General features: G+C 43.6%; 2 protein-coding genes across 2 annotated transcripts; one reads left to right on the plus strand and one right to left on the minus strand.

Annotated features, from left to right (window-relative positions):
* Nucleotides 1-237: 237 nt before the first annotated feature.
* Nucleotides 238-29,971, plus strand: ARHGAP25 (Rho GTPase activating protein 25). The gene is made up of 11 exons (XM_060251085.1): nt 238-335; nt 11,186-11,385; nt 14,629-14,716; nt 16,216-16,335; nt 18,264-18,471; nt 19,641-19,773; nt 20,874-20,947; nt 23,544-23,665; nt 26,187-26,389; nt 27,220-27,773; nt 29,604-29,971. Exons 1-11 carry the CDS (start codon nt 275-277, stop codon nt 29,812-29,814), a joined length of 1,974 nt encoding a protein of 657 aa, XP_060107068.1. The 5' UTR covers nt 238-274; the 3' UTR covers nt 29,815-29,971.
* Nucleotides 29,972-47,997: 18,026 nt separating this feature from the next.
* On the minus strand, nt 47,998-52,104 carry BMP10 (bone morphogenetic protein 10). Its single transcript, XM_060250955.1, has 2 exons — nt 51,650-52,104; nt 47,998-49,348 (listed from the first exon to the last, which is right to left on the minus strand). Exons 1-2 carry the CDS (start codon nt 51,954-51,956, stop codon nt 48,405-48,407), a joined length of 1,251 nt encoding a protein of 416 aa, XP_060106938.1. The 5' UTR covers nt 51,957-52,104; the 3' UTR covers nt 47,998-48,404.
* Nucleotides 52,105-71,728: the final 19,624 nt, after the last annotated feature.

Genomic DNA, 71,728 nt, shown 5'->3' on the forward strand with positions numbered 1-71,728 from the left:
AGAAGAGTTCCTGGGACCTGAGAGGCTTTCCGAAGTTCTTGAGGGGGTTTGGGGACTACAAATAGAGGCTAGCATTGCATCAAAAATAGTAAAAATAAAAACAGATGGAAGGGAAGTACTTCTGTGGGTTTTCTCACAGAATCAAACTGTGAGGAGCAGGAGGAAGTTGTTGGCAAACCAACTTCAGTTGAGGAAGATTTTTTTTTCAAAGCACAAGATCTCTAGAGGAGAGTAAGATCATCCGCTCAGCTACACAGACCTTCATGCAGCCAGAATGTCTCTCAAGCTGCCACGGAACTGGGATTTCAACCTGAAAATGAATATGTCCAAAATAGGTACTGTTATCATTTCCCTCATATTCTGCTCAAAGCATATGCAGGTCTACTTTGGTGTCAAGTAATTTCTCCTCAAAAGTGAAACTGTGTTTACCCGTAGGCAAATCTGAACTGCTGACGCAAATTTTGCACAGTTGGTTTAGGCCCAGGTTCAGCTGAGATGTACTATGTGAAAAAAAAGTTGTATTCTCATTTTCTTAAAGGCTCCTTAATTTCTTCCATGAAAATTTCAGATATTGAGGCTTTTTTTTTTAAGGATGAGGCAGAATTTTTAGGCCATCTAGGCACAAGTGGTGTCATTTCTGCACTCTGAATGGCTGCTCTGCCCACTTTATGGTCTTAATTTTGTTCTCTCACCTCCACACTTCTTAATAATCTCTTCATCTGGGTTTCTGTTGTTGGAGGGAGACATACACCCCTTGACCTCCTGTCCAACTACATTAATCCATTCACCACCTCTATTTCTGGCCAACCCATTGAATCTGAATGACTGTTGGCCGCTAAGGTCCTGCAGGTCTGCCAATGCTGGCTTCATACTGAAACACAGGAGATCATACTTGAGCAAAATAACTGTACTGGTTATAGCTCTTTACTTTCAGGTACAACCTTTAGGTTTCTGGGCACCAGCTCTTTGTTTTCTGCTCCTTGAGAATTTCTGCCTATATAACAGGCAAATCCTGACCTTCCTAGGGAGATTGGCCCTTAGCAGGAAAATTTCCATTGGGCCAGTGGCCTTGGATGCCCACTGGTTGCAGGGAGTAAACCCCAGTGATAACCAGCAGCCTTATAGAGGATGTTCAGCCCCTGGTTTCTCATGCGTAGTATGTGATTACTTTAGTTGATATGGGGCTGGAAGAGGGGAAAACAGGCTTTCTTCTGCCTCAATTAAGATGCATAAAGTAATATGACCAAAGATTTTTCACCAGCTCGAGCATAGACGTGCCATGAGGTTACACCCAAAGATCCGCTTGCGGAGAGGGCGGGATATAAATGTAAAGTAATAAATAAATAAATAATCCCATCTATTCCAAGCTCTTGCTGTCTTTTAGCACTTCCATCTGAAGAAGTGTGGGTGCACCCAAAAGTTTACACCCAAAATAAAACTTTGTTGGTCTCAAAGGTGCCACTGAACTCCGCCTTTGTTCTGTCACTTAAATGAGCCATAGAGGGAACACGAGCCAGATGATGTCCTAAGGACCTTTTAAGTCTTGCTGCTTCTGCCTATGGGGTTCACATTAGTTTCCATTGGTAAAGTTCTTAGGATTTATCAGTTGTTCTTTGGCCAATTTAGTGTTTTTTATGGAGATGCCTCTGAAAGCCCACTAGCAAGACATGCAGGCAAAATCCTTATTCTGTTCTTTTTTCCCACAGCATCTGGAATTCACTTTGGGTATTTGGCTTTTAGGAGCCATCTCTAAATTGTACTGAAGTTAGCACCAAATTGTTTTAATTTAATGTTTTAATTACAATGTTTTTATTGTTCTGTTATAAATTGCGAGCCGCCCTGAGCCTGCTTTGGTGGGGGGGGGGGGATATAAATCAAACATACAGGATTGGCATTCTATTGAACTATATCATGACCATTAGACATTACTATTCCCTTTGATATAGAATATTGCTGCTTCCACTGGAGCATTTTTAGCCACTTTTACTTAACTTGATGTGCAAACAGCTGGAAAAATATATATTGAATAAAGTGCTTGGAATTTTTAGAACCTGATGGCTGGTTCAAACTTGTATTTTGGAAATGCATGATGAGAGGTGACCAGAAAATGGCCGCCAGAATTTATTCCACACAGAGGTGGGTTTTCATTTTTTGAAAAGTCGACTCATAGGGCTCAGTCACATCTTTGTGTGTGATATGTAGTTAGCCCGTTGAGTATAAACATGAGACATGAGTGTGTGGTAGTGGTTAGAGCACCTGATCAGGATCTGAGAGACACAGATTAGAATCCCTATTCTGCTGTACTCTTAGCTCAACCTACAACACATGGTGGTTGCTGTGAAGGTAAAATGGAAGAGAACATTATAATGCAAGCTGTTTTGAAGCCACATTATTTGGAGGGGGGATGGGATATAAATATCTCACTAAATGTTTTGCATGTTGCTTGGGGGGACAGCTTCAGCTTTTGTACATATCAGATTTATATCTGAGCATATTTCAAATGTATTGATTGGCATCCATTTCTCTTACTAGTTTCCCTGTATATTTAACCAGAAAAAATAAGAGTAGCATGCTTCAAAGTAGACCTGAAGCACTGGGGGCTGTTTGCTGGGGTGTGTGCATTACTTGTACATACACACGCCCACCCCACCACCACACACACACACACTGCGACCACACAATGTGGCTCTCCGGCAGCCTCTTCAGATTCTTGAGATCCCATTTGGCCAATCCCGATAGACTGGGGCTTGAAGCAGGTCAATAGAACTTGTGTAGTGCAACTTCTTAGCAAAAGTTCACAGGATTGTTATGGTATCGTCTGTTGCCATAGATTTTGCAAGTCTGCCTTTTAAAGCAAAAGAGGAAATGGGCTGCCAAAGCAGAGAAACATGAAAGGATGTATTACATATGTTGTGTCGCATTGGAATATACACTCTGTTTTCCCCCTTTTTGGTAGGAACTAAAGGCAGCTAAATAAAGATCAAAATAACATGGATATAAATCAGTGGTTGTTTACTTTTAAGCCCTGCTCAACAAGATTCCTTTGTTATTATTAAATGCCCCAAAAGCAGTACATGCTGTCAGGTCACAACTGACTTACAGCAACCCCACAGTGGAGTGTTCTAAGCAAGAGAGGAGCAGAGATGCTTTGCCATTGCCTTCCTCTGCTTAGCAACCCCAAGACTTCTTTGGTGGTCTTCTGTCCAAGAGCTAACAATGGTCAACTTGATTTAGCTTCCAAGCTCTGACAAGTCCAAACTAAACTGGGCTATTTGGTCTGCTGTTAAATACGCAAACTACAGGTGAAAAAACAGCACTCCAGTCTCGCACGCCAGAACACGCCCCAGAAACGCCACATTTAACGGAATGCATGGAGCATAGTGACTCCTCCTCTGCATCGGTACCGGAGTTGGATGATGAACATCATTCAGAGCAATCTCCGGAGCAGAGAAGCGGAGGATCTTCCCATCTCTCCCTCAGAGGATCTAAAGTTTTATGGGGAGCTTATTAAAAGACTGGCTCAAACTCTGTCATTGCCCATGGTACAGCCTCAGCCTGTGATCGATGACACGGTGTTTGACATCATTCAAAGAGACACATCCACACCTATAGCGCTACCTGTAACCAAGGTCATACAGCAGGCTATTAATGAGCCATGGGCAAAGCCGGCTTCAACCCCCATCTCCTCCAGGAGGCTGGACCACATGTACAGGATTCAAGAGCAAGGGGCTGAGTATTTATTTTGTCACCCTTGTTCCACCCTTGTTGTCGCATCCACCCTTGTTGTCGCATCCTCATCTAAGGCCAAGAAAACCCATTCTACACCTCCCGATAAGGAGGGTAAAATCTCCAATTATTCGGCATGCATGGCCAGGTGCCATTATTCCCTGTGGGAACAGCTTGCACCGCTTCTAACCTCCCTGCCAGATGAAAAGCAAGCCTCTGCAAGGAAACTACTGAAGGAGGGATTGCTCCTTTCAAAACAGCAACGGACAGCATCCAAGCATATGGTCGACACTGCAGCCAAAACTTTGACATCAGCAGTAACCTTGAGACGTCGCTCCTTGCTTTGTTCCATGGCACTACATTTGGATACGAGGTCATAGGTTGAGGATCTCCCATTTGAGGGGGAAGAACTTTTTAGTTCTACCACAGACTCCGTTCTCCAAGAAATGGATAAGAGCATCAAGACATCCAGAAATCTTGGCGTTCCATTTACGTCTTGTCCCAACCAACCTCGCCCAAATCCTAGACAATGGTCCAAGAAACCATATCTACCCAAGTCGCCAGAGAGGTCATGGAAACCTCGTACTCGGATGAAATGGTACCCACAGTGGCTAGGAAAGGTTTCAAGATGGACCCCCCTAGAAGCTATTGTTAAGGAGGCACATGCTATAAAATGGTGGGAAAGGCTTAAAAACAAAGGCAATTATAGAGTGGGCGATATGTTTAGGGGTGGTAAACTAAAACCTTTACAAGAAATTACAGAAGATTTAGGTAATCAATACTGGTTAAACATAGCAGGCTTACATAAGATAGTTAAGAAGATCAGTGAAAAGGGAGAGCTTTGGTTAGACACTCCAATGGAAGAGATATATAAAGTAATGGCCAAACAAAGGAAGGGTCTAGTGGGGTCACTCTACAGAAAAATGATTTCAAATAAAGATAAAATAATAGTATATTTACAAAAGATTTGGAGTCATGAAGGTCAGTTGACAGAGAGGTTGGCTGGGAAAATCTTGGAAGGACTAGAAGGGATTAAAGTAATCAAATTTAAAGAACTGGAATATAAATTTTTCACAAAATGGTACAAAACACCCGCACAAATAGCCAATATATTCACAGGAATGAGTTCCAAGTGCTGGCATTGCAAACAATTTAAGGGTTGGTTTGCACATATGTGGTGGGAGTGTGAAGAGGTTAAACCCTTCTGGGGGGAAATTAATGAATTTATTAGAAAAGTCTGCAATGTACCATTAACCATTGGCTTTAATATGATGTTGTTAAGCACAATAGGAAGTCCAGCACTAAGTAGACCCACTCAAAACCTTGTCAAGGCAATGATATTAGCGGGGAAGGCGGTCATCTCTTTGGGGTGGAAAGATAAAAGTAAATGGTCAATAGAAATCTGGCACAACTATTTGTTTGATTACATACAGTCTGACATCGTGGCAACAATCAACAAGGATTCCACGTGGGAAGATAAAGTCAAGGAAATTGAGACCAGATGGAACCCTTATTTAGAATGGATCTCGGGAGAAACAAGGAAGGACATTCAGTGGAAGATCAAGACTTTGTGCCCTTGGCTGAGGGGAAAAGACTAAGAGAAGATGGGGAGGGTTGGGGGGGGAAGGGTTATTTGTAATTCTAACATTCATATGTTGTAATGGTCAATTTTATAAGAGTCAATAAAACATAAAAATATTTATTTATTTTTTTTAAAAAAGGAAACCTCGTACTCCACAACAGGACAACAAGAGCCTTTCTTTTGGGGACAAATCAAAATTTTCTTCGCCACCCTCACATTCAGTCAAATCTAAAGGTTCTCAGAACCCTAAACAGGGTCTTTGACTTTGGCCTTCGTACCATCCACCCTTCCTTCCCCTCCTCAGGCCCTACATGCCTCTACAGTTTTCTACCAGCATGGGGGCTTATTACCACTGACAAATGGGTCTTGTCAATCATAGAGGAGGGTTATGTGATAGAATTTGTTCAGCTTCCCCCATGTTCAAAATTAGTGATCACTCACCCTACACCGGTCCTTCTGGAAGAAGTTCAGAACCTCTTGACCAAGCAAGCAATAGAACCGGTTCCACCTCCCCTCGGGGGGCAAGGATTCTATTTGAAGTACTTCACAGTTCCCAAAAAGGATGGTGGGATCCACCCAATTATGGACTTGCGGAACTTGAACATCTTCATATCCTACCAGAAATTTTGGATGATCATGTTGCAGAACATTCTACCACTGATCAAGGAAGGGGATTGGATGACCATGTTGGACTTGAAGGATGCCAACTTTCATATCGGCATCCGGCCGAGCCACAGGGCCTTTCTCAGGTTTGCCATAGGACCAGACCATTACCAATACAAGGCTCTCCCATTTGGACTCTCTACAGCACCCAGAGTGTTTACAAAGACGATGGTGGTTGTAGCAGCCCACCTGCGTCTGCAGGGTGTAGTCGTCTTCCCTTATATAGATGATTGGTTGGTCATGGGCGGTTCCAAGACTCAGCTTCTTGTCCACCTCAGACTGACCCTCAGTCTCCTTGAGGACTTAGGTCTCCAGGTGAATTTCGCGAAGTCACATTTGATGCCTTCAAGAAAGGTGCAATTCATTGGCACGATTCTGGACACCACGCATCACTTAGCCATCCTTCCAGAGGGCAGAGCATCGGACATTATTGCACTCTCATCTGCAACTCCAAAAGAGGGGGACATTGCTGCAGTTCCAGCGTCTCCTGGGGTTGATGGCAGCCACCACGAATGTTCACCTCTGGGCGAGCTGAACATTGGTGGTCCATGGACCCGTTCTTTTGCGCAGCACCACATCAATTACCTGGAGCTGACTGCTATCAGATTAGCCCTCACTTCCATCAGGCCCCTGTTGGAAAAAAAGACTGTAGCTGTTCTGACGGACAATACTACTGCTATGGCCTATGTCAACAGACGGGAGGCACGGTCTCAAGAAAGCTGTGCGCTTTAGCAATGAACCTGTGGGAAGATTGCATCTGAGCAAACATCTTTGTGGTGGCCACGCATTTGCCGGGAGAGCTCAATGTGAGGGCGGACTCTCTGAGCAGAGGGGCAGCGACTCCTCACGAGTGGAAAATGAACTGGCGGGTTCTGACTCCCATATTCGAACTTTGGGGACATCCACAGATAGACGCTTTTGTGGCAGTGCAGACTCGCAAGTGCCCTTGCTACTGCTCCAGAGGGGGGAAAGGGCCAGGGTCCATGGGGGACGGCCTCCTGTTTACGTGGAGGAGCAAGTTCCTCTTTCCCCCCCATTACCTCTCCTCACCAGAGTACTCCACAAGCTGATGCAGGAGAGACCAGAGTGCATTCTGATCGCTCCCTGGTGGCCCAGGCATAATTGGTTTCCAATCCTCCTGGCTTTGCGGGGGCGGGGGGGGATTGGTATTGCATGCTTTCTCCAGAACCAGACCTCCTAGTAGCTTGGGGGGGGGTCCCTGTTTCATCACCATGTCCCTCATCTGAAGTTAACTGCTTGGAGGATCAGCTTCCAGCATTCACCGGATTAGACATGTCCTGCTGAATAGTAGAAAGCCTTCGGCTCGCTGCTCTTACAGCAGCAAGTGGGCGAGGTTTACTAAGTTTGTCCAGGAGCAGGGTGCGCTAGCTCAGAGTGCTGGACTTGAACTGGTTTTTGAGATTCTTTTATCCCTGGTGGATGCTGGCCTTAACCACTCTTCTGTTAGGGTTTATTTAGCTGCGATTTCAGCTCACCATGCCCTGGTGGAAGGGAGGCTGTTATCTCTAGGTAATAGGGTTGCTAACTCCACATTGGGACATTTCTGGAGAACGAGGTATGGAGCCTTGAGAGGGCAGGTTTGGAAGGACCACAGAAGGGGTATAATGCCATAGGATCCACTCTCCAAAGCATTCATTTTCTCCAGGTAAATGGATCTGTTGTCTGAAGATCAGTTGTAATTCTTGGAGAGCTACAGGTCCTACCTGGCAGCTGGAAACCTTAACACTATCTGCCCCCTTTAAGCCCCTGGACCTACAACTGGACACCAACCAAATAGGACAGAGGAGAAGGTGGCCAAGCAATTCCACAGCCTCCTCAAGCTTTCTCTGCCTGCTTCCAAGGCAGTCCTTAGAAACGTTCCTTGCCAGAGCCAAATGTGCAGGGGTGCGACTGGTCAGGCAGGCTGCTGGTGAAAGCAGTTTGCTGTAGCTAGTTAGTGGCAAAAGATGCAAACCGGGGACTTCCGGAATTGTAGCTCAGCCTCTCAAATCAGTTTCATTTCCACTTTAACATCCTGTTGCATCACTGTGGTGACTGCCCCCCCCCCAAAAAAAAAACTTCTAAAGAAAACAAACAGGCTGAATTAGCAGTAGAAAATGCAGAGGTGGAGCTTCACCTTGTAGGTACAGCTAGTACTAAGCCTTTGCTTTGGATCTCAGCACTTTCTGTTAAAGGATTTTGGTAGGAGGGCTGGGAAGGTACTTTTGCTATGCAGCTGAGTGCTTGTAGGTTACAATCTGGGGAAGATCTTGACTGTTTTGCTAGTGAATTAAATGGATGTTGGACATTGGTTACATGCTGATAACAGCACAAAGGCTGAAATGTACAGTGGTCTCTGAAGCAGGAGAGACCTCTATATTATTTTTAGTGTTTGTGGCATGAAAGGTTAAGGGTAACTGACTTAGTGAAAAAATCACTAATACCATGCCCTAAATATTGCTCTTCCACCCTTTGTTACTAGATACAGTATGTTGCTGTAAAAATATTTGGAATATTTTGGGCCTCTTGGGCCTGCTCTAGAATATTTTGGCAGGCTTGGATTCTGCTCCACCCCACCTCAGTAGACCAGATTATGAAATCTGGATTCTACAGTCCCTCTGAGCATGCTGCAGGCAGACTAACACGGATTTGCACAAAAAGGCCTTCAGGATGATTAGCAGCATTATCACCACCCTCTCACAACTTCAGAGGCCTCTGGTCATGTGAAGCAGAGTTCTGGTGTACAAGGGAGCATCAGGGCTGTGTGAAGCCTGAATCTGGTTTGTGCTGAGACCACAAGCTCTTTAACAAATGAGGAGAGGAAGGTAATGTCCACTTCTTTCCTTTTTGCAGAATGCTTTGCAATATGCTGTATGCAATAACTGGTTCAAGGAACCTTACACTCTAATGAACAATCTTGTTCTTTTACTAAGCATCTGAGAGGGCCCTTTGCTGTATTTCTGGTTCAGCAGTTGGAGTCTTTTCTGCCTAAACAAACCCAGTCACATGCTTATGTTGTGCTGGACTGGAGTAAGTTCTGCCCACCGTCACATCAGAATCCTCCTTTGCAGGAAAATCTGATCAGAGCAGCAAGTAAAGTGACCTAATTCAAAGTAAGGCAACTGTGTAGATGAAAGGACTCTGGCACATGTATATTCTCCACTCCGTAGCACAGGCTGCACCAGTTTAAAAAAAATATGTGAAAAGTACTGGAGAGTCCATATAACTACCCTAGGATCACATTTTAGTGAAAAGCCTTTGGTCCAAAGGAACACAAGATCCACAAGGTGAACTTGTCTATTGCTGTTTTCTGTTGCTTCAGACCAGCACGGCTGCCCACTTGGATCTATTTGCCTGTATGTGTACATGCTCACAAAATCCTATACCCAGAATTAAACTTTACTGGTCTTAAAGGTGCCATTGGACTCAAACTTTGTTCTGTCCCCCCGCCCTCATATGTGATAGCTATAATATAATATGAAAGCCATCAGCCATTCATGGCTCATGCTACTTTTTAGCACTGAACAGTCAGTGTGGTATAGTACTTAGTGTGTCAGAGTAGAGCTTGAAAGACTGGGGTTCAACACCCTACAGGGTTCAAACAGGCAAGTATTTCCATAAAAATGCAAATTGAAAGCTTATATAGCCTCACTTTGCTTCTGCACCATGCAGAGAAAGGAATCCTGGGTTTAATCCTTCAACCTACACTTAATTTTGCTATTCAAAACACATTTCCTTATGCTGCGATGAGCATTTTAAAGGAAAAAAAGATATATCCTTTAAAAGCTATGTCATTTCTCCTTTCAAAGCCTAATAGCACATCTGGTTTTGAATGGCAGAAACCAAATGTAAATTGAAGAGTTAATTCCCTCTCCCTTCCCTGCAGGGCTCCAAGGCAAACTTGAGGGTGCACAAGCCTGCAATTTGTGTTTCATAGATTCAATTTGTGTGTGAGATGCTGAGCCCTCAGCCAATGAAGTTCACTAGGTCAATTACTCTTTTAGCTAGATTCGGGTGGGGTAGCCATAGTAGGGTTGCCAATCCCCAGGTGGGGGCAGGGGATCCCCCGGTCTGGGATAGAGGCACCAAATTTTCAGTATAGCATCTAGTGCCTCTCCTCAATATACCCCCCAAGTTTCAAAAAGATTGGACCAGGGGGTCGAATTCTATGAGCCCCAAAAGAAGGTGCCCCTATCCTTCATTATTTCCTATGGAAGGAAGGAATTGAAAAGGTGTGCTGTCCCTTTAAAGGTGATGGCCAGAACTCCCTTTGGAGTTCAATTATGCTTGTCACAGCCTTGATCTTGGCTCCACCCTTAATGTCTCCTGGCTCCACCCCCAAAGTCCCCAGATATTTCTTGAATTGGACTTGGCAACCCTAAGCCATAGCCATTTTGATCTGAAGTAGCAGAACAAAGTTTTGAGTCCAGTGGCACCTTTAAGACTAAGTTTTATTCACAGTATAAGCTTTCGTTCGCACACACACAAAAGCTCATAATGTGAATAAAACTTTGTTGGTCTTAAATATAGAACTGGACTCAAACTTTTGTTCTTCTTTTAGCTTAACTTACCTTGCAAGGTTGAAGTTCAGAATAAATACGTAATAGCTGTCATTCATGGAACTACATGAAATGCAAATTGTAAAGCATTCAGTACATCTTGTTCAGCTCCCATTCTTTTCAAAACTCTAGCTGGCAGATTGATTTTGTTAATGTTAAAGAGTGGATATTAGTCCCTCACCCTAAAAGACATATCCTTTGAAACAACTTGGGTGTTTTCAGTGGGTTGCACAAATCTGTCCTGGTTTTCTACAGCAGCTGTTTGCAAGGCAAGGGCAATCCACCCCCCCCCCCCATGTTCCTCCACACACAATAGCATAGTGCCCCTTGGGAGCTATTTTTGTTTCTTTTTTTCATTTTTGTAAAGAATATCGCCTACACAGGAAAAAGGAAGTCCACTGACAAATAGCTGTGGTAGCTTCCTTTTTAAAAGCTGTTCCCCGCAAGACATGGGCCCAGCAGACAGACATCTCTTTCAGTTGTCAACTTTTTGCTCAGTTTAGAATAGGACTCCCAGTGACGATCATGGTGCATTTTCCCTCCTAAAGGACAGATGTGGTTTTTGACAAGAGGCTGTCTTGGATTTTCAGCTGCTTTGTTCCAGGAGCTTCACCTTCTGCATTTGCCCCACATTCTGCTTCCCTCCTCTCCCCAGTTCGCTCCCAGAGCATGATGGCCATCGACCCAAAGGGCTCCTGCAGCTGGCCCCATTCTCTCAGCCCTCTGGAGCGGCCTCTGAAAACTGGCTGGTTGAAGAAACAGCGCTCCATAGTCAAGAACTGGCAGCAGAAGTACTTCGTGTTGAAAGGGCAATACCTGTCTTACTACAAGGATGAAGACGATGGCAAACTCCAGGTATCTGCAGGGGGTGGGGCTTTAATAATTTGTAGAAACTTAGGACTGGGGGTCCTCCTGCACTGGTTTTTGCTTCAGCTGTTAAAACCAGCTGTGCTGTAAATGTCCAGTCAGCGTTCTTACCAGGGCCAGAGCTGTTGAGGAACCTTTAGATCATTACTTTAAATAAATGAGACTCTAAACAGAACAAATTCTACATTGAGGTATTCTTGAGATTCCAATCAGATACAAACTCAGAATTCTGAATATTGTTACACAATTTACCCTCCTTCCAATATCTAAATTTTCAAGGCTTTAAGGGATTTTTGTTGTTATTGTTGTTGTTGGCAATGAGATCTTTGGACAGGGATAAGGGAATGGAGATGACCTCTATCACAACCTGCCACATACTGAAGAGATGCATCTCCATCCTACCCTTTCCTGTGCCCCAAAAAATTAATTTAGAAGCCCCCATAAAATGCCTTTCCTCCTCCAAATAAAATATTTGCTTTCATGCCATCCAAAAAGTCCTCACTTAGAAAGGGCATTAGTAAAACAGAAAAGTACAAAGAACAGTCTGGGTAAGAGGCTTGTTCTTGCTGTCCTAGAAAATGAAAGAGAATCTTCACATTCCAGTCCTTCTGAGTACCTGATCCAGGGCATAAGAAGCAAGGGAGAACAGTTTAGCTTCCTTGAGAACTTCCTGAAGATGGTTTGTCAGCCACTGCTGGAAGCAGAATGCTGGGCTAGATGGAGCTATCTTTTCCCACAAAGCAATGCTCCCCCCCCCTTGGTCTCGATTGATTGCTAGGGTGAGGTGGAAGACCCAGCCCTCTCTCCAAATAGTCTCTCTAAATGCCAGCATGCATTTAAGATGTCCTTGAGAGCCACTATGGTGGACTAGTTAGAGTGTTAGATTAGGACCTGGGATGCGCAGGTTTGAATTCCCACTCTTCCATGGAAGCTTACTGGGTAACACTCAGCGTCACACATTCTTAGTTTAGCCTGCCTCACTGAGGGATTGATCCAGGTGGGCATCCATGTTGGTCTGAAATGGTAGAACAAAGTTGGAGTCACTAGGAGACTGTGAAGATAAAATGAAGGGTGTAAAAGTATAAATGAAGTAAACAAATAAATAGCCACATACCCTCCACATCCTCTTCAAAATGCTGCACTAAGCTTGTTGATTGATCAAGGGGGAAAATGGCCCAGCCTGCATGATATGGCAGGGGTCTGGGAGATTTACATGGTATGAAGCTCAAGCTGCTGTTTAAAGGCGCATGCATAGAATCCTGCTGACTGAAAACTTGACAGGCCTACTCTGCACCTTTCCAAATCTCATTTAAGTTCCTAGCCCTTAAGATTTATGTGCCCATCCCCTCCCACACTTCCTTTCTCCACATTTCACTTCTCACTTTCTCACAAGCACCTCTATGGCTTCTCTTTATGCCCACTTTTATCTCCTTGAGCCTTTAAGATTGTTGCTGTTTCCTGTGGCAGAAACTCTCTCTCACACAGTGTTTCTTCCTCCTGTTCTGCCACACATATATTATTATGCCCACAATTTATCATGCTTAGTGCAATGAGTCTTTGGAAAGTAAGGTGTCCCCGAACAGCCATAGAAGGCTTGCAGCTGCCCTCCCGTTACCCCTGTGGGCCAAGTCATATGAGCTTTCCTCATGACTGGCCTGAGTCATGGCATCATGTTGGGGCCAGGCTAGCTTCTGGGCATAAAGAGAGGCAGCATCAAATTTGTTCACAACATCACAAGTATCACTTTTGGCCGGGCAGCATCTGCATCTGTAATAATCTGACTCCACTACTTCATACAAGTTGTTTAAAATAGTTGTAGCTTCCTTTCAACAAAGTGTGGGAGTTGTTTGAGAAGTCTCTGGAGGCCCTTAGCTCTCCTTCCCCAAAATGCAGGGTGACTTAAACCAGTTCAGGATTGCAGTGTAGACCCACTATTTAACTGAGCAAACTACATTTTTCTACTACAGTCCCACCCTCAGCATTTCAGAATATGCATCCATCCTTTAAACGTGATGGGAATTCATGGCTGTTTTTTCCCTTCTAGCACCTTTTTTATTTGGAATATTTAGAATAGCAGCCTTGATTATCTCCTGTAGTAATCTGAAGCATTTTAGGAGAAGGAAGTTTAAAACTGATTGGTCAGCTCAGACATCATGTGGAACCATGGTTTAATTCAACCAACTATGGCTAGTGTGAGCATTAGAACACAGGCCACTTCACCAACTATGGTTAGTCAGATGTTTTCAAGACAGGATCTGAAACCATCAAGGCTTTTTTTTTTTTAGCAGGAACAGAAACACAGTTCCGGCAGGCTTTGGCATCAGGGGGTGTGGCCTAATATGCAAAGGAGTTCCTGCTGGGCTTTTTCTACAAAAACCACGTGTCACAATTGTGACATCAGGGGGTGTGGCCTATTATGCAAATGAGTTCCTGCTGGAATTTTCTAAAAAAAAAAGCTCTGGAAACCATGATCTGAAGTTGGCTGTTCAATAATTTTTTTTGTGACATAATATGGACATCCTGGCTTGTTCCATTGAGCCACCTTCATCATGATGTAAGCTTGGGTTATGACCTTGGTCTCTGCTGGCAAAGAGATGGGGCGAGGAGAAACCAACATTTCCTGAAACAAGCCAGAATTTGAATGATTACCTGCAAGCCAAATCCTGGTTTGGATTTGAATAAAATGAATAATGGCTTTGCTTTACTTCTGTCTGAACTGGAGCCACTATATGGATGGAATCAGAGATGAGACAGGTAATAAAACTAGGAAAAGGAGATCCCTACCTTGGAGCTGTTAAAATATTTATACTTGTGTCACTATAAAGACTGAAAAAGAATTTTGTCACTATGTAGACAGAAAATGGATATAACATATCACCTGCTACCTGATCCTTTTAACTGGAGATACCAGGGATTGAACTAGGGACTTACTGCACACAACCAGATGCTTTACCTTTAAACCGTGGCCGTGTTCCAAAACAAGCGGTTGCTTGTGCAACTGGGACATCCCTGAAGCAGACCCACTTTGGATTGAGTTGTTTCTGACACTTCCCCCCGCAGTGACATGGTTATGTCACTGCCCTCATTAAAACTTAAAACAGGTAGGCAAAGTTGACTCTAATGCCTGATGACGGGATAATTCTGTTTCAAAAGAGAACATCTAGCATTTCCAGTATCAATGGGCTTGTGTTTTAGTGGCCATTTCAAGTTTGCTACTGTCTTTGGTTGTAGGGTGTGATCCATCTTCACGGCAGCACAATCAAGGAGGTCGCTGCCACCTCTAATGAGGGAGGAAGGTTTATCTTTGAAGTTATCCCAGGTGAGCATCAGTTAACTAAACTAACCATCGATTGCACTTGCAAAGCCTTTGTGGGTCTGCTAACAAATAAAAGGGTTTTGTAATGTGTGAAGTTTAGACCTCCGTACCTTGGTGGTATTGCAGTGCAAGGGAAGGGGGTCAAGTCTAACTGGCGGTAACATAGGAGCAGGCAACCATTACCTATTATGACCAGAGGTTGCTTGGCTTCGTCCTAGGGCATTTTAATCAGACCTGGAAAGTCAGCTTGGTGTAGTGGTTAAGTGCATGGACTCTTATCTGGGAGAACCGGGTTTGATTCCCCACTCCTCCACTTGCACCTGCTGGAATGGCCTTGGGTCAGCCATAGCTCTGGCGAAGGTTGTCCTTGAAAGGGCAACTGCTGTGAGAGTCCTTTCAGTCCCACCCATCTCACAGGGTGTTTGTTGTGGGGGAGGAAGATAAAGGAGATTGTGAGCCACACTGAGTGGAGGATGGAACATAAACCCAGTGTTGTCCTCCTCCTCCTCAATAAAGCCAGCAAATACTCACCATTAGCAATTTTTTTTAAAAAATCTAAAACTACATGTATAGGAATAAAAGCAGTGGTTAGTTTTGTTGTGTGCTGCCAGAGGCACTACTTCCTATACCCCAATGACATTGCAAAATAAATGTCCACACATTCCTCTGCAGCTCCCAGTATGCTGTGGAAGAGGGTTCAGACAGTAGTATAGCAACTCCTGAGCTGCTATAAGCCCTTGAAAAATCAACTGGCCATAGAGAAAAAAAGTTTGTGCTGCTTATGATTAAGGAAAAGTGAAAGAGCTTTTGTTTCTGAAAAGATATCCTCAGTATAATCCTTTTAACAGCCTATCTTACAGGGAGGTTGCAAGAATCAATAGTAAAATCTTTAAAAATGAAAAAGGATAAATTCTCATCAAACAGTGACACAGAGGTGAAAATATGTTGCTCTACATAAATGTTCAGTGGAAATGGCTGGGTATGACACTGTTATACACTACTGTTGATTTGCTACTATATTTTACAAATGGAGATGATTAAATATATATATTGGCCATAAATACGTATCTTTCACACTTCACAGAGAGAAAAATCAATGCATAAACTTTCTCCCTCTCCCTGGTTGTAATTTTGCTGCTATTATCATCATTATTATTGTTATTGTTTTAGAGCCCCGTGGCGCAGAGTGGTAAAGCTGCAGTATTGCAGTCTGAACTCTCTGCTCACGACCTGAGTTCGATCCACGTGGAAGCTGGTTTCAGGTAGCCGGCTCAGGTTGACTCAGCCTTCCATCCTTCCGAGGTCGGTAAAATGAGTACCCAGCTTGCTGGGGGGGAAAGTATAGATGACTGCAGAAGGAAATAGCAAACCACCCCGTAAAAAGTCTGCCATGAAAACATTGTGAAAGCAACGTCACCCCAGAGTCGGAAACGACTGGTGCTTGCACAGGGGACTACCTTTAGCTTTTTATTGTTATTATTATTGTTATTATTATCCTTCAGAGATCTCTAGAGACCAGAATCGAACAGGACAAGACTCCTATCTCCTGATGGCCAATTCCCAATCAGAAATGGAAGACTGGGTGAAAGTGCTCCGAAGAGTGGCAGGGTCCCCATTAGGAGGTAAAGACTGACAACACCTGACTTCAAAAAAGATATTATAGCATTGGAAAGAGTGCAGAAAAGGACAGCTAAAATGATTAAGAGGATGGAAGGCCTTCCCTATGAGGAAAGGTTAAAGTGGTTACGGCTTTTTAGCTTGGCGAAACAGTGATTGAGGGATGACATGAAAAGTGAGGGGCTGGGAAGGTGTTCCTTAGGAACTGAGACTTGAGGATCTGGATAGGTAACCCAAATGAGGCTGGATTGAGCTTCCCTTCTGTCTGTTATTCATCCCTACTTTGTTGCTCTTTATTTGTGTATGTTATTTATATCCCACGGACCTTTCCAACACATTGACTCCAGAGCAGAATATAAACAAAAAAAAATCAAGATTTACAGTAGAACATGGCCTTGGCAACCATTTTAGCGGCTAACACAAGAGGGCTTTGATATGATGACACAAGCAGATGGCTGTGCATGCAGCCTTGGGCCACTTATTAAGAGTCCATTCAGAGAGGATCTTCCAGCTATCCACTGTTGTGGCTGACAAATTGGGAGGCTTCAGACTCCTGGTTTTAAAATAAGCAGAGAGTGAAGATGGGCATTGTTGTGTCCCTTTACAGAGGCTCTGGGCTCCTGGCTTGTTCTCAGCAGGTATATGAATGTTGCCAAGTGCTTTCTGCAACTGTGTGAGATAGGTTAAAATAGTCCCTTTTTCTAAAACTGTTCAGTGATTTTCACAGCAGAATGTGTGGTGTGATCCCAGGCTGAACCACACTAGTATGTGGTAACATTCTGAAAAATGATGACTTCATCTGGCATTTGTTGGGCGCCGAGAGAAGGTAGACATGACATGGAGAGAGAAGCTTTTTCTCTCTCAGATCAACTTTCATAGTATTAAAGGAAGTTGTTGAAGCAATCAGGGAAAAAGAATCCATTTACTATGTACAATGACAGGTTTATGATGATTACTTGCAAGCCAAAGAGCTCTCTGTAAATGCATCGAAAATCTTCCCCGCCACCACCACAGAAAAACAAAAAGCTCTTAACAGACCTCTGAGTGGCAGGCACTGACTGGCCCCTCTGAGGTTCCAGAAAGGAAGGGAGCACAAATATTATGCTGGCTTGGAAAGGAGAGAGACACCAAGATTTCCCCCCGGATCTCAAGAAGCTGCTTAAAAAATCCTGCATCACAGTCAGGAATCCTTCTTCAGGGTTTCTAGAGCTGGCTGGAAGTTGGATTTTCTCTGCTGTCATCTCCCCGACTGGGCACTGGATGAAGGGCCAGGTGCTAAATGCCTGCTGTCCAGCTCTGGAGATGCTCTTTTGCTGGGAGGTCAGGAAGACGAAGCCCGTTTTTCAAAGGAAAGGTACAGTCCCTGCTTAAATATCGCAAATTATAGGTGCAGCATAAGATGCACAGCAAGAGTTTCATTTGGTCTGATATTCATTTAACTGTTCCTCCCAGGCACAGCCTAACATTGGACTGCTGTCTATAGACAAATGGTGCAAGCAAATCAATCAAAAGCTCTTGCTTTACCAAGCCGCGGTACTTCAATTGCCAGGCGAAGAAAGGCAATTTTATGCTGTAGCCTAGCAGCCAAGAAACCGATCAGGGAAGCCCAAGTCAATACTTTACCTCCATCATGAACTTGGGTGGCCTTAAGCAAATTGGTATCTCTGTCTGCATCAGACCCCCATCTGTACCATAGGGACAATAATAACCTATCATTAAGGATGTTTGTAAGGACTCCTGGAAATATATGCAAAGTACTTTGAATACTCTTAAGCCCTGTATATTGAAGTATTTTATTAGAATTAGTCTTTGTTTACCAATTGAATGTAAGTTTAGCTAAGCTTATAGGTTTATTCTAGATTCTGACCATCATGGGGCACTCTGAAAAAACCCTTTTATTTCTCTTCATTGTGTTTCTTCTTTTTTCACCCAGTGGTTTTTGGCCAACAGCTGGTGGAGACCATGATGTATGAACAGAGGTTTGGGCAGCATCAGGTTCCCATTCTGGTTGAGAAATGTGCAGAGTTTATTAGGAAGCACGGTCTCAATGAAGAGGGTATCTTTCGACTTCCGGGCCAAGACAACCTGGTGAAACAACTGAGGGATGCATTTGATGCAGGAGAGAGGCCATCATTTGACCGGTAGGCATTGTATTTATTTCTCAAGAGTACCCAAGACTGCAGGTTCAATTAGCCGCTGTACTGGGACAGATGAACTATGCAGGTAGCTTGCTGTGTGTCTTCTCCTTTTGGGACGTATTTATTGAAATCCTTTAGCTCATGTACAAGAGGAAACATGAACTTTATTTGTCTTTTGTTTTATGACAGTCTATAATTAAGGGAAGCCAAAGACTTTGCCTTCAAGTTGGCCAGGCAGCTAAAGCCAGGAAGACTAAATAGACCTAATCTTGACATAACCCACTCCACCAATGGAATACCCTCCCCAGACAGATTAGCAAGGCACTGTTAATCTGTAGAAGTAGAAAAGCTGGAGTCTAGTAGCACCTTAAAAACAATAACATTTTCCAGGGTATACATTTTCTTGAGCTGAAGCTCACTTCATCATATACAGATGGAAATGAAGATCCATCAGCACTTATATCCAAGTCAGAAGGGGGGAAGGATCTTGCAAGGTTGTCAGGTTGCAGAAGTGCAATGCAAAATGTAATCAGCTTGATCAGAGCTAGGAGATATGCATAGATGTGGGAAATGCAGAAAATTAGCATCTGCAACAAGGTAAGAATCCTATATCCCTATTCAGGCCTGGGAAGGTGTCCAATATCCTGACTTTGTTAATGAATTCTAGTTAAGCAATCACATGTTGTAATCTCCCTTTGAAGTTTCTCTGTCAGAGAACTGCCACTTTTAGGTCAGCCATGGAACATCCTGCAAGTTTAAAATGTTCTCCCACTGGTTTCTGAGTGTTGTGTTTTTAAATGTTTTAATTCATGACACTTTGAAAGGATCACTGAAAGGGTTTCATACCTTTTCAAAGTGTTTGTAAAATCCTCCCCACTTCTTTCCAGCCATTTTTTGGAATAGATCAATTGAAAGGTAATTTTGGGCGGGGGAGGGAGCTACAATGTAAATGTGTGCTAATATTTATGTAATTCTATTTAGATATTTTAGCATACTTTTGGAATTTCCTTGACTCAGAATCCAAAGTTGTCTGGATGCTTCTTGACACCATTCCTCAGCTCTCAACTGAATCAATCATGGGGAAAACTATTAAATCATTCCTAGTATCATTTTTGACTCCCTTAGCTCATTTGGAAGTTGTATAATAAGCCTAACTCATTCTTCTCTTACAGAGATACAGATGTACACACGGTGGCGTCCTTGTTCAAACTCTACCTCAGGGAACTTCCTGAGCCAGTCATACCATGGACTCAGTATGAAGACTTCCTCTCGTGTGGCCAGCTTTTGACTGTTGATGAGGCAAAGGCAAATAATGTATCCTTGGTCCTAGCAGGAGGATTGCATGGGGGAGGGAGAACTTGTTCATATTCTTAAAACATTTATAAACCTTCCATTTTCTCTCTCTGTCACACACAAAAAGCCCTGAGATGAAAGGCAGCTAACAGCAATAAAACGAACACTTCATAAACCCACACACACACTCATTCATTCTGTTTCCACACAGTCAGAGACCCATCGAGTAGAATAGCATAGCATGGGATAGATAGATAAAGAGATAGATGTGTGCATCTCTCTCTCTCTCTCTCCCTCTATCCTCCATCCTCTATTTATCCATTCTCCATCCTCTCTATCTATCTATCCATCCATCCATCCTCTATCTATCCTCTATTGTCACTCGTCAATCCATCTGTCGTCACTCGTCAATCCGTCTGTCATCACTCGTCCGTCGTCACTTGTCCTTCCTCCGTTCGTCCTCTATCCACCATCTATTTATAAAAAAGATAAAAGCAAGTAACCTCTAGATTTTGCAGATTGCGGAAGGTCAGATTTGAAAATCATAGCAATGACATCCATAATCTGACTGGCTATGCTCCTGACCCTCTAGGCACCCCTAAGTGCCCCTTGTAACCTGCTAATTTTTGTTCTTGAGGACTTTTGTGATAACCCAAATCAAACCTAGGTCCCTTGGAAAGCTTTGGAGGGGGGAAACTCTCTTGCAATTTAGGGTTTCCAACCTCCAGAGGGCATCTGAAAATTTCCCACTATTACAGTTGATCTCCAGACAATAAAGATCAGTCCATCTGGAGAAAATGGCTGCTTTAGATGGTGAACTCTATGGCATTATACCCTATTGAGGTCCCCCCTCCCCTAACCCTGTCCTCCCCAGGCTCTGCCCCCAAAATCTTTCTTGGTAATTGACTTGAGTCTGACAGCTTTAGTGGGAAGTCAACACTACACCATGCCATGCTCTTTTAACCCTTCCATAATGTTTGGTTTCCTCCCCCCCCTTTATTTGTTCATTTGATAAAAGCAGCAGCAGAAGCCATGATGAAAATAATGCTGGTATTTTATACTAGCTACAAACACTTGTTATCTGCTGAAAAATCACTTTTGTATTCTTCCAGGGGTGTCAACAGCTAACGAAGCAATTGTCTCTCTTACCCCGAGACAATTACAACCTTCTCAGTTATATTTGCCGGTAGGTTCTCTTCTCTTCCTTGATGCTTTTGTAACTCAGGCCGTTTTCGCACTCACGTTTTACTGGCGCCACGACCATCCTGACGCCGGCGAATCTGCATGGCTTTCGCACCAGAAGCTCCGGCGCTCCCAGAAGCGCCGGCTACTTCCGTCGCTAAGCCAGCGCAAACGGAAATCGCAAAGATGCAGGAAAACGTTTGCGCTGGCTTAGCGACGGAAAGCGCCGGCGCTTCTGGGAGCGCCGGCGCTTCTGTTGCGAAATCCATGCAGATTCGCCGGCGTCAGGAGGGTCGTGGCGCCAGTAAAACGTGAGTGCGAAAACACCCTCAGTATTTTAAACTGGTGTAAGTGAAATAACTACATACAAAGGAATTTTTGGGCAGAGAATCACTTTCAATTCACCAATACAGTCTAAGGTTCCGTTGCAATCCTGGGCTCCTTCACTTGGGTTCTGCAGGCTAACAGTAGAAGTCCTACTCCTCTCTTTGTGCCAGGCCTCCAAAAAAGCCATAGAGTTGATAAAGCAGGTTTCCAGATTTCTTCAGAACTTCCAATGGTCTGGCATGCATGCATCAAGGGGTGCCAACTAGATTTTCTAGCCACCAGCAATCTGAGTAGGCAGAAATGAGACCTAAGTGTGCCAGTAAGAAAAAGAGCCTGTCTCTTTCATCCTTCCGCTTCTGTCCAGATGGTGCTTCACAAAGAACTGATGAGGCTCAAGCCTAACTGGGAATCATGGCCTCTGACTTGGGAGCCCTTCCTCCAGTGAGTGGCTGCTGGTTGCAGAAGAGATGGCAGCAAGTCATGCATGCAGCTACACAACCTGTTTCAGGTGCCAGGCCTGGTTTATCCAGCAATGCCTGGAGTTTTTTCACTGTTCCACATATCAGCTCAGTCAAGTCAGGTTAAAGATGAACACAGCTGCTTCTGAGCACAGTTTTGCAATTGCATGACACCACACCTCAAAAAAGATATAGCAGTGAGGAAAGTGTAGAAAAGGGCAGCTAAGATGATTATGGGGATAGAACACCTTCCCTATGAAAGGTTAAAGAGGGTAGGGCTCTTTAGTCTGGAGAAAGTATGATTGAGGGGTGACATGAAAGAGGTTTACAATCTCATCCTTTGCTAGGACAAGACTAAATAATTTGGCTATTTCTTGCATCATAGAGGTTTACAAAATTATGCATGGGATAGAGAGGGTACTTTTCTCCCTTTCTCACAATGCAAAATCTCATGGGCACTCAATTAAATAAATGAACAATAAGTTTAGAGCAGACAGAAGGAAGTACTTATTCACCCAAAGAGTAATTAACACATAGAATTCATTGCAACAAGAACTTTATGTTTTAGTGATGGCAGCTACAAGCATAGACAGCTTCAAGAAGGGATTTGATAAACATATGTAGCAGAGGTTCATCAGTGTGGCTATTAGCTACAAGGTATAGATGGAACGCTATGACCAATTTTGCACTCACCTTATTCCACCCTCACGTCCGTCTTCTCTATGCGGCGTCCTTCCAATTTCCCACTATTAGTGCTGGGACTGCAGCAAACATTGTGGTTTTCATGCAGCAAACTGAAACCACTAAAAACCAGTTTCCATTTGCAGTGCAAAAACCGCAATGTTTGCTGCAGCCCCGATGCAAATAGTGGGAAATCAGGAGGACGCCGCGTGGAGAAGACAGATGTGAGGGCAGAGTAAGGTGAGTGTGAAATCGGTCTATGTCTAGGGCAGAGATGCTCTGTATTCTTGGTGCTTGGAGGGCAACAGTGGGAGGGCTTCTGGAATTCTAGCCCTGCTGGTGGACCTTCTAATGGTACCTGGGTTTTGGTCACTGTGTGAGAGTGCTGGATTGGATGGACCATTGGCCTGAGCCAACATGGCTTCTGTTATGTTCTCATGACACACTGTAAGGAATGAAAGAAACAAATATATCGTTTCTTCTGTGCATGTAACTCGTGTAAATGCAGTTACAGAGAAAGATAGATGTACTTCTTACAGATTACAGGGTGGTCTTCAGGTACCTGCAATAAAGTGGTCTCTACTTCTGTCAATGTGACTTCCTTGGCATCTGGGGTGGATGAACAATGCCTCAGGGGATGTATCTGCACCCTCAATATTTGCATAAGACGAGTAACACCTGCTCATTTATTGCATTTGAAAACGGAACGTTTTTTAAAATCCACTGCATTAATGAGCATTGGGCTTCTGCTGAAGGGTGGGGAGGTCCAGATAGCATGATTAGTGGCTGTGGGTGGGGTTGGTGGGTATGCATGGCAGGCCCTTATGTGGCTAGAATGTCAAACTAAGATCTGGGAGACCCAGATGTGAACCTCCGTTCTACCATGCAAACTTGCTGAGTGACTTTTGGCCAGTCACACACTCTCAGCCTAACCTACTTCACAGGGTTGTCATGGGGATAAAAAAGGAGAAAACAATGCAAGCCATTTTGGGTCCCCATTTGGGGAGAAAGCTGAGATGCCCTGTCAAGCTCCCTCTCCCAGGTTCAATTTAAATGAACTCACAGCACTAGAGTAGAAAGTTTGAGCATGGCTGCCGTCCATCACTTGCCTGTCTTACCATTGGATTCTGACAGATTCCTGTATGAAATCCAGCAGAACGCCAGTACCAACAAGATGAGTGTGGAGAATCTGGCAACCGTGTTTGGCGTGAATCTCATCAGACCAAAGATGGAGGATCCTGCAACTATTATGAGAGGTGCAACAGGGTGCTGCCATTTAAACAGTTTGTGTTATGCCATTTAAAAAAACCCCAGGTGCTCCATTTATACAAAAAGCACATTTCATTTGCAGTTACCATATCTTCTTAGCCTGTCCTGCTTGTTGTGCTGATACAACGAAACAACTCAATAGAAAATTACAAAAATTTTATGTATACTATAAATAATTTTACATCATCCCTAAGCTCTTGCACATTTGTAGCTTCTCTGAGATGAGGAGGCATGTGAGGAGGAAACTGAAAGGAAAGGTAAATACAGTCAAAACCCTTTGGGAAGCTTGGAGACTATTTAAAACTGTTATCCTAGAAGCTCAGATAAAATACATACCACAAGTTAGGAAAGGCACAAATAGGCATAAGAAAAGGCCTGCATGGTTAACAAACAAAGTAATGGAAGCTGTAAAAGGTAAGAAGAACTCCTTTAAGCGGTGGAAAACCAGTCCAAGTGAGATTAATAAAAGGGAACACAGGCTGTGGCAAATCAAAAGGGAACACAGGCAGGCAAAAAGGGACTATGAGGAGCATATTGCAAAAAACATAAAGACCAACAATAAAAATTTCTTCAAATATATTAGAAGCAGGAAACCAGCCAGGGAGGCAGTGGGGCCCTTGGATGACCATGGGGTAAAAGGATTACTGAAGGAGGATAGGGAAATGGCTGAGAAGCTGAATGCATTTTTTGCCTCCGTTTTCACTGTGGAAGATGAGAACTTTTTGCCTGCCCCAGAACCACTAATTTTGGAAGGGGTGTTGAAAGACCTGAGTCAGATTGAGGTGACAAAAGAGGAGGTCCTACAACTGATAGACGAATTAAAAACTAATAAGTCACCGGGTCCGGATGGCATACATCCGAGAGTTCTGAAAGAACTCAAAGTTGAACTTGTGGATCTTCTAACAAAAATCTGTAATCTTTCATTGAAATCTGCCTCCGTTCCTGAGGACTGGAAGGTAGCAAATGTCACCCCCATCTTTAAAAAGGGTTCCAGAGGAGATCCGGGAAATTACAAGCCAGTCAGTCTGACTTCAATACCGGGAAAGTTGGTAGAAACCATTATCAAGGACAGAATGAGTAGGCACATTGATGAACATGGGTTATTGAGGAAGACTCAGCATGGGTTCTGTAAGGGAAGATCTTGCCTCACTAACCTGTTACATTTCTTTGAGGGGGTGAACAAACATGTGGACAAAGGAGACCCGATAGATGTTGTTTACCTTGACTTCCAGAAAGCTTTTGATAAAGTTCCTCATCAAAGGCTCCTTAGAAAGCTTGAGAGTCATGGAGTAAAAGGACAGGTCCTCTTGTGGATCAAAAACTGGCTGAGTAATAGGAAGCAGAGAGTGAGTATAAATGGGCAGTCTTCGCAGTGGAGGACGGTAAGCAGTGGGGTGCCGCAGGACTCGGTACTGGGTCCCATGCTCTTTAACTTGTTCATAAATGATTTAGAGTTGGGAGTGAGCAGTGAAGTGGCCAAGTTTGCAGATGACACTAAATTGTTCAGGGTGGTGAGAACCAGAGAGGATTGTGAGGAACTCCAAAGGGATCTGTTGAGGCTGGGTGAGTGGGCGTCAATGTGGCACATGCGGTTCAATGTGGCCAAGTGCAAAGTAATGCACATTGGGGCCAAGAATCCCAGCTACAAATACAAGTTGATGGGGTGTGAACTGGCAGAGACTGACCAAGAGAGAGATCTTGGGGTCGTGGTAGATAACTCACTGAAAATGTCAAGACAGTGTGTGTTTGCAATAAAAAAGGCCAACGCCATGCTGGGAATTATTAGGAAGGGAATTGAAAACAAATCAGCCAGTATCATAATGCCCCTGTATAAATCGATGGTACGGTCTCATTTGGGGTACTGTGTGCAGTTCTGGTCGCTGCACCTCAAAAAGGATATTATAGCATTGGAGAAAGTCCAGAAAAGGGCAACTAGAATAATTAAAGGGCTGGAACACTTTCCCTATGAAGAAAGGTTGAAATGCTTGGGGCTCTTTAGCTTGAAGAAACGTCGACTGCGGGGTGACATGATAGAGGTTTACAAGATAATGCATCGGATGGAGAAAGTAGAGAAAGAAGTACTTTTCTCCCTTTCTCACAATACAAGAACTCGTGGGCATTCGATGAAATTGCTGAGCAGACAGGTTAAAACGGATAAAAGGAAGTACTTCTTCACCCAAAGGGTGATTAACATGTGGAATTCACTGCCACAGGAGGTGGTGGCGGCCACAAGCATAGCCACCTTCAAGAGGGGTTTAGATAAAAATATGGAGCAGAGGTCCATCAGTGGCTATTAGCCACAGTGTGTATATGTGTGTGTGTGTGTGTATAACACACACACACACACACACACACACACACATATATATATATATATATATATATATATATATATTTTGGCCACTGTGTGATACAGAGTGTTGGACTGGATGGGCCATTGGCCTGATCTAACATGGCTTCTTATGTTCTTAGCTTGCTTTCTTATTGCTTTCTTTTCTTTTACTGCAGGCACTCACCATATCCAGAAAGTGATGACTGTGATGATCAGTGGCCATACAACACTATTTCCTGTCTCCAGAGATGTGGTTCCTTCTCCACCCCTACAGAAGAATGATTCCAAGATGGCCCCAGTGCCTCGCAGTTCAGTAGGCTGGGATGCTGTAGAAAGGCCGCTGTCATCCAGAGGAGAGAACAGAACCCAGTGGCAAACAGTGAGTGGATTACAGTTGGCTCTGTAATTTCTTCTGTTGATAGTTCCTATCACAACTCAAGGGGGTCTTACCAATTGCTGCCACCACCCTGGGTTAAGGGTCTCCCTTGAGAAGGCCCAGAGTACCCTTCCAAGTCCTCCAGGCCTCCCTTAGCTCAGGCCAAATAATGGGCGTGAGGAACAGGCGGAGTTAACAACAGGAGAGAAAAGGTTTATTTAAAAGGTCAGTGCAATATAACAAACAAGGTGCGTAAAACAGTTAAAGGGGTGAACTTACTGTCCCTACTGTCTCAGTCAGACCTAGCCTACTCACCCTTCCTCTAAGGGCAAGGGACTCTTCCTGGCAGCAGCTCCTCCTCAGTTCTGCCTCCTAGGAAAAGAACACCTCCTTCCTGGGCTTGGCCCTTTTATCTTCTCTTCCCAGGCCCCATCTCTCTCTGGGCCAGTTTCCTTCCAAAACCCTTGTCACCAAATCAGAGGGATAGAAGGGATCCTGGGAAATGTAGGCTCTTCCCAGTACTCCTAAGCAGGCTTCCCTGGGGCCTGCAGGCCTTGCTAGGCCCAGGATCATGACAGTTTCAGTTACACAACAACTTACAAAACAAAGTAAGTTGTAGTCCAGTAGCACCTTTAAGACCAACAAAGTTTTATTGAGAACGTAAGATTTGTGTGCTAGAAGCACACAATAAAGTGCTCTACAATGAAGTCCTCCTTATGTTCTAACCTCAAAATCTCCAGGTATTTTCCAACCTGGAGCTGTTGACCTTACTCTACTTTGACGCTAATTAAATTTAATGAAGTTACTTTAATTTCTTTGCTCTTGCTTTGCAGAAAGATGACATAGAAGCTTCTAGCTCTGAATTAAATTGTAGCTCAGATCCATCAGCAGAAGATAATGGGGAGTTGCAGCCTACAGACCTAGGAATGTGTGTGACACAGTCTAGAAAAAGAACTCAGACCCTTCCGAACAGGAAGAATTTTGTGAATATTTCTCACAACAGAGGGAAGCAAAGTGAACTTTTCAGCGGTGAATTTTGGTCACCTTCAGTGGTCCAGCCAAGACCCATTTCTTCAACGGGAAGTCATAAAAGGACCTTGTCAGAGGGGCTTTCTAAGCTGCCCACTCTTCCACGAGTCTTAGACTCTGCCAATGTCTGTAGTTCTCTGGAAGTAAGTGGAAAGCAGACTCATGAGAGCTTTTTGGTTGCAGCTGCTGAGGGTCAGCTAACTGGTCCTCGGCAAAATGGGACCACAGTTCCAAAACCCAGTGATGAAGGTGAGAGCTCCCCTCCTGAGGAAGACCTCGAGTCCCTGAGGAAAATTATTGTGGAGCTAAAACAAGAGATGGAGATACAGAGAAAAGATTATGAGGAGCAAATTAGCAGGTAATGGAGAAACCTCTGCTGACCTTATTTCTTTCTGTGGTTGTTACAGCTGAGTCTGTTCAATTCCATGCATGAAAAACAATCCAGATTCTGCTTCCCTTCAAAAAAATGTTTTGCAGATAAGTTAAATATATATTAACTTGCTTACTTTTCTGTAAAGCTATTCTTTGATCTCCAATCCAATCCAAATACCTTTATTGGCATAGATATTCTGTTCCCTGAATACTTCAACAAGGACTGACAGGATTCTGGTGCCTCACCCAGGGCTGGCCCTAGACTGTCTGGCACCCTAGGCAAGACTAACTTCTGGTGCCCCCCCCCCCCCCCCCCGTACTGATAATGTCACCAAGCCACATGGGGAGCACTCAATTTGGTGCTCCTAGAAGGCTGGTGCCCTAGGCAATTGCCTAGTTTGCCAAGTGGCAGGGCCAGCCCTGGCCTCACCCATTCTCAAAAGATGGCTTTTTTTGCATTTGAACCAGCCTGTGTGCTTGGATCATCTGAGGCCTTCTTCCATATTCTGCTCCCCTCCAAAACTGGTGTGGAAAACACCAGGAATGGGGCTTTTTCATTGATGCCTTGGTTCTGGAATTCCCTTTTCAAGAAGAGCCCCATCTGGCCCTCTCTGTCCTCTGAGGGGGCTGTTTTTTTGAGGTAGAGGCACCAGATTTGCAGCATAGCATCCGATGCCTCTCAAAAGCCCCTCCAAGTTTCAAAAAGATTGGACAGCGGGGTCCAATTCTATGAGCCCCCAAAGAAGATGCCCCTATCCTTCATTATTTCCAAGGAGGGAAGGCATTTAAAATGCATACGGTCCCTTTAAATGTATGCTTGTCACAACCTGTCTCCAGGCTCCACCCCCAAAGTCCCCAGATTTTTCTTGAATTGGGCTTGGCAACCCTATTGGTATCTCTAGCTATTGGTATCTCTTGGATTAAAGGACTGCATGTAATGGAACAGGCTCTGGTTCACAAAAATGACTGCCACAATAAATTAATCAGTCTTTAAGGTGTCACAACTGTTGTGTCCTAGGCTCAAATGGGAGAACTGTTACTTTTGGAGGGAAGCTGAACAAGCCAAAGCTTGTACTCCACACCAGGGTTCCAGAGAAGGCCTAAGCGTGCCCAATCAGGGGAAGGATTGAAACATAAGTAGCCAATCAACATCTAGGCTCATACTGTACCCTGATGGGCCCTTAGGGCCCTGTAAATAGCCAATCCATGTACATAGTTAAGGACCAATCAGAAGGGGGCAAGAATTGTATAAAGGAGCGGGAAGTTTGAATAGAGCTCAGTCTGTGTGTGTGTTCCTGAAGTAAAGCTTGCAGAAATCACTCTCCGACTCTGGTCTCTTACTGCGCCGACCCCAGTACTTTACAACAACACTCCTTGTTGTTAAGGCTAGAAGAGAGGTCCTGGGAAACTACTGCCAGTGAAACTAAATGGCATTAGGCCTTGATTGGTGAAAGGTCGTATTCAGTATAAAGCAATTTCTTATGTTCAGAAATCTGCCCCTTAAAGGTAGAAGTTACACCAGATACAAAGAGGCCTTGTTGATGGGGCTTGTACAGTGGGGCTTGCACGGGTGACTTTCCAGGAGAATTGTACCCTGTAGGTCAGGTCTCTTGGCTCCCCACTCTTTTGTTCTTAATGATGTTCAAAAATCTGCTATCTACTGTGGCCATTTTTCCTTGCCCTCATAAGAGGTCCACCTCTGATTGCAGAACTTCTAACAAGGGTAAGGGGAGAAAGTCTTAGATCTTTTTCCTCCATTCACTTAGACACACTCCTTGAAGACATCTGCTCATGTCTCACCCTGTTTCTCTTGCAGCCTCGAGAAGGAAAACTATGAAGTCTGGGCCAAAGTGGTGAGGCTCAACAAAGAGATCGAGAAAGAAAAGAATAAATCAGCAGATCTGGAACATAAGCTTCAAGATATAGAGCATTCTCGAAATGATATTGAGAACAAGAATAAACTTATAGAGCAGGAGATCCTGGACTCCGTAAAATCCATGAACCAGCCTGAAACAAAAAGTGAATAGAGAAAAGAATATCTCTTTGCATGCAAAACCACAATCCTCTGCACAAAGGAAGGACACATTGGCAAGTACAGGTGCACAGTGGCTGCTCCTTCTTCAAAGAGATGTCTGACTATGCCTTTTGGAAGGCTTGGAACATTGGGAAGTATTCTTGCGGGCAGAATACCATCCTCTAGCTGAGCCATAAACTTGTTGGGAAAGGGCCAAGGGAAGATGGGTCATCCAGGAAACCCTGGAGTTGCCCTGACACCACCTGCTCAGTCATTATCCCCAGGAATGGCAAATCAGAGACTTCTTTTAAAAAAAAAATCAAGAGAATGCTTTTTTCAGTTGTAGTTAAATTACAGCTTTCTTCAGTGCCCTTGGGGAAAATCCTGCCAAGAAAAATGAATTATATTTCTTAAAGGAATCCTTATTGTACCTCTGCTAAATTGTGTCAAACAAGGACAGGGATTTGAATTACAGATAGTGGCCTTAGGGTTGCCAACTTCTAGGAAATGGCTGAAGAGATCCCACAACTGATCTCCAGGTGATAGATATCGGTTCAAATGGAGAAAATGGCTGCTTTGGAAGGTGGGACTCTATGATATTATACCACATTTAAGTCCCTCCCCACCCCCATCTCCAGGTATTTCCCAACCCAGAGTTGGCAACTCTTAAGTGGCCTTCATCCACGATACTGTCAATGTTTGTTGTTCATGGATACCAAAGTTACACATAAAAAAAAATTAAGAATGCATCTGAAACTCCTGCTACTTCATCTATACCCACACAGACAACCTGTAGAATGCTAAATATTGTTGTAAATATTGTATATATGACTTTCATACTGACCAACTGTCTGTGTCTCTAGATTCGAAGAAATTGTTCTAGTTCCGTGTAAACCTGACAGATATGCGATGAAAGACTCTAATTAAACTTTAAAGCTATGCACTCACACCCAGAAGGAAACTTTGGCCCATTCATACCAGACATGCCTGCTGGAATGAATACTGACTTATGTAGGGCTTTTTTTGTAGAAAAAAACCCAGCAGGAACTAATTTGGCACCTCCTGATGCCAAGCAAGCCAGAACTTAATTTGTGTGCATTTCTGTTCAAAAAAAGCCCTGGATTTATGCAAATTAATACTGTTAATAATAATAATAATAATATTTTATTTTTATATCCCGCCCTCCCCGCCAGGCGGGCTCAGGGCGGCTAACAGGCACGGGAATCCCATGATTCTTATTGGACAGTATAACAGACATGGGAGTCCCATGATTCATAAAACATAATAATTTGACATTAATTACAAATAGTTATTTAAAATACATAAAAACAAATAAAATATAATAAGATATATTAAGGTATTTCAGAGTTGAATTTCAGAGTTGAGTTGCTGCCATCTAGAGAGCATTACAAGGAACTGCAACTAAATTGCAGCTTGGTCTAAGAGCCCTGTGGCACAGAGGCCGTTTTCGCACTAGCGTTTGCTCCGGCGTAGCGCCCCATTTACCTCCGGATCTTTTCCTGGATTTCGCACCTGTTGCTCCGGTGCTGCGCTTTGCTCCGGCGCTTCAGGGGTTTCACACCGGAGTATGTTTTTCAGCATGCTGCCGGAGTTTTTGAAAACCTCCGGATCCACACCGGATCCACTCCGCGGACTTTGCAGTGGGAAATCCATCCACGCCGGATCAACTGCTGTGTGGGCGGCACCCTCTCCCTTTCCGTCCTCCCACCCCATCCACCCCCTTGGCCAATCATCATCCTTTCGCGGCGCTTCCCCAAAGTGCCGGCACGGCCATTTTTTTTTTAAACTTCACAGTTTTGCATAATAGCGATATTTCGAAATTAACAAATAGAAAAAAAAAACCCTCCTGGAATAGCCTCAATTGCCACTTCAATTGGTTTCGTTAGAATTTTTTTTTATTGACTTTAGTTGCGTTATTTCGCTGTTGCGTTATCTCGATAATGCGAAAACGACCATTGTTGGGGGGGGGGAATCTAGTGCCGGTGCGGGCCAAAGCGTTCATGTGTGTGTGTTTTAAAAAGGGAATGCCTCCCTCAGCTGTGCCACCAGGATTTCTGGACCTGCACAAAATCGCCATGTATAAAATGGGAAGTTGGAGTCCTGCATTCTTCTCCCTGGCTACATTCCGCTCGGTTAGAAAATAGACGCGAGCTCGCTCTTCACATGCGCCACAGAAGGGGAAGGAGAGAATGGGGCGGGGGGGGGGAGCTCTGGCAGCAGGAATCAGTCAGGTCCCCGTTGCAAGCGCCAGCCGGGGAGGGGAAAGAGAGCGGAGGAAATTTGGGGGGGGGGAATCTAGTGCTTCAGAATTTTGGGGGGGGAATCTAGTGCTAGGATTCTCCACTGTGAATGCTTCTGTTAATACATAAAGGGCTGTGGAGGATTCTACAGCTGCAGCCAATCCATAAGCAGCAGCAGCACACGTGATGCGGTTTGTCCACGAAAAGAAGGGGAGGGAACAGCTCGATGTTACGTTAGTACGTTAGTACGTCATTACGCAACCAGACTTGCGCTTAAAAAAAAAATGATTGACAGGGCATCGAACTCAAGTCGATGCCAGTGGGAAAACGATTTGAGCCGGGGCTTCAGGGAAGGCGACTCCGCAAAGAGTCACTAGTGGGAAAACGAGAAAAATGATCCGGACATAATTGCGCCGCGGAATAAGGGGAGCAAACGCTAAGTGCGAAAACGGCCAGAGTGTTAAAGCTGCAGTACTGTAGTCCTAAACTCTGCTCATGACCTGAGTTCAATCTCCAGTGGAAGCTGGGTTTTCAGGTAGCCGGCTCGAGGTTGACTCAGCCTTCCATCCTTCTGAGGTCGGTAAAATGAGTACCCAGCTTTCTGGGGGGGAAGTGTAGATAACTGGGAAAGGCAATGGCAAGGAAAGGAAAGATCCCCTATGCAAGCACCAGTCGTTTTCAGCTCTGGGGTGACGTTGCTTTCACAACATTTTCACGGCAGACTTTTTACGGGGTGGTTTGCCATTGCCTTCCCCAGTCATTTACACTTCCCCCCCAGCAAACTGGGTACTCATTTTACCGACCTCGGAAGGATGGAAGGCTGAGTCAACCTTGAGCCGGCTACCTGAACCCAGCTTCCACTGGGGATTGAACTCAGGTCATGAGCAGAGTTTAGGACTGCAGCTTTAACACTCTGCGCCTCAGGGCTCTTGCAATGGCAAACCACCCCGGAAAAAGTCTGTCGTGAAAACGTTGTGAAAGCAACGTCACTCCAGAGTTGGAAACAACTGGTGCTTGCACAGGGGACCTTTCCTTTCCTTTCTAATAGGCAAATTCTTGCAACAAATTCCAAGGCTGGTATGCAGAGACAGACAATGGCAAACCACCTCTGTTAGTCTCTTGCACTGAAAACCCTACAGGGTCTCCGTAAATTAGCTGTGACTTGGCAGCACTTCACACACACACAGATTAGGTGTACAGTCCCTTTAAATGTGATGGCCAGAACACCCTTCAGAGTTCAATCATGCTTGTCACAACCTTTCTTCTGGCTGCACCCCCAAAATCTCCTGCCCCCCCCCTCAAATCCCCAGATATTTCTTGTCAGACCTGGACACCCTATCCTTGACTGGCTCCTGCCCCGTCTGATCTCTCTGGTTCTACAGCCCTGTCCTACAGTCTGAGTGCCATTTTTGCTCTTTCAGCATCTAGCATGTGAATAAAGTGCTTTTAATTTTTTTTTGGGGGGGGGCAGGGTTAATACCCCAGTTTTTAAAACTGTCTTTCTTACCAGGTTTGCAGAACCTTGCATTGTAGCTGTGGCTGGCCCCATTGTGTGGCATTTTTTAATCCATGTGGAGGCCAGCTGCTGGCTACTAGATAGAAGAATGGATCGAAATCTATCAATTTGTTTAAACCTAGTCATTTATAAAGCCATATCTTGGGATAAGAAATGTTGTGAGATAATGCAATGTGATGTATGCACTTGGAATCTTACTCACTTGCTCCATTAAACTTTGTACAAGGAACTAGGCTCCATCGCTTAAAGCTTTGGAGGCACAATTACAGACTCTGATGGGCTGAAACAAATCACTTTGTTAATGTTTCTAAATGCATTCCTTAATAGACCAGTGATGCATCTTCATTACATGACAGAGCTTGGCTGGGCAAGAAAAGTCTCTGAGATCAGGCCAAGCTGGTGTCTACTTAGTATAAACTGGAAATTCCACCATTTCCTTTACAGATAGGCCTGCGTCAGAACATATCTGTTCCTGAAGAGCAGTGTTAACCTCTCTGGATGATTTCTGTGCCTCTCAAAATCCAGTGTTTATAAAAATCCAATGTAAAAAGTTAGCTTTAAAGACCGGAGGTCAGGCCATTTGCAGATTGAACTGCTAATGGTTATATTTATAGAGAAGCGATTGTTTGGGGTCATTGGCCTTATTCAAGCATGCACCACAGCATCTGGTAGATGAAATTATATCCCCCAATACTATGGAAGACATATTGCCTGATTTCTTTCTCCTATTGGATCTGTTGTTGAGTGATAACTGTTGTTATTATGGACCAAATGTCTATTTTATCAGCATATTCTCCAAACCTCTTTGGTCAAGTTCTTATTTCCTTAGATCATCAAATTACTTTGCTGATATAATTGTGGACATTAAGAAACATGAAATTAATATTTGGAGGCTCAATTTGGTTATAAGGAGAAGCCAACCTGGACATTTTGCATTCTGTTCTGAAAAAGTCTTAAACCCAGAAGCATGTGCAAGGATATATGTAATAGGCTAGCCCTCACTGGCAGTTGCTATTTTAATTTGCATTATGTAGGGTTGCCAAGTCCAATTCAAGAAATCTGGGGACTTTGGAGGTGGAGCCAGGAACAAGGGTATGACCAGCATAATTGAACTCCAAGGGAGTTCTGGTCATCACATTTAAAGGGACAGCACACCTTTTTAAATGCCCTCCTTCCATAGGAAATAATGAAGGATAGGAATACCCTCTGGGAAGCCTAGCATTATGCCTGTACTGAATGGCTCATTTGCCAGTATATGTAATATTTTGTACAACTGCATTAATTCTTTTCTCATTTTGGCATTCCCTTAGCTCTTGTCAGCCAGCACTGGCCAGGCCATCAGTGATGGTGTGACATTGCTTCCAGCAAAAACCATAGTGTTTCTGGTGAGTCCTAGATTCCATTTCTGGGGTTTATCTAGAAGTGACATCACACTGTCACTTAAGGTTGTTGGGGTTTTTTACACTATTTTTCTCGCACCAGCCTCAGGAGTGGCAGCCAACATCAGTAGTTTTTGTTTCTTCTTGTTTCCCTAGGGTCCTGCTGTTCTGGACACTGCTTAATTTGTTCATGCAGCACTCTGTCTTAAGATCTTCTTGTGTCAGACCTGGCAACCCTATCCCTGGCTGTGAGGAAAGAACCGCATGTTATGTAGTGTTTTACCACAATGGTTGTTTGAACACAATATAGCTCCAGAGTGTATTTTGAAGGATGAGACTGGTTCCCTCTGCAGAACCCAAAATCCCCTGCCCAAGCTATCCATAAAGGTTCTAAACATCCAAATGTCACAGCTATACTAGTCACAAAAGCTCCATTGGACTTGTCATAGCTAACTCTATATTTGATTGTGCTTATGGTGGTAAAGCCTCAGATAAACGTTGCTATGGGTAGAGATTTTTGATGGGAAGATGGTGTGATAGGGAAAGTGTAAATAGCCACTCTCTCTTACATACCTAAAATCAGTGGGAAAAATAACCATGGTACTTGGAGCCATATCATCTTTTGCATCTCCTTTGGGTTCTCCTAATCCTTTTCACCATCTTTCCAATTCCTCTTTCCCTGGTCCCTTTCCTACTTTACACTCTTCCTTCAGCTTCCTTCTCTCTGGGTTCCTTTCTCCTTAGCTTTCTAAGGAGAACTTCCCCATTCTGTCCTTTGTGAGGTTTTGATAAAGAATATTAGGTTTTTATACTGCATTTTTCTTGATTTTAAGGAGCCTCAACGCAGCTTATAATCATTCCATTCTGCTACCCACAACAGGCATCTTGTGAGGTAGGTGGGGCTGAGAGAGTTCTGAGAGAACTGTGAATAGCCCAAGGTCACCCAGATGACTTCATATGGAAAAGTGGAGAATCAAAACCAGTTATCCAGATTATAATCTCCACTCTTAACTGCTACACTATGCTGGTGATCCTAGCCAAGCAGACAACTTTCAGTTCTCTCACAGAAATTGAATGGCAAATACGTTCCCTGGGCAACTGAACATTCCAAGCCATCTTACTTGCTAAACCAAATGGAATCTCCATTACTGGATTCTAGTTGGACTTGGGTCTTAGTTAATATGTTTTTGTACAGTTGTATCAATGTAAATGGTGCAGATTTTTTAAAAAGGGCAGGTGTGTGCCCAAAATGATGGGCAAAGGCAATTCTGTGTGCAGGATGAGGCATTTAAAGGCTGCATCCCCACTCCCTTCAAACACTTGTAGCCTGAAGTGGTACGTGCCTAGAAAAGGACTGTACCACTTTATTTGAATGAATATACAAATGAGCCCTCTGTCTCTGCACATTTGGAATAGCAAGCTGCTTTCTTATGCCCAGCAATATCATCTGCTGCAGCTGACAGAGCTTGTGCAAATTTGACTTATCATGCGTAAAAACATGATGCGATATTTAGGCCCTCTTGACACAATGTACTGATAGTGGGAATTGGGAACAAGACAGCGTGGCTTAATCGCTTCTGCTGGCTTGCTACTGCTGCAGCCAAAGAGCTATTTTGGAACTAGTGAATTTCTCAAGGCCATGTGTAAAAACAGCTGGAGCAGAAGTGAGAGGAATTGGCTCATTGCTTATTTTTAAAAAATATGTGAGGAAAAATATGTGAGGAAAAAATGTGAGGAAATTTGGCATTTTCTTTGATGAACATATGAGTTGCTAATTTCCCCCTTTTTCAGGCACGTTGTAATATGTCTTTGTTGTTTTATGAATTATAGAACTGTTCCATGAGCCCATTTTTCTCTATTGTATTTCCCCCCTGTTCCATTTCTAGTCCACTGTTAGTTCTTCCCTCTCCTCCACACCCTCCCTCTTAACCATTCTGCCTTCACCAGCCTTTCTTTTATTCTTCCTCACTTCTAAAATTCCTCCAGATTCTTCTCCATTTAATGGCCAAGATGTTGAGGTGATGTTTGGAAAAGAAATTTGTTTGGCCTACTGCTGAAGTCAACTATTGTGAGGCTTCAGCTTTCTAATTTGAACATTTGAAGATATGCTTTATGTCCCTTGTTTCAAGGGAGACATACAATTTTTCTCCTTTAACAAAAAGGATGTGTACCAGATTTTGAGTTTCTAGCTTGTGGTAAGTATCCTCCTAATAGGGCTGCCAGCTCCAGGTTGGGAAATTCCAGGAGATTTTTTTTGAGGGGTGGAGTCTGGGGATGGCAGGATTTGGGGAGGGGAAGGACTTTAGTTGGGTATAATGCCATATCTACCTTCCAAAGCAGCCATTTTCTCCAGGGGAACTGATCTCTATGGCATGGATAAAAGTTCTAATTAAAGGAGATCTCTAGCCACCACCTTGAGGCTGTTGGCAACTCTAGGAATGGCAGCACCACCCCCATATGTACCTGGTCCAGAGGGACATTCAGGTTGGGCATAAGAGGTTTTGGTACTGGACAACCCTGCCTGGGCACTGCTGAGTCAGGCAGCTCAACCAGGGGCTGTAGACCAAGGAACAAGAGTGAGGCCACACTCAGAAATCTGCTATCAGTGGCCTCAGAGCTCAGAGGGCCCCAGGGCTCAGGAAGCAGGATGTCCCTGGTAACAGACGAGAGAGGGAAGCCAGCAGCGGCTTGACCCCTTGGGGCCTGTGCAGACAAGCAGCAGATCATCAGAATAGGTGAGGGGATGGCCCAGCCAGGGAAGTCATTGGCAGGGTTGTCAGCTCTGGGCTGGAAATACCTGGAGATTTGTGGAGTGGAACCTGATGATGGCAGGGTTTGAGGAGGGGAGGGAATTCAATTGGGCTATAACGCCATAAAGTTCATCTTTCAAAGTAGCCATTTTCTCCAAGTGAACTGATCTCTGTCACCTGGACATCATTGGTAATAGCAGGAGATCTCCAATTCTACTCCCTAAGTATTATCGTGATGCCCTTGAGCAGGTGAATCAGTCACAAGTATCTATATATGGTGACTTGGGTGGGATCAGGGAGTTGTTTGCAAGTCTCTTAGTAACTACTCACCCTTTCTTAGGAAGCCGACCTTCCTCACATTTTGAGGATGGCAGTAGGCTTCCCAAATCCCCCACCTGGGTGGGGGACCCCCGATTTGGAGCCTCCTCCCCCCGCTCGCCAAAAATCCGGAAAGCGGGAGGGAAGGGGGAATGGTGCCCTTCCCACCCAGCCTCGATCCCAGCAGCTTCTCCTCGCCCCTTCCCTTCCCACCGATCCCCGATGCTTCTCGTCCCTTCCCTTCCCACCCCGGATCGCAGCAGCTTCTCCTTGCCCTTCCCTTCCCACCCAGCCCCAATTGCAGCAACCATTCTTCCATTTTCCCAGGCTGTTTCCCGCCCCCAGTCAGCTGGCTGGTGGGGGAGGGGGAGAAGCCCCGCCCCGCCCGCAAAGGACCATGTGCCTTTACACCTCCGGAGGCTTGATTGAAAGGCTTCAATTTGGGATGGTGTGTCTGTGTTGCTGTGAAGAAGCTGGCAGCAACTCGTGAGTAGAGAGACCAATCCCCTGCATCAGATTTGCCAGAAACGGGGGGGGCGGGGGAGGGAAACGTCTTCATTATTCCCTATGTGAAGATCGATTCTCATAGGGTATAATGGGGAATTGATCTGGAGGTTTCGGGGGCTCTGGGGGAGCTGTTTTTTGAGGTAGAGGTACCAAATTTTCAATATAGTATCTAGTGCCTCTCCCCAAAGTACCCCCCGAGTTTCAAAACGATTAGACTAGGGGGTCCAATTCTATAAACCCCAAAAGAAGGTGCCCCTATCCATTATTTCCTATGAAAGGAAGACATTTAAAAAGGTGTGCTGTCCCTTTAAATGTGATGGCCAGAATTCTCTTGGAGTTCAATTATGCTTGTCACACCCTTGTTCCTGGCTCTGCCCCCAATGTCTCCTGGCTCCACCCCCAAAGTCTCCTGGCTCCACCCCCAAAGTCCCCAGATTTTTCTTGAATTGGACTTGGCAACCCTAGATGGCAGGCCTAGTGCAAATGAGATAAGGCCGAATATTAGGCTGTTTCTCATCCACTAGAACCAAGTGCTGTCGTTATACTGAGGTAAGCAACACCCTTCAGAAAATCTGGAAATATAAAGGTTTGGAAACATGAGAGGAGGAACAAAATGACATGTTTCTCGTCAAGTGTTCTAGTCTAGTGCTGGGACCTTGGCACTAAATCAAGAATGCTACACCAGCTTGTGGGAATGAAAATATCAGGTGATCACTGTACTGCTGCTCACGTTCACTTTTAAAAAGAGAGGCACAGAGAGACACCAAACACACAGCCATTTCAAGGATCTTGATGCAATAAGGAAGTGCTAATTTGATAAAGTGACAAAAAAAGGCAAGCCTGCACACTGTGGAAAAGTCCACTATGCTGGAAAAGTCCACTGACCAAGTATGGTGTCCATCAGAATCTCAATAAGCTCCCAGTTCTGGCTGCCTGCCTGGGTGCCAAAAAGGGGGTGTTGTCCTTATTATATGGCTGGTAAGGTGACCTATCCATGATATCTTCAGGGCACAAGTTAATGTATTATTTACTTTGACCTGCCATGCTTTTAACAATTTATGCCCTAAAAAGCTCAGAGGCAACTTGCTTGCATAAGAACGGTTATGACTATTAGAACCATACCACCCATGTACCAAGTTTATACAACTATGTTGTGTAAAGATGGATTCTCCATAGCTGCGTGCATGGCACTCCCTGCCCCCAAAGATCCATCAGCTTCCCAGACTGCACACTTTCTGGAAAAACAAAAGATTTCCCCTTTTTACATTTGATGCCCAGATTAAGCATGTGATAGGGGGGCAGGAATTGATTTTATTGGATATGTTCTCTGGGTGGTTAACAGATTTTTCCTGCCTCATGCGCTTTAGAAGGGGCAGAATAGAAATGGAACTTGGATAAACAAGCCTGATGCTCAGGATGTAACACACAACAGCAAGTACTGACAGTTTCTAGATGGGGGGCAGAGTTCTCCTAAAATTACAAATGATCTCCAGATTATAGAGCTCAGTTCCCTTGGAGGAAATGGGCAATTTTGGAGGGTGGGCTCTACGGCAGTGCTGGGCCACCCCAAATCTCCAGGACTTTTCCAAGCCAGAGTTGGCAACTCTAACTACCAGTGGCAGCAAAAGTCAGCTGGACCAATAAATGCCCTTTGCTATGAGACAGGGCTCAACGAATCTCAGGAATAAGGTCACCATGACACTTAGAAATTTCATTGTAGTAATTATTACAGTTATTATTTATTAAAACACATCTTTCCTTTCTTTGTGGTGTCCTCATAGTTCAAGGCAGCCAGCATTTTGTGCTGTAATGGTTTTAGCATTTTGGTAATAGCATTTTGCAGTAATGGTTTTATTTTCATGCCTCTTAACAATTATTTTTGGAAATACAAAGCATTTTTACCATTTTGCATCACATAAAAAGAATGTGCCTTCTTGCCCTTACTTGTTTATAAGTAAGCTTAAATTCATCCCATTAAATGGTGGTGGACAAATGCATTTTTAAATCAGTGGCTTTCTATACTGGCTCCGCTATTCAACTAAATGGAACAGTAATGGAATTATATTTACTTGCATGTTAACAACACTTTTGTCATTACTCTAATAAATGACAAGAAATTGTGAAGAGGTAAGGATTTTGTGATGGTGATAATAAAATGATAACCAAAATACAAAGCCCTGGAGGCTGAACAATGAGGCTGACTCCTAATTTGGGGGGCTGGCCCCTACAGCAAAGAAAATTTATCAAAGCAGGTACAGTCTGTATGCTTTGACCTGGATGGCCCAGGTTAGCCTGATCTCATCAGATCTGGGAAGTTAAGCTGGGTTGATCCTGGTTAATATTTGGATGGGAAACCACCAAGGAAGTCCAGGGTCACAATGCAGAGGCAGGCAATGTGAAAGCACCTCTGAACACCCCTTGCTTTGAAAACCCTATGTGGTCACCATAAGTCGGCTGTGACTTGATGGCACTTACCACCACTATCACAATCTATACACACTGCAAAATGAGTCTGAGTGGATAATGGGGATTGTAGCTCTTCAAGCTGCTGATGGGGACTGCCCCCCATTTTAAAAGAATCCCACCAAGTATAAATCTAGATCAAGGGAGGTCAATTGCTAAAAGAAATGTTGCAAGCCCCCTCCAGTGACATTAGGGCATGTCTGATTTTTCTGCTGCAGAAAGCTCCAACCTATATATGCTCACTAGACTGTATGCACAGAGCTTATATGCATACTATGTGTTTATAGTGTCTGTCCAATGGGTCAAGAGAGCTGGAAAATCAGACAGTCCGATTATAGACAAACCTACAGCCCCTATAGATATGTACAAGAGTCCTAGTCCTTTACATTCAGTTTTGGCACTCCAGCAGCACCAAATGAGTTTCTCCTTCATTTCCCTCTTGAGAGTTCTGGCATCTCTTTTGCCAGAATAAAAGCCCTGCTGAGTCAGGCTATTGGTCCAACAAGCTCAGTGTTGTCTTCACTGACTGATGGCAGCTCTCTGGGATCATGAGCAGAAAAAAGCCCTTTCCGGGACCTGTTAGAAGTCTGTGCTTGAACTCCAGATCTTCTGCATGAGCTCTACAACTGCACTGCAAGCCCTTCTGTTGACACATAGGTTACACCTTTGTAAGCCTTTAAAAGCCTCCTTGAAGTTCTCCAATGCATATGCAATGCTTCTTATCAAATCATCTGAAATCATTAAGTGGGTCAATCCTTTCCTGATAATGTGGGCCAGGATACTACAACTTGTTTAAATTTGATCCTGTTAATTCACTGGAAGGGGCTGACCAAGAAATGTGTAAAGCAATTGACTTATTGTAAGGCTTGCACTGGTTATTTTTATACATTTTAAGCTGATGAAATCTTATTTTGATAAACTTAATTTCAATCTGGAAGGAGCCTCATCTGTATGGAGGAAAATCTGGTGAAGGAAATTCTACAAACTCCTTGCATCTTTTCCCTTTTGCGCTCCTACAACTGTCTCTGGAACTGCTCTTTCTGAAAACAGACACACAGCCGGATGGATCCTGTGCATGTTTCCTGGGAAGTAAGGCCCCCTGAGTTCAACAGGGTCTTTACTTCCCAATAAACAAGCTACAGTAAATTCTGGCAAATAATGGTTCTACCTCCTGTCTCATTGGCAGGGAAGGAAGCTATGTGTTCTGTCCGAAATTTAGCCCAGGATACTGGCTGTAACAGTGTAATTGTATTTGTACTAGTGTAGTTTAATCTTGCTCCAGGTTTTGACTTTGTTTTAGCTAGTGGTGACAGTTTAGGAAATGAATCCCACAATAAATCTTTGCAACAAGTGATCTGAAATACTTTAATCTCTGTGAAGATAAGGAGTTGCTACAGCAAAAGACAACAAACTCGAAAGCAGTGTATGCTGGGAATGTTCATTAGCTGCTGAGCTTGGTACTTGTAGAGACTGCCCTGCTTAAGTCTTAAACCTCCCAATTTAACTCAACACAGAACTTTTCAACAGAAACTTCAGCTCATGCCCTTCTTAACTTTGTTGGCAGAACCACCAGTGACACTGGCAGAGCAAGCTGCTGTGAGATTTCAAGTTATATTAAAGGCTGCATGAATTTGGGTCTGGGTGGCTCTGAGACATTCTGTTGTCAGAGAAGGAAAATCTCAATGGGTACCCCTTCCATTTATTGATCTGGGGTAAAATCCAGTAGGAAGTTTTCATGTATAATCCCCATTTCAGTACATGAAAGCTGGACAAGATCACTGTGCTTTATACACTGTGACTTCATAAAGAGCTAAAATGCAAAAGCTGTCTCCTGCAACATTAAAAAGATGTTTCATGAGGGGCCATATCCAGTTCCTCAGGGTGTGCAAGGCAGAGATGTTCCACCAGGCTTTCGGCTGAGGATAGCAGTGGGTACCACCTTACTGCTGGCAGTCTCCCCCTCTCCCCCACCCTGCTTTCTTTTGCTTATTTGCGAGACAGTAATGCATACTGTATGATTGTTTTGTTGCCATCTGATGTTATTTTTGCCTATTTTAATTTTTTAATGATAAGTTGTACAGTTTTCTGTTTACCACCCTGAATCTATGAACTCAGAGAAGGGCAGCATACAAATCTAAATTAATCAAATCCATTGTAATTTTGGGAGAAGTCCAGGTTCCACCTAGAGGATGGCAACCCTATATTCTTGGATTATGACTTCTTGCCAGTATGGTACCTTTGTTTCTCCTAGTAGTGCAAATCTCAGTACTGGAGGAATTAAGAAAATTATGTACCAGGAAAGAATTAAGCCTCTCCAGTCTCATGTAGTTTGAGCCTAAGAGACTTCTGTTGCTAAACAAAATTCCCAGCAGGCTGAGTGAGATGTATGCATAACTTAGAGAAGATAGGAAAAAGTAATTTTTACTCCATCTCCCATATTAGACCTCAAAGGCACTCAGTGATAGCCAGGCAATAGATTCAGGACTGACAAGGAAATATTTCTTCATTGAACTACTTTGCCAAACAGTTGCTTCAAGGTTTCCTCATCATTTACGGTAAATTGCGGGATTTATTACCAGAGGACATAGAGATGGGAATTAGCATAAATGGTTTTTAAAAGATGATTAAACAAATTCATGATGAAGAGGGGTCCATCAATGGCTACTAGCTGGGGTGACTAAAGCAGACCTCTGAATACCAGTGCTTAGTCCCTGTTGGCACTATTATAAAGAGGGTTTGCTTCTCTGGATGAGGCAGACTGTTCCACATTGCCTCAGTCTGTAATTCTCTTGTGTCTTAAAGATACTGTTGAACCATTTTTGTGGGAAGTTTTTTCTCTCCTAACATTTTGGTAGTTATTTAATGAAGACGGAGCAGTGTTATAATAAACAAAGCTTCTGTCTTGGGCTGGTGGGGTGCGTGTGTTCCCAATATAGTAAGTGACCCATCATTCTCTCTTTCTATTGACATAATGTTAAACTGAGTCATGTAAAAAAGTTGCTATTAGTCCATAACTGCAGTTTTTCAGGCCAAGCAGATACTTTAACTTCTCTGTGATAGTGAATACTTCAGTATTTCATGCAAACCACATACTGCTGTAGCAAGAGTCTTGTGGCATCCAACACATTTGTTGCAGTGTAAACTTTTGTGGATTGAGAACTACTTTGCCAAATAGTAACGCTAGCCATTCTCTGTGATGTTATTATGCGGAGTATTTTTTAAAAATCCAATTACTGATTACTAAAATTATAAACATACATAGCATATGTGATAAAAATATGTCCAAGTGTAGAGTTCTGGGGAGCTTTTGGAAGAATAGTATGTCGAAGTAGGCTTAAAATTGCCATACTTATGAAACTGATGTTACTGTTTACATTATAGCAATTTCCCCCTAGAAAGGTTTGCTCAGCAAACTTCAGAAGTTCTAGGGGTGATTTAAACACTCCTAAATTGCACAGTGTAATGAACAAAAATGCAGATTTATGGAAACTTGTTATGCCCATTGAATATGAAGAATCTCAGTGTGTGTATCTATAAACAATTATTGCAAAGGCCCTAGGCAGACAGCCTTAGTCTGCAAAGCAAACAGTGCCTATCACAGAATGAAGTTTGAGTCCAGTCATAGACCTTCAAGCCAGTCACTAAAATCTCACTGCTGTCAATTCTAATGCAAAAGCTGCTGCTTCCCCCTGCCCCAATGTAGAACTCTAGACAAGCTGATATTTTTGTCTTGAATGGACTGTCTCTGAACTATTAGTTCCCCATTGGTAAAATCTCATCAACCATCCATGAGCAAGAAGTCAACATAAATTAAAGTTGGCCAAGGCACAGAGTGGTAAGCTGCAGTATTATGGTCCAAGCTGTGCTCACGACGTGAGTTTGATCCTGGCAGAAGCTAGGTTCAGATAGCTGACTCAAGGTTGACTCAGCCTTCCATCCTTCCGAGGTCAGTAAAATGAGTACCAGCTTGCTGAGGGTAAAGTGTAGATGACTGGGGAAGGCAATGGCAAACCACTCCATAAAAAACTGCCATGAAAATGTTGTGATATGCTGTCACCCCAGAGTCACAAATGACTGATGCTTGCACAGGGGACTACCTTTACCTTTGATGTTTTTTGGAGCTTCACCTATCATAATTGTTAAGAAAATGAACTATGAGCCAAGTGTCTTTAGTCCTATAACTCATAACACACAAGTTTAGAGCAATTTTAAAGTAAATTAAAACAAAATTTAAAAAATTAAAATGCTAGTCTAACCATCAACACATGTTGGTCATATATCCCAAGCTGGGATATATTGTCCAGAGACAATTATGAAGACTAATAGAGTCTCAGATGCAGTCATGATATATGATGTAGCAGTTCCTGTACAATAAGTCCACTTGGCCTTGCATTTCCACTTCAATTTCTCTCTGCTTTCCTGAATTGTTGTCCAGTGACATGTTATAAGGATCTTGTTCCTCAATCCTCCCAGTTGATACTAGGCTATGATGCAACATACTCCTTCATTAGTAAACCTGCACATTGTATTCAAACGGTGGTGTTTAAGACAGATGAGTCAGTTCAGATTACATGTGATTATTTAGCATGTTTCTTCTCCTACCCAGGGCTTTTTTTGAACAGGAATGCCGTTCCAGCTGGCTTGGTGTGGCCTAATATGCAAATGAGTTCCTACTGGGCTTTTTCTACAAAAAAAAGCCCTACTCCTACCTGTCCTACCACCATTAATCACTGGCTAGATTTTTTTTTTTGCTGTGACATGCACTGTGGTTGCTTAGCAACTAAGAAATGTATCCAGCAACCACTTCCAGATCAAGTTGGAAGTGTCTGGGAGAATGTGACTTACAACACTTTGACAACATTATCAGCCAGGTTTAGTGTCTGGTGGTGGCATCAGTTAACCATAAACCTGTGGGATGAAAGATACAGAGTGTGCATGGATTTAGTTTTCTGCCTGTGTTATCCAAGTACTTAATGCTAGCCAGAAAAAAAGCTATTAGATACTGAATGTCATTATAGTTTGTATTACATGGAGAAATTTTAAAAAATGACAATTATGTATTTACAAAAAAAAATGAGAAAATCTGTGCATTTGTTGCAGCAGTTAACATTCAGCTCCATTATGTTTTGATACATAAGATTTTCTAAGTGTGTTTTCATACAAGCACAAAAATAAAACATTTTGTATTCTACAGTATATTACAAGGACAGCAGTCAATAAATAGATCAATAAATAATGGCTGTGCAGATGTAGGAAAAGCTGGCTTGAATTAGTCCTTGGTGGCATCCTTGGTGTTGATTCCCATGAAGAGTCATAGTCAGTTCTCTCAAAGACAAGTCCCTTATCGCATTCTGGGGAGATAGCTTTGCCTTAAAAGTGTAAAATGGAGGCAGGGGACAGTACAGTCAACTGTAGTTAAGGGCAGAGAGTCAGCATCAATTACACTTTGCAAGGAATCTGACAAATTTCCAGCTTAGTATAAATAAAGCATCAGGTCTATTGTTTCTCAGCTCCAACACCTTCTTATCACAGCGATTTGTTGGGGAAGAGTGGCGGAAACATGACATGTGACTCCATCGTATATGGCTGAAGTGGAGCAAGGGGGTGGAAAGAATGGCCTTGTGAATTTCTAGCTTCAACATCCTCATAAGGAGTCCTTTTCTTTGTCTCTAGTGGAGTTCCATTCAGATTTAGCCAATAGATGACTACGCTTTGTATAATTCTTCGCTTTTAGAAACTTAAGGTGCAAAGCACATTACTTATTTGAGGGCCACATGTTCATAGTTGCTCCTATTAATTGGCCTAATGTATGTACACCTGGGAAAAACTGTATGGAGAAAATGAGCTGCAATATAGGATCATAATGGTACTGGATGTGACCAAAAGTTCATTTATTGCAGAATTCTGTTTCCAACAATGGGTAGCCAAAGACTTTTGAATATCTCCTAAATAGGGCATCAAGGTGATCTCCTCCTTTTATCTGACTTCCAGCAGCTGCTATTCAGTGGTTTTCTGTCTCTGATCATCATACCTGAAAGAGGAGACTGCAGAAGTCAATGGAACCTGGATCTCTCAAAGGGGAATCTCAACAAAGGGGTTTGTTTCTGCAGTCTCCAGCTTAAACAGTAGTAGATACTTGTCTGTAAGGCGGTATGAACCACCTGCCATTTGCAAACACCCCAAGTATATTTAATTTCATTGTGCAAGGTGCTTGTATGCTTCTGATAGTTGGGGCAAATAAGAGGCTTTGGGAAATGAGAAACTGAGGTCTTGAAAATGGAAGGAAGGCGTGGGGTTGTGGCTCATCTTCTTTGAATGCAAAAAGTTCCAGGTTCAATCCACATCATCTCCATTCAAAATTTTAGGTAGTAGGCAAGAGACCTCTGTTTGTGATCCAAAACAGTTGCTGCTGTTCAAAATAAACAATACTGATCTGGGTAGTCCAATGGTCTGATTAATTATATAGCAGCTTCATGTGTGGTTTAAACCCCTCCCTTCACACAAATACCACATTTTCAGTTCAAATCACACACATCATAGCTGCTATTTACCAGTAAAAATACTAGTTTGGCTCTGAGTTCAGGCTGACTAATAAGAAACTATTTTTGCCTAACACTGAAACAAGGAAGAAATGCACAGTTTTTGCACACACAAACACAAAGTGAAATAACACGAGGATCTCATCTGTGAGCCCACTGAAAAATCATGAAGTTTCCCCCTTCTCTGAATGCATTGTTGTTCCACTGAGACAATTCTTATTGAATCCTTCAAGCTCACAAGAACCTGTTAATTGTTCTTTTGATATTTGCTAAAATGGAAGTAAGTGGAAAATAACTGTCAGCGTCTCAGACTTCAAAGTTTACTTTATGCAATCTGCAGATTCCAATGGTAACTCCTGATTAGGTCACTTCAGATGGGGCGGGGTGGGGGGGGGAGAATATTAGAATGCTTTCTGACCTTGTTGGGGAAGGAGGCGGCAAACGTCCAAAGATACATGCCATTTTGCAGTGTTCTGGGGAGGTTTCATTTTGTAGGGAGACATGCAAAGAGTACCGCCACTTCCTGCCTTAGGCTGTACACTTTTAAAAACTTACACAGTTGTCACTGGATTCTGGTGATTGTATAAAATTGCATAAAGCACAACCCTGTTCACCCAAGCCAAGAAGGTAGCAAAGGGCCAATTCACTCAATACAAAGTCCTTTATGTTGTCAACTTTGAATCATGTGAATAAGTCCAAATATACATCACCTCTAATCTGCTGCCTGTTCCCTCTGCTTCAAGTTATCTGTACATGCCTCATTTAAATAAGCTTATTTAAATATGTACACATCAAAACTGTACAAATTTACAGATGGGACAAATTAAATACTCAAAGGCCAAAGGTGCCATGCAAGTGGGTGTGTTGCTACTATCGGCAGCCACATTCCAATACTGACATGTCATCGTAGTTTAGCTTGTAGGTAACCACACCTTTATCTAAATAAAGCAAAGAGATGGGAGCCAGCTTGGTAGGTACACAACAGGCTGGAGAAGCTTTCTGGGGATCATTCAAGTGAACCAAAGTCCGGGCCATGGCATAGGTGGTTGTGACCTGATCATCCAAAGGGTAAGAACATGCTCCCTTACACTGGTATGCTTCGTAGGTTTGTGGAGCAATGATCCAGGAATCCCAGCCAATCTCCTTGAAGTCTACAAGGAGTGAAGTCCTTTTGCAGCTGCTTCCGGCGTTCCTTCTTATGCGGGAGGTTGAGTCATATATGATGTTGGATCTTATTTGAAGAAGCTTCTCTTCGCTGGGTCTGGTATAGAAATCATTCATGTCCAGGTCCTGAAGATCTTGCATCTGCTCATGCTCTATCATTTCATTCAATTCATGCTTCCCCTCTTTCTTGTCATGGCCTTGGTCATCTGAAAATACAATTAATAAAGGCTCGTTCTTGGCCTCTACATTGATGTCTATATCTACTTTAACTCCTCCATTAGGCTCCTCTCCCCCTCTGTTCTCAATCTGCACCTCTAGCCGATGAGTGGTTGAGTCTGAGTGATGCCATTTCCTGATGGCCTCTGTGACCTCAAATGTTTTCCATTCATTGTCAGTGCTGTGAATGTGTCTGGATGCCAGCACTTTCATTTTCTTCTCTCCTTTCTTTTTCCCTTCACCATGTTCATTCTCCAGCACTTCAAAAATGGTGACCTTCCTGTCTGAACCACCATAAAGCATTCTTGCATCTTCCCCCAGGGTGTAGAGCCTCAGTTCAGCCATAGTTATCTTTTCATGGCGAGGGATAGAGATGTTGAAAAGAAGAGGGTATCTCCGTATTCCATTGAAGTGGACAGGATACAAAATCTGCTCTGGGGATTAAAAATAAATATTTATTACACTTCTGTCTTGTAAATGTATGAGCACATGCACCCAATAAGGAGGCTGTATGCTTAGGGCATGTCTATACTACAAATTTAAATCAAATTGAATCCACCTTGGCTCTCATTCAAGAAACTTGGGAATAGTAGTTTAGCAAGGATCAATTCTAAGACTTTTTTCTTCTTTTTCTTCTGCTTTTTTGGGACTCTGACATTTTTGTTTTATATTATCGCCTTAGTGGCCATAGAAAAAATGGAGTAAGGTCAATGCAAAAGGAAAGCAATTTCCACTAATTTGTGTCACAATTGCCTTAAGAGCTTACAATGAAAATTTCTACAAGAAAGTTGAAACAATGTATAACTGGTAAAATCAATTTTTCCTAGGAAAGATAAATCAAGTCACAAATAGAAAAAATATAATATGAGCAGTGAACCAACATCTGATATGGTCACTGTAGAAATTACTTAATACAGTGAAAGACATTTGACAGTACTGGTTCGTGGAGAGGGGTACATTTTAAAAACTTCAAGAAGATGATCTAGGTGCAGAAGCGTATCATGAGTGCTCTCTTTACTTCAATAATTGTCATGTCATAATATATTCCATTATAATTTTGTAATGTATATGTGTGTTTTGCAGCAATGGGCAATTAACAACCTGATCTATGAGATGCTTAAGGTGGAACATTTTGATCTAAACAAATTCATGGTGACTCATGAGTAAGTTTGAAATGGTTTATGGATTGGGCAGTTATAAAAATTTTAGTACGAGCTAAATTAGATGTGATGAGAAAGCTAGTAATGGATTTTCATTTTATTAAAGTGGAAAGAGCAGTCCGTGGCATGGGGATCAGACAGGGAATATGGCATGGGGGAAGTGGTTTAACATTTTTGTCCTACAGTTGGCTCCCTAGAACTTTTGTCCTACAGTTGGCTCCTTAGAATTTGTGTTTGCAAAGAGCCACTGATGGAGATCAACTAAAGTTGAGAAAATAGTACAGAGTTAAAGCCTTCTATTCCCTTTCCTCAGACCCACCCCCAGCTGCTATTTCTACTTTAACAAAAGGGTTCTGTCCACAGATGTGTGAAGATATGTCTAGTATGGCCTTGTTTATAAAAACTCTTATTGCTTTTTGACTGAAGCACATACCTAAAGAAGGATTCAATTATCTTGTCTTTGATTATGGCTTAGTTATTATTGAGTACTGTGGCAATTAAGTCATATTAGAAAGCCACAATACCTGTTTGTCATGCCACACTGTTGTTGTTATTATTTTTTAAAGACAGGCATTTGCAAATAACAGCCTACATTACAAACCAATTAAAACACAATGCTAAGTTTTAAGTCAGTTTAGTTTGGTTGACTTCCATAATCTACACTGAAATAGTCTATCAATCATGAACACATCCCATGTAGATTTCCAGCATCACCAACATCTAAGATGCATGCATAGATAAAATATGCCATTCTTTTTTAAAAAGTGAAATATAATTATTTACATGTTGAATTCTTCATTCTTCTATTTCCATGCAGCAAAGCCTTAAACAGAACTTTCTGATTCTTCATTTCTTTTTACCCAGACATTTAACAGATTTTTATTTCCTTTTAGCATTTTTGTCAGGCATCATCCTATCCACCATTAAAACATTGTTCTATATAAAATGCCTACAAATGCCATTAGTTGATGTAAATTTGATCACAAGGAAATATCCAATCAATGGACACACTCCACTTGGAAGTTCTTAGCACCCAAGAGCTATTGAAATCAATGGAAGATGTGTAAGATGACCAAAATTGTATTGCAAGAAACTTCCAATGATTTCTATGGGTCGTATGCTGGAGAGAACTTCTGAGTGGGTTTTGGCCATTGTGATGCCTTCTAAATTAGATGAAAAATTCTTTCTGTAGTACAGTCATCTTAAATGTGGTACAGATAAGATCCCTTTCCCTGTTTTAATTCCCAAAATCTAAGCATCAAAGCATCCAAAAATGTTTTTTTTTTAAAAAAAATCAGAGCTGGGCCATGCAATGAAAGATCTAGAAAACAGCTCCTGCTTCAAATGGTTTGCAGTATGAACTTCAACCAGCTGAGCAGATCATTTCACATTTCATCATAAAGCAAGAAAACCCACTAATTTATGTTTGTATTGTGTCTCAAACATTTCCCTTGATCTCAAGTTAACAATTGTCCTCTTTCATCTATACAATCTAGTCATAATGTAATTATTGCAAAGATGAGGATTAAAATAGTTGAAAAACATGCTTGGTCCTCTGAGGATCTCAGAACTTACCTTCATTTTTGAAGCTTCTAACAATGTTGGCAGATGGCATGGATGTCTTATCAGTGGCAAACCTGTTATAGAGCTCTAACATATATTCTGGAGGGTCCACCTTGACTGCTTCTTGCGTGGGAATGTCTGAGAGGTTAAGTGCCTTCAACAATGCATTTTGCAAATTTTGAAGAAGTGCATCCTGTTCATCAAAAAATGGCATGTCTTCCTCCAAAAGAGGTACATCTAGGCTCATTATGGGACTACAGTTTGCAAGGTGGACCAAAAAAGTAAGGGCTGCCCAGATCTGAAAGGCTACAGAATCCATTCCTTTGTTCTAGCTGGCCACAGTACTCAACAAGTTTTAGCTCTGGTGCTGTCTAAGTGGCTGTTGCATCCCCAGCAATGGATATATACAGCTTGTGTCACAGACAGTTGACAAGTTTGGAAACTCTTTGCATGAAACTTGTGATCAGTCTCCCTCCCCCTCTGTCATCCCCCCTTCACTGAGGTCTTAGTAATTGGATATGGTTTGCTCTGTCTTCTATGGTAGCTCCCTTATCTCCTCCAGTGTAAGCTGTTCACCAGCTTTCTGTTGCTATCTCACAGTCCTTTCTCTTAATGAGCATTTTGTAAACATTCCACTTTTGGATACTGTGAAATAAAGCAACTTTTTCTCTTCTGCAGAAGATTTGACTCTCCTTCCCTTCCCTTGCTGTTTGCTTTGTTTGGCCTGGCTGGCCATTTTTAAACCATGTATCTTTGTTACAGTTTCATCTAAATATGTGTACAACACCACTTCCCTGCTCCATGTTGTTAACAAGTTTCTGCTAGCATTAACAGAAACAAGACCTATTTAACAGAAGAAAGTAGACCTTCTTTGAAATGTTTTGGCTCAGGTTCATCCATCTTCACAGAAACCTTTAAATTAGTATAAAAAGAGGGTGGCAAATGTTTAGAAAATGGAAATGTGACATTCCAAAGGAAAGATCTTCATTCAAAATAAATGTTCCCTATATAAGATAACAGCCACTGATGGCCATTTTATTTATGGAAGGATTGAGAGCCACATGTAGTTCTTCCAGGCACTTCCTCCTATTGTAGGAAATTGGCTGATACACCATTGCCCACTAACACTTGGGGCCTAGCAGGTGGTTACCCCCTTGATACAGCTGAAGCTGGACTGGATGAAGGGCAGATAAGCCGTGAGCCTTCCAGAGTTGCAGGTCTCATATGAGGGATGGAAGTAACCTCCAACAATCGCCAGCCCTTTTCTGCAGCCAATGTGCTCCCATCTAAAAGGAAAGCAAACTGGTTGTAGAGAAGAAAAAGTAAAACTACTACCAACCAGCAGCTACCCAGAAAAGGAGTGAGTTGGCTATAGTGAGGTTGGTAGTGATTTCACTCCCCTATTCCTATGGCCACCTTGCTCTCACAAATGAGGCTGCCTTATACTGAATTAGGCCATTGGTCCATCACAGTCAGTTTTGTATGTTCAGACTCATAGCAGCTCTCTGAGATCTCAATAAGAGCTCTTTCACTTTACCTGCCAGCCAGTTCCTTTACCTGGAGATGCTGGGGATTAAACCTGAGGCCTTCTGTATAATAAGCAGGGACTCTTCCATTGAGCCACAGCCCCTTTTCTTTGGGAGCCTTGACAATCTCACTTCCTCATCTGAGCTGCTGTGCCTCACGCTGAGGAAAGAGTGGGAAAGCTGAGAGAGAAGCCCTTTTCTTTCTCTAGATACAAAGGCTTGGCTTAATGTCAACAGGGGTGGGAACAGACAACTCTACACACACAGAGATATTCTTAATTTCAAAGGCTGCGTTCTATATTGAATATTAATAGATACATTATTGTGTGTGTGTGTTTGGTGTGGTGGTGTGCAGGGTACACAGTTGTGTCACTTTTTACGCTGATGACAACTGTCAATGTGGCTCTCAACAAGACAGGGTGTAAGTTTCACTGATCTGATTATTTGAGAGGGATGGTCTCACTGAGATTCTCGGATATTGTTTACTATAGCTGTCCAAAATGTGAAGATCAAAGCTTGTGTCTGGTGTTTTGAATTTCAAGATCTACATGAATGTTCAGAATTTATTTCAGTTTTTGAAGACCTGGATAACAAAGCTTGTGATTCATCTCCCTAAAATATCTTTCAAAATACAAAACTGCGTTTCCTTTAAAATGCCTTAAGCCAGTTTGGTGTAGTAGTTAAGTGTGTGGGCTCTTATCTGGGAGAACCGGGTTTGATTCCCCACTCCTCACTTGTAGCTGCTGGAATGGCCTTGGGTCAGCCATAGCTCTTGCGGAGATGTTTTTGAAAGGGCAGCTGCTGTAAGAGCACTCTCAGCCCCACCTACCTAACAGGGTATCTGTTGTGGGTGGGTGGGAAGGTAAAGGAGATTGTGATTGCTCTGAGACTCTAAGATTCAGAGTATAGGGCAGGATATAAATCCAATTTCTTCTTCTTCTTCTTCTTCTTCTTCTTCTTCTTCTTCTTCTTCTTCTTCTTCTTCTTCTTCTTCTTCTTCTTCTACTTCTTCTTCTTCTTCTTCTTCTTCCTCCTCTTCTTCTTCTTCTTCTCTATCAGCTCTTCAGCCTGATGAAGAAGAGAGCTGGGTACATGATATTTGGCATGACTTGCTAGGTGCCAAAATTAATTTTAGAAGGCTAGTTCAAACTCTAATATTATTACTTCTTGCAAAAGTCATGTTTTGGAGCCTAACTGGATGACAGAAAGTCACAGAAATGACTCAGCTATGAGTGGTGGGCAGGGAAGGTTATGGCTACCTGTTCCTCCCCCGCCCTGCCCAGTGCCATCCTAAATGGAGAGACATCATTTTTTTGAAGTCAGTGGCTTAGAAGGCTGTATGGATTGCACTGTTGATATCTTTATTGGATGTACAAATTGCACAACTGATTCCTAGATTTCATTTTGAGAATCAACCATGCATACACCAAGTTCAGAGGCTAAACTAGCTCATGGCTGTTCAGAGTTTGGGCAAACTTTCCACCCAACTGAGAGGTCACCTAATTCATCCTCTCTGCTCAATATTTTTGTGTCTTGAACTTTTAGGAAGATGAAGTCAGTTGCTCACCATTTTCATACTCCATTTAAGCTACTGTCACCAGACTAAAACTGTACATTATACACAAATAAACACAGTAATTACCAAACTTTCTGCTAATGCACTAGTATGCCATAAAACATCTGCTAATGAGCAATGAAAATAAATGAATGAAGTAATTACTGTGTGGCCCAAAGCAGTCACTACAGAGGAGATTGCTTACTGCATCTCTCTATGATGCATTGTTCTGTCCTTGCCTCATTCCGATCTGCATCTGGTACAGGCCACTAATATTAATGTATTTATCTATGTATAATTAATGTATATGTACTTATTAATGTACAGAGCCCCATGGTGCAGAGTAGTAAATCTGCAGTACTGCAGTTGGAGCCCTCTGCTCACGACCTGAGTTTGATCTCAGCAGAAGCTGGTTCAAGTAGCTGGCTTCAGGTTGACTCAGCCTTCCATCCTTCCGAGGTCGGTAAAATGAGTACCCAGCTTGCTGGGGGGAAAGTGTAGATGACTGGGGAAGGCAATGGCAAACCATCCTGTAAAAAGTCTGCCATGAAAACATTGTGAAAGCAACGTCACCCCAGAGTCGAAAATGACTGGTGCTTGCACAGGGGACTATCTTTACCTTTTTACTTATTATTATAAGTATCTATACCCTGTTTTATTTAAGGAAGCTTACTATAATAATACAGTGTAGGTAGAATATAGTGCAGATGGTGCAGAATTGTTTTCTGTTGCTCCAGAAGGTCAGATCAGAACCAACAGGTCAAAATTAAATCAAAAGAGTTTTTGTCTAAACATTAGGAAGAACTTCCTGACAGAGTGGTTCCTCAGTGGAACAGGCTTCCTCGGGAGATGGTAAGCTCTTCTCACTTGGAGGTTTTTAAACAGAGGCTAGATGGCCATCTGACAGCAATGCTGATTCTGTGAATTAGGCAGATCATGAGGAGAGTAGGAAGGGTTGCACCAGTGCTTAGTTCTTGTGGCCCTTTCCTACACTTTGCTGATTGGCACTTTGGGGTCAGTCAGAAATTTTTCTCCAGGCCAGATTATCAAGGGATCCATACCCATCTTCTGGGTATGGAGCTGGTGTCACTGGGGATATGTGTGTGGAAGGGAGGTATTTGTGAATGTCCTGCATTGTGTAGGGGGTTGAACTAGATGACCCTGGATGTCCCTTCCAACTCTATGATTCTAATGAAAACATTACAAGTTAAAACCAAAGTAAAATAGCAAACCCAACAAGAAAAGATGTCTGCTGCTCATAGCCAATCAAAAGCCCTGGCCCCCAAACCCCCAGAATCCAAACAAGCCTTGCAGTGCCTCTTGAAGATCTCCAGTGAAGAGGTCTCCCTCGCCTTTTCAGGCAGTTATTTCCACAAAAGGCCTGAGCTCAGACCAATACTAGTCAGGCCACGTTAAGCAAGAAAACAACCAGCATGTGGCAGTAAGAAGACCATAGTTGGTAAACAGGGACATATGGGAGAAGACAATCTATTAGCTCTATGAGCCTGAGGCCATGAAGGGCTTACAGGTCATAACCAGCACCTTGAACGGAACTCAGAATCAAACTGGCACCCAAATGGACATTCTGTTGGCAGTTGGTAGTGATCTTGTACTGTTGTTGAAGGAACATTGAAAGACTAACAGATTTCCCTGAAGAAGCCTGTTGGTAAAACACATGGGGAATTTTTAGCTGAGATAAATATATATACTTTTTACTTTACTTGCACATTCAGCCTTGGACTTATTTTTTTTAAAATTTCTTAGTGATTGGTGCAGCCTTTTTATTTTCTCCTTAAAATGAGCAGCATATGTCCACATCAGCTAGCAGTTCTGCATTTTGGACCAGTTATAGTTTCCAGGTTACTCCTGAATATCACCTATGAGAGATACAGTTGGACTTTTTTGAGAGCACACTTTGATGCATTTTCTTCTCCAATCTGGCAGATTTTCTCAGTTACCATTGCAGAAGTGATATTGTTCCTGTTCTAAAAAAAGTGGTTGAATCTGTCACGCATATCATCTTGCATTGTGAATTTTATCCACTCCTCTCTAAATTTATACCTTGAAAACATAAGAATTTTAGGACTGAAGTACTCTGGAAATATCTCTTAGAAGATACTCAGAAATCTGTAACTTATGTGGTAGCAAAATTGTGTGCTACAGAAATTAGAAAGCAAAAACAGTTGAAACTATTGAGATAGATTTTTAGAGCTCTAAGTTTTTGAATGTAAGATGGTCTTATGTGATGCTGTAACTTTTAGATTGGTCTTTGATCGTAATAAATATTGACTGACTGGGGGTGATTCCGCATTAGCCTTTGCTCTGGCTCTGACGCTGTGTTGGTCAGATGTTGGTTTCCACACATTTTGACCCGGGGCAGCAGTTTGACCCGCCTCTGAAGCGGTGCTGCCCCGGATTAAGAAGACTGGCAAAATACCAGATTTTTTTTTTTTTGCTGTGGTTCCGAGGCTCGGAATTTTATGTGCGGAACTTGTGCCAATGCGCTGTCAAACTTCTTGCATCAGTAGAACATACCCACATAACTCCACGCCCATGATTCCGCCCAGTTATTTCATCATACTTCCGCAATTTTACTCCCTTTGAAAATTATGCAATATCTTCCTGAAATGGATTAACTTTTTTTAAAAAAACAACTCATTTTGCATTACAATGCGAAAACATGTGAATTTGATAATGTGCCACCGCATTGTGATTACATTGTGATTACGTTCTTCCCCCCTCCGAAAAAAATCAATCCTGACTGCTATTTTTTTTCCAAATAAGATTGTTACAATGCAACTAACTAAAAAGCGATGTTGCATGAACTACTTTAAACATGCATGATTGCCACCTTTATCGATCCCCCCCCCCCCCCATGGCCTCAAACGGGAGTGGAAATTTGATTATGTTTACAGCTTTATATTTTTGATAGGTTGGGGAAACTTTCTCCCTTAACCCCTCTGTATATTCCCCCCCCCCCGCTTTCACGCATCTGTTTGTAATTTGTTATAGGTTTTAACGGAAAACTGTGTGCTTAACATTCAGCGTGTGCGGATAAAAACGGTGGATCGCCAACTCAGATTTCATGGGGCTTAACCTGCCAATGGCAGGGCGAAAGGAAAACGCATGACTTTGCCAGTATTATGCCTCTGGCATTACGTTGTAATGCAAAGACGTTACATTGTAACGTGAACACACATGCATGGGGAAAAAAAAAAGGGAAACATATGAGGGAGGGGGGAACTCCGGAAGCAGCGGTAATGCGGAATCAGAAAACATGGAACAGATTGGGAATTGAATCTGGGGAAAATCCTCTAATGCGGAAACGGGAAATCTGGCCCGCATGGAACAACCCCGAAGCGAAAGGAGGGCAAACGCCAAATGCAGAATCAGCCTGAGTTTCCAGGTTGTCTTCAAGGGCAGAGCACATTACAGTAATCCAACTATGAGGTTGCAGAAGCATGGGTCATTGGCTCTTGGCAGAGTTTAAGAAAAGTTGAGTTTAAGAACAGAGTGTGTTAGTGATCCAGATGCAGCTGATGGAAGGCATTTGTGGCCCTTGAACCAACAACAATTTTGTTCATCTTTGTATCAGGTGTGACTGAAGAACTCAGCAAATTCAGGAGCAAAGAAAACATCTGGTCTCAGAGGAAGCTGCTTGTTCTGTCTTCATATTAGTCTTTGCTCTGAACTTGCCTCCTTTCAATCTGGAAATGCACCAGAATAGTGACTCATGTAGAAGTGCAAATGTGGACGACTCTTCTTTCTCTATTATACGTCGTAAAGCAATCCTATCATAAGTCTGGGAAGCAAATTCTGACCTTCCCAAATTGGCTGGCAAGATTCAATGTTCATATGTCTTTCAGATTGCAATGATATTTATATCTATATATGTGCAGCTCTGGATAATCACTTGAAGATGACCCGTCATTGCTGAGTTCCTTGAACTATGGGTGGTATGAAGTTTTCCAAAATATGTGCTTGAAACTGGAGAAATTCCTCCCATCGCACATTAGCAGAAGCTAGCTGATGCATGAGGTAACCGCTGGATGTGATATGGGAGATAAAAGAGGATGTGACATGGACGGTGTGATGAGTACATGGCGGGCTAATTAAAATTAGTTTCCATTTCTCTATTGCTCAGAAGCTGACTTCCCATGTATTGCATTTCATAGCTGGACTCTGTTATTTCCATAGATGGGCCACTCCTACCTTTTATTAAAGGTAACTGTTAGAGTTTAAAATGGCCCCAGTCAAATACAGAATACAAAAAGCAAAAAGCCTCCACCCTTTCACAATTAATAGCCTGCACAGGCAATTATTGATACATGGACTGGGGAGGATGAGATCATACCTATTGACCACACACACAACCTCCACATACTGGTCAGATGTTCTGCATAGAGCATTCAATTATATAGGGTATATATGGAACAACTAATCCACATGTGAGGTCAAAACACATGGCTAGTGTGGGCATGATTTTCCTTCTTCATGCACGAAGTCTTCCCAGGTCTGTTATGCCATCTGCACAGGTCTTAAATGTTGACAACACAAGAGACAACAGGGGAGGAAAGGGAGATGAGAAAAACAGGACATGTGATTGCATAGTGAATTAACTGATGCAGCATGAACCAGCATAATGGATGATTAATGGCCGAAAGGGCAAACTTTTCATTTAATTTACTGGGATCATTCTCAGTGGGCCATTGGTCTGGAGGGCTGCAGCCAACCAAGAGTAAGCTGAGCCAAGCCCCAGAAGACTAGCAATATCATAGAAGCTGATTAGCATAGACCTTGCCAGGCCTTCTGCCAAGCTACCACCAGCAGGATCTTGCTCAACAGATCGTGCTACTTGGATGGGACCCAACTCATCATGGTGCTTGACTTGGACCTGATCAGTGCTAGTGCAAGAGGAGGCCATGGACAAACTTATGTCCATTGTCATTGCTGCTGCTGCTGCTGCCCGGAGGCCACTAAGCTTGTGGTTGGGATATTTTAACATTGCCATCCATCCCTGACTGGAAAAGGAACAGAACTGGGTTTCAAGTTTCCTTTGAGATTATTTGAAACTCATTTGGTCAATGGAAGCACCTGTAACAACAACAACTCCCCCCCTTTTTTTTCCTTGAAGGAAAGGAAGTTCTCATTTGACATTTTTTGAATTCTCTTGTTGTCAACCCATTATTTCATTGTAACTTTGGTATTCATTTGGGTGTCAGATAAGCTGAAAAGAGTATCTCTCATGACATTGACAAAAGCAAGACAGCAGCCCAAACTCTTTTCACAAATTTCCAGTTTATTGCCTGTCTCCCTTGACTGTGATGCTATTTCAAGACTCACATTCTTATCCTTAATGAGAATTCCAATCCAAAACTCCATGAACTCTTCAGCATCAAAATTCCCAGGAGCGATTTTTCTGTTTTTATAGCAAGTCATGTCTTTTTTGTAATCTGCTCTGGAGATTTCATTCTTCAGGAACTTGTTGGGTATTAATGGTTTGGCAAAGGGATATTTTAGTATATATTTTAATTATGCCGACTTCAGTTGTCAATGGCAAATATTTAAAGAGTAGTAAAAACCTCCTGCAGAGACCATGAGTTCTTGGTAGCACTCTGAAAAGCAATGAAAATTTAGACTAGCGTATTGTGTTGAACATGATAATTGCCATAGCTTTAAATAATAAAGGGGCAAAAGAATTTTCAGAACAATATGTAGAGTTCTCCGATTAGTTTGCCCTGTGCTACTGGTTTCTTTGCATCCTTGCAACAGCTAATTCTCTTTGCTAAAATGGACTGGTAACTGCTCCAGGTTGGTTGGCCTGTTCTTACTGAAGAATGAGCAAACTGTGAAATTTTGCCTACTACCCTAATAGGCATTGTATGAAATATTGTGGCTGCGAGGGCTCCAGACTTTGCTAAGCCTGCTAGAAGGGGAAGAGGAAGCTCAGCTTCCATCAGTTTGCTGCTGTGCAAACAGATCTCTCTCTTTCTCTTGCATGCATGCATAGAGGAAAGGAATGACACTGTTTCATGCTAGAGACTGGAGTCCTCACTGCCAGTGCATCTGCCTCTTGCAGCACAATCCAGAGAGGGGGTGGCAGAAAGTCTTTTGGGAGCAGACAAGCTGCTACATGGGTGCAGAAAGGGTTTGTACCGATGTACGACCGGTGCCACCACAGCGGGGGGAGTTTTGTGAGCAGGGAACCACCTGAGCGCTACTCCACCCGAGGGCAGCGGCGCCTGAGGGCTGTGCCCGAGTGTGGGTGGAAGTGAGGCGGAGCGTGGTGTTCAGGTGGAGGAGGGGGTGGAGTTGGGGGCATGGCCAGGCTTAGGCAGCTTCCTGAGCATTTTGGCCCATGACACGCCCCCCCCCGAGAGGCGCGATGTTACACAGGCAAAAATAGCGGTGTGTCCCATAGGCACTTGTTGAAACCAAAAACAAAGGTTGCCTCCGCTGCTGTGGAAGCTCACAAACCCCTTAGGGAGCGGCATGATTGCCTTGCCAATCCCCTCATGCCTTGGGCTGACGAGCCCCCTCCCCAGCACCCAATCGTGGTCTCCCCCCTCCTAGAAATACTTCTGTTCTAGCTGCGCACAACTCAGCTGTTAGGGAGAGGAGCGCGTGGCAGGAAGTTCTGCCGGCGAGCTCCCAGCCATGCAGACTTAGAGTGAGGGACAGGCAGGCACGTTGGTGATGGGTTTTGCACCGCACGGTTGCTTTGACAATATCTTTGACTTGCAAAGAGAGAGAGAGAGACCTCTCTCTCCCCTGGGGCTAACTGCTCTTGTTTCCAGGTCTCCGCAGGTTTCGGGCTCCTGGAGGCTCTGCATGTGAGGACTGTTGCCCATGGCTGGGTAAGTTTCACTGTCCCCCCTGCCAGCCTCCCCCTCCCCTCGCTCTTGACTGCTTGGTGTGCGAGCAACTCTGGCACTTGAACCAGGCAGTGGGCTCCGGCAGGGGGCATTTGCTGATCCCACTCCCCTGTGCTGCCGCCTGCTCCCTTCCCTTGGTCTGCCCTCTGCCACGTTCCCAACCCCTGGAAGGGCATGGTGTGTGTGTGTGTGGCAGCTGCCCCATTGTGGGGAGTGGGAGAGACTGTCCCTTTAACAGAGCGCCCAGCTGAAAAGCAGCCTGCTCTTCCAGCCACCGCCCCTGCAGGTGCTCTTGATCTCTATCTCCGTTTTGCAGGTGGGATTCCAACACAGAGATTTCCGCGTGTGTCACTCCACCGCCCCTCCACTCCCTCAGCGGTTTCTGCCTGCCGCTCGGAATGGAGCCCCACCCATGGCGAGACTGTCCAGCGCATGCCAGGGAGACTGTTGCACTCTGTTCCGGAAAAATAAAGTCTGAGCTGTGCCCTCTGTTGTCTCTCCTGCTTGGCATCTGCTGCACATTCCCTGGGCAACTCCCCCCTCTGTCAGTGGCCTCTCTGAGGAAATGCCCGGGAGGGTGGGCAGACTTGGTTTTGTGGAGGGGGGGGAATGGTCTATGAGCCACCACACTGCCCCCTTCATGGCTGGACAGGGGAGGGGAGTGCCACCTCTCAGCCTGCTCGGGCTGACAGCCTACCCAACCCCACAGGGCTGTTGCATGCTGGGCATTAAGGGGGGGCTGATGAAGTGGACGTAGAGTTCTGTGGCTGATGCACTCGCATTCTGATTTCCGTGGCCCCCAAGAGGGTGTTCCATGCACATGGCAGGGCAACACAGGGGGTCTCTGGGTGGGAGGGTGTCTGCTTCTGGGCTGCTCACTCCCAGACACACATTCCAACTGCTGTCTATGACTCCTGCACTTGGTACTTTCTGCTTGTCTGCCTGCCATTGGCAGTGTCTCTGATAGCGGGAGGGTGTGAGGAGATTGACAGCTTCTCCATGGTCCCATGTGGCCCTGTCTCGCCCCCACGCCCGCTTCACCACCAAGCCAGGCTTCTCGTGTGCGCATGCCCAACCTCACTCCTGTTCCCTCCCCGTGTTGGTGGGTCGTCTCTCCTTTGCCTGTGATTGTCTGGCCATCATTGGCTCTGTTCTCTGTTTGGGGGTGGGTTGGGAATGGCTATCAGCCTCTCTGGGGCTGCCTCTCCCCATCCCTGACCGTCATGAGCCACGGCACATGCGCCAGGACTGGTCAATGGGGGGGTGGGGGGTGGGCTGGCCCTCCCCTCCAGCTGACTCTGCCTCCCTTGTGTGCCTCCACCAGCACCATTGCCATGGCAACCGTCTCCCTCATGGCAAGCTACGCCTCTCCCCTCTCCATGCTCCAGCGTGCCAAAGTCCTCAGGAAGTCTACTAGTGGTGCAGCAGCTACGCCATGGACGGCCACCACTTATGTCTGGATTGGGCTGCCCAGGAGCAGCCAATGCCAAGCAGCTGAGTCATGACTTCCCTGCTGCTGCCTGCTGGTGTAAATTCTTTACCTATGAAGAACAGAAGCAGGACATTCTGGTGGTAAGGAGAGAAAGATCAGTGCACGTACTCTTCTCAATATCTGATACAGCTCTCCATTCTTCGCTGTGGTTCCTATTGTTCATGGATGTCCTTGAGATCTCTCTGCCTTGTCCTTCTGAATGTGACACCTGATAGATGTTTGAAATACTCCAGTGCCAGATGTTACAGATATCAGCCAGCCAGGGCTCTTTTTCTAGCAGAATCTCTTCTGCATATTAGGCCACACACCCCTGATGTAGCCAATCTTCCAAGAGCTTACAGGGCTCATAGTACAGGTCCTACTGTAAGCTCCAGGAGGATTGGCTACATCAGGGGACGTGGCCTAATATGCAGAGGAGCTCCTGCTAGAAAAAGAGCCCTGCAGCCAGCACTCTGAATCATGCTTGGGAACTAACCAGCAGTCAGTGTAGATGAAACAACAGGAATAATGTGCTCTCATCATCTTGTCCTTTTCGGCAATCTAGCTGGAGACCAGTCACAGTTTCTGACTATTCTTCAAAGGCAGTCTCAAGTGCAGCATGTTACAATAGTCTAGTCTAAATGTCACTGGCTATGTCTCTTCTGTTTGTTTCCAATGCAGCTGGCAAACCAACCAAAGCCAGTTAAAGTCATTCCTTGCCAAGGTTGCCTCTGGAATACCTAGAAAAAAATCCAGATGCACCTTTAAGATGTGGTCCTCAGGTTTTAAGGGAAGTACAATCCCAGCCAATAGAAGTACCGCGCCCATTCCTACATCAGCTATGACCAAGAATGATCTTAATACTGACTGGATTAAGTTTTAGCTTGTTTACCCACACCAAGTTCATCACTGATTCTAGGACTGGCTCTATCATGAAGCCAACTGAGACACTTACCACAGGCAAAAGATTTGGATGGGTAGTTTTAAAGGATGGCTGTGGAGACAGGGCAAGGAGGGATTAGATCAGGAATGTCAAACATGTGACCCGAGGACTAGATCAGCCTCCCAGAGGGCTCCTATCAGGCCCTTGAGCAACTCATTGTCCTCTGCTTCCTTCTCTCTCTCTTGCTTCCTTCTGCATCATAGCTTGCTTTGCCAGGCTTGTTCAATCACACAGGAGCTACAGAGCAAAGCCTCTATTTCCCAATGGCTGACAAGCACATGAAGCAATTTATGTACAAAAGCTCACAATGCCCAGCCATTTCATGTTTTCTTCTGGGTCATAGGCTCAACCATTGACTATGAGATTTCTGTAATGAATATCAATAAATCAAAAGTAGGTTTGCAACTTACAGACACACACCTGAACAACACACTCAAGATTGCTACAGCACAGACATTGTCTCCAGATTTTGATGCAATAATTCAGAGCAAGAGGTGTCAGTTATCAGAAACTGACAAAATGTTGCAAGAGTGCTAATATTTTAAGCATCTTTTAAGTTTTTAAAAAATGTATTTGTGTTTATATTTCCACTACCTAGCATTAAATGTTATGACACACATGGCCTGGCCTGACAAGGTTTCCTTTATGTCAGATTCAGCCCTTATAACAAATGAGTTCAACACCCCTGGATTAGATGATCCTAATTCTGGGCAGAGCAGTTGCTGGAAGCAGGGTTGCAAGACTTTGGCTGGAAGCTGGTGGGAGACTGGGATGGAGATGGGTAGGAATGGCATTGGGCGTTTTCGCACTGACCTTACTCGGGATCGACGTCCCTCTTCACCACGCAGCGTCTGCGCGGATTTCGCACTAATTGCTCCGCAGAACCCGGAAGAGTCGCAAAGTCCCGCGGCTTTTGCGTCGCAAATGTAAACTGGTTTTTGGCCAGTTTACGTTTGCGGCGCAAAAGCCGCGGGACTTTGCGGCTCTTCCGGGTTCTGCGGAGCAATTAGTGCGAAATCCGCGCAGACGCTGCGTGGTGAAGAGGGACGTCGCTCCCGAGTAAGGTCAGTGCGAAAATGCCCAAAGTGTGATGCCATAACACCACTTCTGACTCCATAACCAGAAGTGATTCCATTGTGTTATCTAATGCTCCAGGATTTTCCCCAAAACTGTGAAAAAACCATAGGGAACAGAGAAATTCCTAGAATGTAAAATGATGTGAAGATGTCAGTTTTGGATTCCTAGCCAGAAGCAACACTGCATCATGCTGTGTCCCTCCATTTATCCACCTACTGCTCTATTAAGCACCTGTGGGGAACTGGAGGTGCAGGGGGCACTGGCAGAGGTTTCTTTCCAACACTGGGCATCTGACAACTGAAGGAGGAAAAGACAGAGGTGCTGGTGGAAGTGGATTTAGGGGACAAAATTACGGAGCCAGCACTGATTACAAATGTATCATATGACCAAATAAGCTCAATGCATAGCCAATAAAACCAGACACGTGGACAAGCAACCATACTCTTATCTGTAAACATGTGGCTTCCATCTTTAGCTCATTTGTGCAATGACCCTCTTTGTGTGATTCTATAGGCAGACTGTAGGTATTGCCTAGTACACATTGCAGACTGTAGGTATTGCAGAGTACACGTTGACTACAAAGTGGATGAGCGAGCAGGGGGCTTCCTCCTGCCTCCTCACCTCACTCCTTTTTTCTCAAGCTTGCTTGGCAGTTGCAAGTGCTCTATGAGGTGTGGAAGGCAGCTTATCTCATAGAGTACATGGAACAGCCTCCCCTCCTCCCCAGCAGCCTCTGGTGTCAAAGGGATGGACTTATCTCCAGAGGTTGGCACAGTGCCTGGCTTAGCTCTCACTGTAATGCCCCAGGGACATCACATTGATGTGTTCCTGTCAAACACCTCGAAACATTCCTTGGGGAAACGTGACAAGTTCCAGTGTTTGCACTGGAGAAAGTTGCACCTGTGCTTTTGCTATGACCATTAATGTATTTATTTGATTTTTTTTATTATAAAAATTGGTCACTTTTTATGAAGCATTGCCCCTGGGGATAGAGTAAAATGCACTGATTTTTTAGCATGTTACCAAAGAACTTAGAGAAGTAACTTCCAATGCTCAGGTAATTTTAATGACTGTGAGATCATTTTTGTTACCGTTTGCAGTAAGTGATAACATGTTTCCATTTGCTTTTCATGAATTATTGTATTTTGTTTCTTTTAGCCTATTTTACTGCTGGTTTTTTATTGTAAAAATCCCACATGATGTGAGGAAGGGCATGGGGGGGGACCCCAGTATGGAAGCTCCATTGCAAAGCTCCACTGCAGGAGCATTTGCAGTGACACCAAGAGCAAAGCAGGAATCTCCTCTGGGTGGAGGCAACTCTAGAGTTTCAAAGAAGTCTATCCTTTATAATCCAACCAAGACAAATAGGACACTAGCACAGGATGCAGTGAGAAAAGAAGGGGAGTTTCAAATGAACATTCAACCCCTGGGCCTCTTCAGTGCTTCAAAAGGATGGAAAGGAAAGGTCCCCTGTGCAAGCATCAGTCATTTTCAAAAATCACGAAGTAGTTTTCAGTTCTCTTCCTGTTGTAGTCGCTTGCCATCTACTGGTCATTTAACTTAGTTGTGGTATTTCACTTCCATCCAGTTGAATCCATTAGCAAACAAGGATGCAAACTGTTCTCAGATGAGCTATGCTTGAGCTCATTGTATTTCCTGTCCTTTAAGTTGAGGAAGTAAAAGGCAACAGGATCATGGCGTACAAGTCAGCAAACAAACAAGCAAAAATAATAACTGTAATGACTGTCTATTAATTGTGTAAGCAATTTTAAATAGTTTCCTTTAAACAATAAATCTTGTATTGTATTATTAATGCATTAAATCCACAATGGACATAAATAGCTCCATACCTTCTGCATATAATACACCATTGTATTACATATAATACATGTCCAACACTCTGCATGGTATTATATACACACCATGGTCTCTCTCTCTCGGCTTGGCTTCGTGAACGAAGATTTAAGAAGGGTGCAATAGTCCACGTCTGCTGCAGGCTCGCTGGTGGCTGACAAGACCAATGCGGGACAGGCAGGTCTGGCCACAGTGGCTGCAGGGAAAAGTCTAATTTAGGGCTGGTGCTGTAGCAGTGCGATTCTTCCTCAATCTCCTTTTGTCCTCAAGACCAGCTATGCGTGCGTTCTCAAAAGAAGAGACAGCCTGGTGGATGGTGTGCCTCCATGCTTTGCGATCTGAGGCTAGGTCAGACCACTGGTGATGGTTGATGCGACAGGTGCCAAGGGATTTCTTCAAGGAGTCCTTGTACCTCTTCTTTGGTGCCCCTCTATTTCGATGGCCGGTGGAGAGTTCGCCATACAGGGCAATCTTGGGAAGGCGGTGGTTTTCCATCCTAGAAATATGCCCTGCCCAGCGCAGCTGCATCTTCAACAGCAGTGCCTCGATGCTGGTAACCTCCGCCCGCTTGAGAACTTCAGTGTTGGTCACAAAGTCACTCCAGTGGATGTTGAGGATGGTGCGAAGGCAGCGCTGATGAAAGCGCTCAAGGAGTCGCAGGTGATGACGGTATAAAACCCACGATTCGGAGCTGTAGATGAGGGTTGTCATCACAACCGCTTTGTAAACATTGAGACACACCATGATATTACATACACAAAACATCTCCATACACTCTTTCAGTGGACTTTCCTGTTCAGTTAGATCCCATCTCCCCTGGTTGTTTATATCTGATTGTGGATATTCAGTACAATAAATGTTTTTGTTGCTGAGAGAAGAATACACCTCAAATATTCAATCAATCAATTTATTTCTTACAGTCTATGACCAGCACAGATCATTATGCACATTGCTCAGAGATTTAAAAATGGTCTATCAATTAAATTGTGCATAAAAACAAATTAAAATAGACCTCAATTATTTAATAAGGTTTTCTAGATTCAGGTGGGTAGCTTCCATTGTTTACATTGTATTTTATCTAAATCATGGTTTCCATGTCTGTGAGCCGCCCTGAGCCTGCCTTTGGCGGGGGAGGGCGGGATATAAAAATAAACTTACTTTACTTTACTAGCTGTGTTGAAGCAAAGAACAAAGTGGGGGGGTTTTTTTGCAAACATATAATTTTTATTATTTTCCATTTTCATTTTTGAACAAAGTTTGAGTCCAGCGGTACCTTTAAGACCAACAAAATTTAATTTTGTGTTCTTGGAATGTGTTCTCGGGAGCTCAAAAGAGCTGACCTATAGGGTTATCTCCACTTGTTCAGGTACAAGCCATTGAAGCAAACAGAAGCACAGAATTTTCTGGCAACTTGTAATCTCATGTTGCATAGTAGAAGGTCTGCCATTTTGATTTCTTCTCTCAACGGTCAAAAGGTCTCAGTCTGAAACTGGCTTATCTTCCCAACATCCTAAATAGTTAGTACTGTTTCCGGTAATGTCTACGACATAGATCCTACTGAGTCCTGTTGTTAGGTTAAAGGGAAGGGCCAGGGAGATAAAAGAAATTTAACAATGAACAGCAGAGGTAATGGAATCATAGCCACTGGAAGTGTGACTCATTTGATAATACTTTTGCTCTCTCAAATAAAACAAGAAGATTTTTTTTCTGTTGCCAGTTTGATATGAACCAAAGGACAACATCCAACACAAAGATTCTGTTAAAGTAATTCGGAATCACTGCAATTAACACTATCCCATCCTTTCTCCAAGGAGCTTATAGCAACATATATCGCTTCCTGCATTTTGCCCTCACAACCATACTATAAAATAGTTTACACTGAAGGCTGCTGACTGGTCCAAGGTTATCTGGTGAACTGCTTGGCAAGGTGAGGATTTGAACCTGGGTTTGTTGGGTCATAGTCCAACCTGACTTTACAGCCACTACACAACATTAACCTTGTTAAGACTTGGGATGTTGTTCTGAGTCCTTTGTTATCCACTGATGTATCTTACAACTCAAGATGCTCTATTACCCACCAGTTTGGCTTGCATCTTACTTGAGGGTATAATCATGGGAGCTGAACCTTCAACAGGCAGTTTGTCTGCATTCAAACATGCTCAGCTGCAAGGAGAAAGACAACCGTGCATGCACAATTACATGCTGCTTTCTTGCAGCTACCCTGACTTTCCATTGTGGAGGGGATCACACTGGGAATCTGGCGCGGCAGTATTTTTCAAAGCTGGTTCTCTTTGACGTGAGCCACAGCAATCACACAGCCCCCACCCTGCTGCCAGGAGAGGCATGGGCCACACACACGCAAGAGGAACATTAAGACTGCTTCTGCATGTGCAGGGAGCTTGCATAGCATGCCTTGGCCATCAAAAAGCCAGGAAATGTGCCCTGCCTGTGTTAGAGATTTAATCCAGTCCCAGCCAATCCTAAAACAAGGTAAGTACAGGCAGGACTTGGGGGAGCAGATGTGCTCATGTGATCACACACATTAAATACGGAGGGGAGGTGTGGCTAGGTTGGGCCAAATCTCTCATGTAATTGCACCCTGTGTTTAGCACTGCTACTGACTTCAGTTTAAAAGATGTCTTATTTTTGTGTTGAGGCTAACTTCTCTGATGTCTCTGTGTGCTTTATTATGACAGCAAGCCTAGCTTCGGTGGGGTAGGGTGGGATATAAATCGAAATAAATAAATAAATAAATGAAATAAATAGCTGTCTGTTAATAGCTGCCAAGTTGTCTTCTACAATCTCACTTTGCCTCATGAGTGCTGTAGTTTATTTTGCTTTCCCTCTGTGTCTATTTAAAAAATGCTTTTAAAAACACTTCAAAACCTACTAAAAGGGATGCATGTTAGGGTCTGGTGCAACACAAGGTTCCTGGTTAGAAATGTACACAAGTCACTAACAGGTAGTGCCGGATTAAACCCTGTGGAGGGCCCGAGGCAGTCAAAATCTCAGGGGCTCCCTTGCAAATTATCTAAGAGTAAGAGCACCTGTGGACCCCGCTGCAGCCTGCAGGCACCTTCTCAAAAGCCCCTATGAAAAAGCTGTGGGGGAGAGGCAGAGAGAGGCAAACTTGGTGATGATGATGCCAGCAGCAGCTGCACCAGGCCAGTTGAGCAAAGAGCAGCTCAATTGCCGGTTGCACATGCAGGCTGTGAGGGCTACAAGGAGGGCGGAAAGCCAGTCCAGGGCCCATAGGCCTATTTGGCCTAACTGTTAATCTGGCCCTGCTAACAGGAGCTGATTTTTCCACAGACCATTTGCCATCCCAGTTTGCTGTTTGACAGGTTGTGTCTATTGGATATTTGGTTAATATAACACAATTTGCCCAGCCACAGAAGCTTGATACTGAGTGCAGCAAATAAATCTCCCAAGAAGTCTACTGCAAATGTAAATGTACATTTATATAAAATGTAAACTCACATTTATTTAAGTAGATCCAATTCACATTCAGGTTGCAGTCAAAGGAAGAGAAAGAAGTCTAGTCTAAAGAGCCTTTCCCTATCACAAATGGCCAGCTTGTCCAGCATCATGTATCTACAGGAGAGACCTGCAGAGAGATTTGTCTTCATGGAAGGACATATGAAGTGAGAGAAGGAGGGATCAGAGGCATCCCATTCAAGGAGGTAACACCTAACACTATGGCTGAATTCAGACAGCCAATTTGACCCGACATAGGCACGGCCCTAAGGCAGATTAAAAAAGCAAGGTCAGACAGGTACAGCTGCCTCCCATCCTGCTCCTGAACTCACTCCAACCCCCAACGTCTCTGAGATGGATCAAGTGGTAGCAAATTCTTCTGCCATATTCCATCCGTCTTTCCGGGTGTCTGACCACAGGAGTGCATAAGGGGGGCAGATTGGTGGTGTGAAATCCACTCTAGGTGCTCACTGGTATATATATAAACTGTCCAGAGCACCTGAGTGCATGTGTGCATGAGTGCATGGCCACTAAAAATGTAATGGAAAAAAGAAACCCAAACTGCGCTAAGGGGATGACACACAACAACTGTGTGAATGCACCAAAGTATCCCCTGCACCATATATGGGCGCATCATGTGGGAGTATCTGATTGGGATTTGGCCACTTCAGTTTGGAGTGACACAGTCTGGGATGCCTCCAGTATGCCTGAAGCTGCCCGTCTGCACCCAGCCTTAGAGTGATGTAGCAACCTCCAGTGTCCAGGCATGCTGCGTTGCTCACTCCCACAACTTCAACTATTCCTTCCTAACAGTACAGCACCACACAGTAGGCTTTGGGAGGATGGCATTTTGATGCAGCTTCTATGTGCCTTACTGCACTGTCATTCACTCAGCAGGCGGCTGTTTGAGCAGAAGTTAAATCAGTTGCAAATCATGTAACTCAGCTATAAATAAGCTATGTTTAAAAAAAAATCAGCAATGTTCATAGCTTCTGAGCAGTTTGGTTTCATGGATTTTTTCACATGTGCAGTTTTACAAAAAACCTGACGCAAACCTGATCAGTAGGCATTCAGGTTGCATGCTGTCGAGCAAAATAGATCCGGTGTTGATGAGCAAAAATAGTTCCAGCTCACATGGAACAGACACAGTTGGATCATTTTCTCTGCAAAAGTCACAACGTCTTCATTCCTGGCACATAGCATCTGCATTAACAATTATATGACAATGCAGCTGAACTCGCCTGAGCAAAGGTAAATGTTCTCAAGGAGGGGCCAAACTGCGAGTGCTTGAAAAATTGGTTATTTTATTGACT

The sequence above is a fragment of the Heteronotia binoei genome, chromosome 12 (assembly GCF_032191835.1).
Source record: "Heteronotia binoei isolate CCM8104 ecotype False Entrance Well chromosome 12, APGP_CSIRO_Hbin_v1, whole genome shotgun sequence".
NCBI lineage: Eukaryota > Metazoa > Chordata > Lepidosauria > Squamata > Gekkonidae > Heteronotia > Heteronotia binoei.

Excerpts from the sequence above, each read along its gene's own strand:
- ARHGAP25 (XM_060251085.1), top strand. The coding sequence starts at position 275 with ATGTCTCTCAAGCTGCCACGGAACTGGGATTTCAACCTGAAAATGAAT. Across the intron at positions 336-11,185 it reads AATGAATATGTCCAAAATAG|TTCGCTCCCAGAGCATGATG; the intron begins GTACTGTTATCA and ends TCCTCTCCCCAG. Across the intron at positions 16,336-18,263 it reads GGCAGGGTCCCCATTAGGAG|TGGTTTTTGGCCAACAGCTG; the intron begins GTAAAGACTGAC and ends TTTTTCACCCAG.
- BMP10 (XM_060250955.1), bottom strand. The coding sequence starts at position 51,956 with ATGGATTCTGTAGCCTTTCAGATCTGGGCAGCCCTTACTTTTTTGGTC. Across the intron at positions 49,349-51,649 it reads TAGAAGCTTCAAAAATGAAG|AGCAGATTTTGTATCCTGTC; the intron begins GTAAGTTCTGAG and ends TTTAATCCCCAG.